Below are 72,089 nucleotides of genomic sequence, written 5' to 3'. Positions count from 1 at the left end.
CATCAAGGATGCATAATGAATAGAAAGCAGGGCTTAGAGTCAATATGATTTGAATTCAAATCTAGCCTCAAATATTTACTAGCTGGGTGACCCTGAGTAAGTTACATAACTTTTTTCACCCTTAGTTTCTTCATCTGAAAAATGAGGAAAATAAGAGCATCTACCTTCCAAGGTTGCTATGAGGATGAATTGAAACAAGATTTGCAAAACTCAGACCATCTGCAGCCCTCTGCAGTACAATTCTAGCTATGATTCTAGCTATGGTTCTGTAAATTTATTTTCTTTTCATTAATTGCATTTCAATGTAATTTCCTTTCTAATCCTACATATTCTGTATTATGCATTGAAAACATTAGTCTGAGAATGGGAGAAAGAGTCTTCTCTAAACTTTAAAACTTCTGTTAAGTTCCTTAATTAAACTTTTGTCTAAATCATGAACACAAAAATGGAAAGATTGGATTGGAGGGTCTCCAAAAAAATCTTAGATATAAAAATCTCTGCCTCTGCACAGGCCACAAAATGATGTTTAAATTTTTTTTAATTTTCTTCACTTAATAGTATTTTAATTTTTTCCCAATTACATCTAAAGATAGTTTTCAACATTCACTTTTATAATAATTTGAGTTTCAAATTTCTTTTCTCTTTTCTTCTCTGTTCTCTCTCCTCTGCAAGAGGTCAAATAGTCTGATATGGGTTATACAAGTATAAACATATTAAGCTTATTTTCAGTTTAGTCATGTTGTGAAAGAAGAATCAGGACAAACGGGAAATAACTACAAGAAAGGAAAAAAACAACCAAAAAAGTGAAAATAGTATGCTCTGATCTGCATTCAAATTCGATAGCTCTTTCTTTGGATAAGGATAGCATTTTCTATAATGAATGTTTTGGAGTTGTCTTAGATCATTTTATTGAAAAGAACAAAGTCTATCAAAGTTGATCACTGTAAATGTTGCTGTTACAGGTACAATGTCTTCCTGGTTCTGCTCACTTCACTCAGCATCAATTAATGTATGTCTTTCCAGGTTTTTCTGAAATCTGTCTGCTCATTTTCTATAGCACAATAGTATTCCATTACATACATATGCCACAACTTGTTTAGCCATTTCCCAAAAAATGGACATCCTCTTAATTTCTAATTCCTTGACATCACAAAAAAAGAGCTGCTTTGAATATTTTTGTGTATATGGGTCCTTTTCTATTTTAATGATATTAGTGGGTTACAGATCTAGGAGTAGTATTGCTGGATCAAAGAATAATTATAGCTTTATAACCCTTTGGCCATACTTCAAATTGCTCTCCAAAATGATTGGATGAGTTCACAGTGGCACTAACAGTGCATTAGTGTTCCATTTTTCCCACATCTTTTCCAACTTTTATCATTTTCATTTTTTGTCATATTAGCTCAGATTGCATTTTTAGTAAACATCACAGAACATTATAGTTAGAAAGATATACATTGGGTAACTGAGACCAAGAGATATTAAAGTGATTTGACAATGTCAACTAGCTAATAAACACCAGAGTTAGGACCTGAATCTGGGCTTTAGACTCCAAGATTTAATTTTGTTTCTTTTTCTTTCCCAATGACTTGAAATTCATTACAACCATTAATTGCAACTAAGAAGATGTGAAAGTGATGTACTAATTTTAGGTCTATCTGCTTAATTCTTTTAGAATAATGGACCTAGAGTTACCATGCTGATATTAGAAGCCATTCCTAGAGGAAGATCTGCACTACAATATCCCTATGAATAGGTAATGCATCATGAAGACCTCCTGGGTTGACCATTATACCTTAGGATAGTTCTTTATTTAAAAAAATACATTTTTCTCAGTATCTTTTGTTTTTATTTCACCTATTTTCCCAATATATCTTTTCCCTTTTCCCTTTCTGAGAGTCATCACTTAAAACAAAGAATTATAAAAGAGAGGGAAAAAATTAAGAAAAACTAACATCTCAAAAAAAATCTGCCCTCTTGTGCCACAGATCAAATTTGTAAATAGCCTAGAACAATGTCTGGCACATGCTAGGCATTATATAAATGGTTATACTTTTCCCCTCTTTACCATGGTCCCACACTTCTTTATAGAAAATATCTTTTCCTTGGGACAAAACTTGATCATTAAAATTTCTCAGCATTCTATTATTATTTATTTTCCACTTAATGCATATATACTTTGTTCAAGAGGATAGATTGGTGGTATTGTAGTGAATAGAGTTCTGGGCCTAGAGTTAGAAAGATTCATCTTCCTAAGTTCAAATCTGGTCTCAGACATTTACTACCCTTGTGAGCCTGGGCTAGTCACTTAACCCTGTTTGCCTGAGTTGATGATGAACTGGAGAAAGAATTAAAATTATCTCCGTCTCTTAGTCAAGAAAACTCCAAATGGGTCTTACCACTGAAATGACTGAACAATGACAACTTTGTTCACAATTCCTTTGCAACCTAAAAAACAATGCTATAAATATTCTGGTATATATGGAATCTTCTTTTGTCAGTAGTAATAGTTCTCATTGTTAGGATTATTTTCCTTGTCATTGAGCCAAAATCTGTTCAACCTATGAAAAAATTACTAATAATCAGGCCTTGCATATATTCTAATTTGCAAGTCTTAAGCTCTCTCTGAGTAAGCAATTAAGAAACACTAATTTTTGGTTTGAGTTGAAAATGTGACACCATATGCAAAATTTGTAACTGGAAAAATTAATAAAAGGAAAAACATTCTTAATTCCCTTAATCATGAAAAAATTGGGGCAGCAAAAATAAAATTCAGTAGATCAAACAAGTAAACTATTTAACACCAAGGTCAAGGATTCCAAGTTTCCCGGATATTGAAAGAAGAGAAAAATAAAACAGATAAAAATAATTCCATTAGTATATGTGAGAAAGACCCAAACAATTTCAGTGACTGGTGAATATATTTGTGGTCAAGATAATTTTTCAAACTTATCTTCAAGAGTGCATTAGATAACAATTTGTAAATTGAACCCAATGAATATCTTAATCCTTTGGCATTTAATTATATATGTTCAAAAAGTGGCTCTTTGCCTGGTGCTGTCCTGGAAGTTTTGAATACCTGAAGTAGTCAGGATAAATGTTTGCTCTCTCTACCCCACAAATTTGTACTTCTATAATTTCTAGGGGGTCCAATCACAATTAAAGACTAAAACAGGTAGCAGGGGGTAATTAGACTTTCCTGTGTCACATAGAATGAATAAATTAGAATGTTGAAACAGGATTCAGGAAACTTAGATTTTAATTTTACCTCTACCACTGTGCAATCATGTGATCTTTATTCTCCATGGAACTCAGTTTTTCAATGTTTAGATTAAATAATTTCTAAAGTTCCTTACATCTCCAATATTTTATGATTCTATTTCATCTCTTTCTGCTCCCCTCATTCCTCATGCCACCACCCTGGCCTACCAAAACAAAACTGAACAACAACAGCAAAACAAAACAAAACAAAACAAAATCTAGACCACAAAATTTTGTCAATTAGCTTTGTAATTATTAGTCTTATCATCTAGTGAAAATAAAAAGACAAATTTCATCCATTAGAAAATAACATGAAAACATGGTCTGACATGTAAAAATGTAGTAATTTATCTCTCAAAATAAATTTTATATTAAAGAAATTAAATTGGCCATAATATTTGAAGGTGATTTTGAGATATATATATTTGGACATGACTTTTGAAGTTATTCATTCACATCTAATCAAGTCTAACTATGATAACTTTGTTTTTCAAATGATTTATGTTCCATAATTTTCAAATCCAGAAAAAATCTTGGGGAAAATTATGACTTCCAGGGTTAGTGTTGAAATAAAGCCAACTCCAAAGTTTCATAAATTGAGCTCTAAGTGTGAAATCCCTCCAGCTGTTAAACACATCCCATATCTAATTATATTCACATTTTTTAAAAAAGAATATTCCTTCAATTTGAAGGTTCCTAAAACATATATGCCTGAAAGTTGGGATATACACATTCTCCTAAATCCACTAAAAATGATGAATAAAATAAAACAAATAAATATGCTATGCAGTTTACTTTGGGAAGGATAATCCTCAAAAACATTTCAGGGTGGCTTTTATTTTCATGTTTCTTCATAAACAATGTAGACTGTAATCCACCCACTTCATAATTTTTAAATGCCTCAAGGAGTTTTACATAAGGAAGTGTCCATTACAAATTTTTTTTGGGGGGGGAGGGGAGGAGGAATATCTGTTACTATCAGAGACTGACACTTTCTCCGGCTGACACAACAGCTGCACCATGCTGATGAGTCCCTAGAAGGGTGAAATACTAGCCTGCAATCCTTGTACTAGCTTTAGCAGACTTACTCTTCATTGGTACCCAGGACATAATCAACTATGGAGCCAGTTGTTGACCCAGGATTCTAACCCTTAAACCCCTAGGCATTAAAAGATATGTCATCCATCACCTTAACAGGGTAGTACTGCCAAGTGGGCAGAACACTGAATTTAGAATTTGGAAACCTTGGATTTGAATCCTACCCCAGACTAATACTAGCCATGTGACTCTAGGCAACTTATTTAATTGCTTTCTCACCTATAAAATGAAATTAGTGATAGTGCCTATTTCATTAAATTGTTCTGACTAGATAATAAAAGAAGACAAAATAATATAATCAACTGTTACTAATCAACTAATATTTACAAAGCATTTACCCTGTGCCTTACCCTGTGCTAAATTCTAGAATTTACATATATACAATATATATACAATAAAAAAGACAGTCCTTGCCCTTATAAAACTTGCATTCTTCTTTTGAAAGACAGAACATTAAAAGGTATTTGAAAAATGGAATGAGGAAACTAAAGGTACCTGGTAGGAGGTATGACAAAAAGATGAGGAATGTAACCTGAAGAATGTATGTAAAGTACCTTGTATTCCTCTGTGTAGGTGTGCTATTACTAACAATAATTGGTATAAAATATAGATGTATTTGACTTTGAAAACCTTTGACTTTCCAAATAGTACTTTGAAGATGCTTCAACCATCAGAATTGCATCAACCTATGTGCAAGATGTCATTTGCTCCATGGATTGCAGTACAATTTCACCTAGCCTGGAGCAACTATATGCCAGGCTATTTGAAAAAACTAGTGAATGCAACTGTTGATCTATTGTCAGTGCCCTTTGAAAATGGATAGTAGACTAATAGACATGGACTGTTCTCCTTTTCAAAAAAGTCTAGTCTACTAACTATAGACCAGTGAATTTAATTTGTCTCCTAGGAAAAAAAATATATTACTAAAGGGATGATTTATGAGCTTTTCAAAGAGGACTTGATAAGTAGTGATCAGCATGTTTCCATTGAGATCAGGTCATATCATACCAAACTTGATTAATTTTTGAGAGTTACGAGTAGGGATAACCTATACTAGACAATTAATTTTCTGTAAGCCTCAGTTTCTCCATCTATGCATTTATATCTTTCATTTATGTAGTCGTTTAAGGTTTGCAAAGAGTTTCACACATTTAATATGACTGCAAAATCTTCAGTGTAGTTGTAAGTGATTTAAAATTGCACTGAGCCTTTGAAGTCTATTTTATCTCAAATCAACCTCATATTAACTCTGTAATGTTAATACTATTGTTGTCTCCTTTTTATAGTTGAGAAAATTGAGTTAAACAGAAAGTTAAGTGACTTGATCAGGATCTTACAGCTGGTAAGTATCTGAGACTGAATTTGAACTCAGCTATACTTGGATCCATATCCAGGTGAGTAAATTGTAAGGACTATTTGTTTTTTAACCAGAAGGTCTTTTTGGAGAGTGGTTTACAATTGAAGCTTCACAGACAGAATTGTTGTGTAAATGATAGAACGTACATAAAGTTCTTTATAAATGATAAACTCCTATAAAATATCAATTATTTCCAGTAAGAGAAGCATAATACTTCTTTCATTAAAGACAACCCTTTATCTAGAATTACTTGAAAGTTAAATTAGTAATGCTACTGGTGTCATTTTTTAAAAAGAAATGACTCAGTAGAATTTGTCAAATTGGAAAATCTTCACAAATCTAATGGCCTTTTCTCAATTCTGACTCTTCTTTGATACTCTATTCTCTCAAAATTCTTAGGATACTGACTCTGTTTTCTTTGCTGGATCTTCATTTGGGTCATATCCTCTGCTTTTCTCGGATACTATTTCACTTAGTTGCCTCATAAGCTGCCATAGATTTGATTATACTCTCAATATTGATGATCCTCAAATCTGCATATCTAGCCTTAACTCTGCATATCTAGCCTTAACTGCCCAGCTAACTGCAAGTCTTACATCTCCAAGTGCCTATTGAAATTGTTAAACTAAATAGATGCCCTGAAGACATCTTGAATTCAGCATGTCCAAAGCCAAACTCATTTTATTTAACCCAAAAGGCCTCCCCCCTCATTTTAACTTTTTAAAATTACTGGTGAGGGTACTGCTATCCTCCCAGTCAATCAGACTTGAGATCTAGCTATTGTCCTGAAACATCATGACCTCTTTTCTCCTTCAGCCAATCTTTTTGTTAATTTTACTTTTTAATTTTAAAGTTACTTTTACTTTTGAAAATACTCCCTTCTCTCCTCTGAAATGGCCACTATCCTGGTATAAATAAGTCCTATGTACAGGACTATTGCAATAGCCTTGCTGTTTGCTCTCCCTGCCACAAGTCTCTCTCCGTTCAAGTCACTGTTCACTCACTTGTAATACTGATCTGAAGATCTAACCATTTTGCTCTTTACTCAGTAAATTCAGTGCCTTTCTATCACTTCAAGAATCAAATATGCTTCTTCTTCTTCTTCTTCTTCTTCTTCTTCTTCTTCTTCTTCTTCTTCTTCTTCTTCTTCTTCTTCTTCTTCTTCTTCTTCTTCTTCTTCTTCTTCTTCTTCTTTTTCTTCTTCTTCTTCTTCTTCTTCTTCTTCTTCTTCTTCTTCTTCTTCTTCTTCTTCTTCTTCTTCTTTTTCTTCTTCTTCTTCTTCTTCTTCTTCTTCTTCTTTTTCTTCTTCTTCTTCTTCTTCTTCTTCTTCTTCTTCTTCTTCTTCTTCTTCTTCTTCTTCTTCTTCTTCTTCTTCTTCTTCTTCTTCTTCTTCTTCTTCTTCTTCTTCTTCTTCTTCTTCTTCTTCTTCTTCTTCTTCTTCTTTTTTTTTTTTGTCATTCAAAGTCCTTCAGAACCTTCCCTTTTCCCAAACATTCTGATCTTACATCTTATCCCCTATCTTATTCTACTATTCAATTATGCTGACCTGCTTTCTAATACTTCCTCAAACAACACAAATCTTAACTGTATACACATTCATTGGCTGTTCTCATACCTAGAATTACTCCCTTCTCATTTTTGACTCTTTATTTCCCTGGCTTCCACCAAAATTCAGCTAACATCTTCCCTTTTACAACAAGCCTTGCCTAATTTCCTTAATCATAGGGCTTTGCTTTTTGATCATTTGTAATTTATGCTATATATGTAGTTGGTTTATACATAATTGTTTCTATAATGTTTCTTTTATATATGGGTTCTTTTAGAGCACACTAGTTTTTAACCTTTCTTTATATTTCTGGTGCTTAGCTGACCAAGAAGAATTTACCAATATTAAATATCTTCTATATACCAGATACTATGCTCAGTCCTGAGGATACAAAGAGAGGGAAAAGATCTTACTTGGAAGGAAGAGCTTCAGGTCTAATGAGGGCGATAACAAGCAAACAAGACAAATAATAGGCACATAATAAATATTTATTGCTTTGCTGTCAAAATCTAGCTTCAGAAAATAATTAGAAAAATAATTGGGACTAATTCACATTTACTTTTTCAATCCTTTCAACCATGTGTAACTCTTCATGACCCCATTTGGGATTTTCTTGGTAAAGGGAGTTTTCCATTCCCTTCACCTGTTCATTTTACAGATGAGGAAATTGAGGCAACCAGGCTTAAATAACTTGTCCAGGGTCACACAGCCAGTAAATTTCTAAGACCAATTATTTTTATTCCTTTAAACTGGAGTATAAATGGTTAAATTGACTTTGTTCTGTCTTTCTCAGTTTATATATTTGTTGTAAGCACAAGACTTTTGAATAATGCAATGGATATTTTGTCTTAAGCCAAAAGGCCAGAGAGAATTTATGTTTAGGGATACAGTAATTCAACAAGCATTTAAATTTGACTAGCAAGTATTCATTAAGTGCTTATAATGTTCCAGGCACTGTGCTGGGCCCTAGAGATACTAAAATAAAAAGAACATTCCTGTCATCGAGGAACTTAACATTAATTGAATTAGCAAATGTCAGGGGTTGGAGTTCTCTACTCAGAGGGCTTCCATAACCTCTCTCTTATTGCAGGCTAAGTTTCCACTTTTTGTTGTCTTACTTATTTGAATGTAAACTCCTTGAAGGCAGAGCCTGTTTTCACTTTTAAAATATATTTCCCTAGGATTTAACACTGTACTGGAAATATAACGAGCATTTAATATTTTTTTCCCCATTAATTAGACATTCTTTCTAGCCTGTGATATATGTGGTATAATCCTATGACTGGGGGCCCCAATTTCAGAATGTCCTGTTGTCATTAAATGACTTTCAGTAACCCAGCAGTCTGTTCTCTCAATGCAAGCTGATTCATGTGGGCCTTCTCTTGGCAGATTCACATGATGGTGTGTCACACCTTCCTTAGCCTTAGGCATGCTGACAGGTGGTTCCCTAAACCTGCCAAAGCCAGCAAGGATGTCTTAGTCAACTATAATTTGCTTTAGAGTTTATTTTAATCCATCAACACCGGTTCTTTAGTATTGTTTATGCAAGAGATCAACATAATACAGATCCTAGTATAGGGTTTTGAGTATTAACCTTTAGAAACTTTCCTTTGAGCTTAATCATCCTGATGATGCTTTGGCACTTACCAAGGCCTCCTAGGTTTACAAAGTACTTTATTATAAATTATTTATTAATTAATCTTACAGTGTTGTTCTTAATGCTCAAACAGGGCAGCTATGCCAGCCTACTCCACTGAAAATAATAACTAGCTTCTGTAGCTGGCTTAGAGATTGACAAAGTACTATTCTCACAACAACCTTGTGAAGCAGATACTACAAGTAAATGGCAAAACTTCTCCTTACATTGTTCAGTTAGAGCAACTAAGACTCAAAAAAAGCAAGTGATTTGTTGGCAATCACACAGTGGGATAATGTCAGAGTCAAATTTCCTAATTCAAAATCTAGGGCTCCCAACAAGTTGTAGGGAGAAGGAAACAAGTATTTATTTAGCACTAATTATGTGTCATACTTTTAATAAATATTATTTTATTTGATCCTTACAACCCCCATGAAGTTGAGGAAACTGAGACAGAGAGAGGTTAACTTATCCAGAGTCATATAGTAACTAAGTATCTGAGGCTAAATTTGTACTCAGATCAACTTGGATCTAGGATTAGTCTTTATTCATCTGGATGTGCCATTTGGATGCTTTTTTGTATACTTCGTTTATTGTTATGATACCCTTCTTTGGGTCATTTATAGGTTTATTGGTTATAGTCCTAGAAAAATTGATCAAATTGGGCAAATTTGCATAATTTTGGGGAGGGAAGGAGAAGAACCACTGTTTTCAGACTATTTCATTTATGTGATGCAAATTATTGACTTATTTTTAATTCATATTCTTATAGAGTTGTCTGGGGACACTGAGAGGTTAAGGGATTTGTCTACAGTCATTCAAGTCACTTAGATCAGAGGATGGACTTGATTGTAAGTCTTCTTGGCTTTCAGATTAGCCCTTTATGTTTTGTACCATGCTGCCAGATAAAAACTAGGTGGGAAGAGAGTGGAAAAATAAAGTTGATGCACAGTCCTGATGGATCAGATTTAGTTTCCCTCTTCACACATAGCTCTCTCAAGCAGGTGACAAGTATAGTATTAGAAATGAGAAAACTAAGCCCCCAAGAAGCTGACTAAGTATATAGACATAGCAAGTGACACAGAACTAGAATAAAATTCAACACTCCTGTCTTTGGCCCTAAATTGAAATTGGCAACACAGACAAAATAGCAAAATTTGTTTATTCCTACAAGAATGCCTAAAATCATTCATTTGTCTATTTATATTTATCATCTGTTTTGTCTATCCATGCAATTATCCAATCATCCATCCCTCCATGTGTCTATATTATATATCTATGTGTTTATCATCACCTATAATTGCATTCTTAGGGAGCTCCCACAGTGGAAATTCCCTCCAGACCTATAGATCAACAATTTATTTACAATTTATCATCTATAGATTATGGGGTATCCTTGAATATTGAAAAGTTAAGTGCTATTGTTTCTAGGTCTTGAATCTAGGTCTTATTGGGTTCAAGGCTACCTATCTCTCTACTAAACTGGGCTGCTACTCCAACTCTTTTAAAGGATCACAAATACACAGGTAGAAATTACCTTAGTTATTATCTTACCCAACCATCTTATTTTATGGGTAAGAAAAATGAAATCTAGGCAAATTAGGTAACAGGCCACACAAGTCATAAACTAGAGAGCCAGAATTAAAATCAAAGTTTTTGACTCCAAATTCATTTTTCTGTTCTCCAAACCATGATACTTCAGACAAGGTTTATTAAAAATACCAAAGATATACAAATAGAAACTCTTTTATACTGTGTCCTCAGAAAATGTCTAAAAACTTTCTTAAAGACAATTTCCTTAACTTCCAAGGAATAATAGATTTAAGTATTTCCCCTCCAAGAATGGACCTTACTGTGCTTTCTTTATTGCTATATTTATTTGGTAATAGAGAATTAAGTGGGCTTATGTTTTTGAATCCTTACTAAGCCCAAGAAAAATGACCAATAGATTGTCTAAAATATAAAGTAAAATCCAAACGAAATGTGTAAGGGGAAATGGAAACCTGATATATTTAGCTTTAAAAACAACCAAAGCCAATGATAAAAACAGGTTGAAGTATTAAGCCAAATTAGCACTAATAAAAACCAGATAGTATATTTTTTTACATTAAAAGTAGGAAATAGGGAATATCCCTATTAGGCAATTATCTAAATTTAAAAAAATATTTTTTTAGACTCCCATTTAGAAATGTACATAAAAAGCAACCATAAAAGTTAATGGGATTATACAATATTACATGAAAATTATTTTCAGTAATGTCTGTCCGTAGAAAATCTGATTTTTATATCAATTAGAGAATGGCTGAATAAATTGTGGTATATGAATATTGTGGAATATTATTGTTCTGTAAGAAATGATCAACAGGACGATTTCAGAGAGGCCTGGAGAGACTTATATGAACTGATGCTGAGTGAAATGAGCAGGACCAGGAGATTGTTGTATACTTCAACAACAATACTATGTGTTGATCAATTTTGATGGATGTGGCCATTTTCAACAATGAGATGAACCAAATCAATTCCAATAGAGCAGTAATGAAATGAACCAGCTACACCCAGCAAAAGAACTCTGGGAGATGACTATGAACCACTACATACGATTCCCAATACCTCTATTTTTGTCTGCCTGCATTTTGTATTTCTTTCACAGGCTAATTGTACACTATTTCTTTTTCTTTTTCTTTTTTCTTTCTGAGGCTGGGATTAAGTGACTTGCCCAGGGTCACACAGCTAGGAAGGGTTAAATGTCTGAGACCAGATTTGAACTTGGGTCCTCCTGAATTCAGGGCTGGTGCTCTATCTACTGCACCACCTAGCTGCCCTGTACACTATTTCAAAGTCCAATTCTTTTTGTACAGCAAAACAACTATCTGGACATGTATACATATATTGTATTTAAATATACATGTTAAACATGTATAGGTCAACCTGCCATGGAGGGGGGGAAGGAGAGGAAAAATTAGAACAAAAGGTTTGGCAATTGTCAATGTTGTAAAATTGCCCATGCATATATCTGGCAAATAAAAACTATTAAATAAATTAAAAAAGAAAATATGATTTTTATATGAGCTCTGAGCTTGTAAAAAAAAAAAAAAAAGGACACTGACTCATCAGTGCTTCTGATGTTCTAATTCATTTTCTGTTTTGTTGGTTTTCTATACTTGCCATCCATGTAATGATAAATTTCAACATATGTATTAATCTCAACATTTGTATTAATAATTTAAAAAGGAAGACTTGTCATTGTGAAAAATATAGGACCTGTTAACAATAGATATTTTTAATAAGGCTGAGAGAGATTAAATGACTTGCTTAATGACATATAATGTCTAAAGTAGCATTAGAATTCTCATCTATACATTATTAAGTCTAGCAATAAAATTATTGTGACTAACAAATGGAAAAATATGTGAAATAGCTTTGAAAACAAAAAGAAATTCCATAAACCCAAGTTGTTATTATTATCATTATTATTTTCACAAAGTGTCCCCCAAGGGCAACAGTTCTTTCTATGTTGTTAATATTACTCTGCTTCCCATGAAATTTGTTTACTAAGGACTCAAGAAGTTTGCATTTATATGTATAAGCTTTGTCATCTATTCACTTACAAAGAGTAGCAAACTTTAGGAGTATAGTTCTAGCCATGAAAGCACATCATTCTAGATATGCAACAGATACTAAATCTTTGCATTCTTCAGTGATATGTTGAACAGTTTTCACTTCTTCACTGTTCAATTTGGATTGATCAATAAACTGAAACTTCATAAAGATGTTTTCTATAAATCTGATGAAAATATGATCTCATATTGCTCTCAAAAACCTCCTTTTTTTGTGATTAAATGTACATAGTAGCCACTCACTTCATGTATTATTGCTTGAAATCATGTAGATGCTGCCAAAAGAATTACTTTTTATGATTCTTATATTTGAGGCATTTGATAGGTTATGTTTCAATATGCACCATTTTCAGTTACTTTTGATAAATCAGTAGTACTTATCTAATACAAGTCCTTGTTTTTATTGTTTTGTGAAGTCTGTTTGTTCCAAAAATATTTCTATACATTTGTAACTTCTTTATCTTGAGCAAGTGATATTTTTAAAGCTTTTTTTCAAAACATATGCATAGATTGGTTTCAACATTCATCTTTGTAAAATCTTGTGCTCCAAATATTTTTCTTTCTTCCTTTCTTCTGCCCCTTCCTCTAGATGGCAAGTAATGCAATATATGTTAAACATGTGTAATTCATATATATATATGTATGTATGTATACACAATTATCATGCCGCACAAGAAAAATCAGATTAAAAAGGAAACCCAAATAAGAAAGAAAACAAACTGAAGAAGATGGTGGCGTGGAGGCAGACAGCTGCTTGAGCTCCATGTTTTCTCTCAGGACTTACTTCATGACAAGCCTCGAAGTTAATGCTTGACCAGAAAAGAAACCCACAAATAATCACCAACAGAAGACATCCTTGAAATTTGCCAGAGAAGGTCTGTGTTTGTTTGGGGGAGGGTCAAACAGACTGGGCACAGACTGAGGACAGACAAGCCAGAGCGAGACAGGCAGCTCACACAGCTCAGACCAGAGGGAGGAGGGGTACTATCTCTGCTGTTTCTGCAAAAAGACTTTTACCCCAGTGTGGATATTCCATCTTGGCAGCAAGCTAGGAGCAGCAGAGAGGGTGTAAACACTGGAGGTGAAGATTAAAACCCCGGAAAGCTAGTGGCTTTCGGAACCAGCCACCCCCAACCCCCACCTGGAGTGACTACGAGTTCTCAGAGCCTCAGAGCCCAGACTCAGCACAGTCATCTCTGTCCTGTTAGTGGCTCTCTGCTGCCCTACCCCCAGTCTGTAGAGGAAGCCCATTAACACCATCCAGCCCCACCCCCCAAAAACAGACCAATCCTTTCTCTTGTCAATGTGTTTTCTTCCATTCTGCTCTTAACAAAATGAACAAAAAAAATTCAAAAGGGCTCTAACCATTGACAGCTTCTGTTTGGAGAGAGAGCAGACTTCAAATACTGAGGAGACTAAAAACAGACTGTCCCCAGAGGAATCCCCTAAGGGGATATCTGCTCCTCAATACAAAAGAATCTCATAGAGGAAATCAAAAAGGCTCTCACAAGAGAGCTAGAAGAGAAATGGGAAAAGGAAAGGGAAGCTTGAAAAAAGAGCCTGGAGAAGTCATCCAGAGTGGATAAAAAGATCAAATATTGAGAAATAAAATTAGTGAATTGGAAAAGGTAAACAACTCCAAAGAAAACAGGATTAATGAGCTGGATGAAGAAATAAGCTCTCTAAAAAATAAAATGATAAAATGGAAAAAAATTCCATAGAAGAAAAAATCTCACTTAAAAACACAATTGGACAATTACAAGAAGATATAAAAAAATGAGTGAAGAAAATACATCATTGAAAATTAGACTCGAACAAGTAGAAATGAATGACTCAAGGAGAAACCAAGAAGTAGTCAAGCAAAACCAGAGAAATGAAACAATTGAAAAGAATGTCAAGTACCTTATTAGAAAGACAACAGACCTGGAAAACAGATCCAGGAGAGACAATTTGAGAATAATCAGACTCCCTGAAAAATGTGAGGAAAAAAAGAGCTCAGACACTATTTTCGAGGAAATTATCGAAGAGAACTGCCCAGACGTTTTGGAAACAGACGGTAAAATAGATATTGAAAAAATTCATTGATCGCCTACTGAAAGGGACCCTAAAATCAAAACACCAAGAAATATAGTGGCCAAGTTCAAGAACCATCAGACAAAGGAAAAAATATTGGAAGCTGTTAGAAAAAAGCAATTCAGATATGGAGGAGCCACAATAAGGATAACCCAGGATCTAGCAGGGTCCACATTAAAAGAACAAATGGCCTGGAACATGATATTCTGAAAAGGCTAAGAAACTTGCTATGCAGCCAAGAATAACTTACCCAGCAAAAATGAGCATTGTTTTCCAGGGAAGAAGATGGACATTTAATGAAATAAATGAATTCCATCTATTCTTGATGAAAAAAACAGACCTACATAAAAGGTTTGATCTTCAAATACAGAACTCAAGAGATTTCTAAAAAGGTAAAAGGAAATCTTGAGAACTATACTTCTGCCATAAAAATATGTAGAGAACATATGTATAATTTGTCCTAGAAACTATGGGTGGAAAGGAAATTATATCATAAAAAAGTGTAAAGTGGTGGTACAACATCTCATGAAGAGGCAAAGGTAACCTATTATATCTGAAAGAAAGAAAGGAGTGAGTTGAATATAGTGTGTGTATCAATAGACATATTCGATTTATGGTGAAACTTCTTCCACTTCACTGGAAAGTGAGAGGGAAGGAGTAAGCTAAGGGGAAGGGAATACAGGAAATTGTTAGGAAAAGGGGTAAAATAAGGGGAGGAACTTTAATGTGGGGAAGGGATATTAAAAAGAGAGGGCTGTGAAAAGCAAGTGGTGTTCACAAGTTTAATACTGGGTAGGGGGGTAAGAGGGAAGGAAAGGGGAAAAGCATAAGTAGGGGTTAATAGGATGGCAAGCAATATAGAATTAGTCATTCTAACTATAAATATGAATGGGGCAAACTGCCTCATAAAGAGCAAGCAGTTAGCACACTGGATTAAAAGTCAGAATCCTACTATATGCTGAAACACACCTGAAACAGGGTGATACATTCAAACTAAAAGTAAAAGGGTGGAGTAGAATCTACTATGCTTCAGGCAAAGCCAAAAAAGCAGGGGTAGCCATCCTCATCTCAGAACAAGCAAAAACATAAATTGATCTAATTAAAAGAGATAAGGAAGGGCATTATATCTTGCTAAAGGGTAGCATCAATAATGAAACAGTATCAATATTAAACATATATGCACCAAGTGGTGCAGCATCTAAATTCTTAAAAGAGAAATTATGAGAGCTGCAAGAAGAAATAGATAGCAAAACTATAATAGTGGGAGATCTCAACCTTGCACTCTAAGAATTAGATAAATCAAACCACAAAATAAATAAGAAAGAAGTCAAAGAGGTAAATAGAATTCTAGAAAAGTTTGATGTGATAGATCTTTGGCGAAAGCTAAATGGAGACAGAAAGGAGTATACTTTCTTCTCAGCAGCTCATGGAACCTATACAAAAGTTGATCATATACTAGGGCATAAAAACCTCAAAATCAAATGCAGTAAGGCAGAAATAGTAAATGCATCTTTTTCAGACCACAATGCAATCAAAATTACATTTAATAAAAAGTCAGGGAAAAATAGACCAAAAAATAATTGGAAACTAAATAATCTTATACTAAAGAATGATTGGGTAAAAGAGCAAATCATAGGCATAATTAATAACTTCACCCAAGAAAATGACAATAATGAGACATCATACCAAAATGTGTGGGATACAGCCAAAGCAGTAATAAGGGGAAGTTTTATATCTCTATAGGCCTACTTGTATAAAATAGAGAAAGAGAGGGCCAACGAATTGGGCTTACAACTAAAATTGATAGAAAAGGAACAAATTAAAAACCCCCAGACAAACACAAAACTTGAAATTCAAAAAATAAAAGCTGAGATTAATAAAATTGAAAGTAAAAAAACTATTGAATTAATTAATAAAACTAAGAGTTGGTTCTATGAAAAAACCAACAAAATAGACAAACCTTTAGTAAACCTGATTAAAAAAAGGAAAGAGAAAAAGCAAATTGTGAGTCTTGAAAATGAAAAGGGAGAACTCACCACTAATGAAGAGGAAATTAGAACAATAGTTAGGAGGTACTTTGCTCAACTTTATGCCAATCAATTCGATAACTTAAATGAAATGAAAAAATACCTTTAAAAATATAGCTTGCCCAGATTAACAGAGGAAGAAATAAGTAGTCTAAATAGTTCCATCTCAGGAAAAGAAATAGAATAAGCTATTAACCAACTTCCTAAGAAAAAATCCTCAGGACCAGATGGATTTACATGTGAATTCTACCAAACATTTAAAGAACAACTAACTCCAATGCTATATAAACTATTTGAAAAAATAGGGATTGAAGGAGTCCTACCAAATTCCTTTTATGACACAGACATGGTACTGATACCTAAACCAGGTAGATTGAAAACTGAGAAAGAAAACTATAGACCGATTTCCTTAAGGAATATCAATGCTAAAATCTTAAATAAGATATTAGCAAAAAGACTTCAGAAAATCATCCCCAAGATAATACACTATGACCAAGTGGGATTTATACCAGGAATGCAGGAGTGGTTTAATATTAGGAAAACTATTAGTATAATTGACCATATTAATAATCAAATTAATAAAAACCATATGATCATCTCAATAGATGCAGAAAAAGCATTTGATAAAATCCAACATCCATTCCTACTAAAAACGCTTGAGAGTATAGGAATAAATGGACTATTCCTTAAAATAATAACAAGCATATATTTAAAACCTTCAGTAAACATCATATGTAATGGTGATAAACTAGAACCTTTCCCTGTAAGATCAGGAGTGAAACAAGGTTGCCCACTATCACCATTACTATTCAATGTAGTACTAGAAACTCTAGCCTCGGCAATAAGAGCCGAGAAAGAGATTCAAGGAATTAGAGTAGGAAATGAGGAAATCAAATTATCACTCTTTACAAATGACGTGATGTTATACTTAGAGAACCCCAAACACTCTGCTAAAAAGCTATTAGAAATAATTCAGAATTTTAGCAAAGTTGGTGGATACAAAATAAATCCACATAAATCCTCAGCACTTTTATACATTACCAACACAATCCAACAGCAAGAGATACAAAGAGAAATTCCATTCAAAATAACTGTCGATAATATAAAATATTTGGGAATATATCTCTCAAAGGAGAGTCAGGAATTATATGAGCAAAATTACAAAACAGTTGCCACAAAAATAAAGTCAAATTTAAATAATTGGAAAGACATTCAGTGCTCTTGGATAGGCCGAGAGAATATAATTAAGATGACAATACTCCCTAAACTAATCTATTTATTTAGTGCTATACCAATCAGACTCCCAAGAAACTATTTTAATGACCTAGAAAAAATAACAACAGAATTCATATGGAACAACAAAAGGTCGAGAATTTCAAGGGAAGTAATGAAAAAAAAAATTAAATGAAGGTGGTCTAGCTGTACCTGATCTAGAACTATATTATAAAGCAACAGTCACCAAAACCATTTGGTATTGGCTAAGAAATAGACTAGTTGATCAATATACGTTAGGTTCACAGGGCAAGATAGTGAATAAAAACAGAAATCTAGTGTTTGACAAACCCAAAGATCCCAAATTTGGGGATAAGAATTCATTATTTGACAAAAACTGCTGGGAAAACTGGAAATTAGTATGGCAGAAACTAGGCATGGACCCACACTTAATACCACATACTAAGATAAGATCAAAATGGGTCCAAGATTTAGGCATAAAGAAAGAAATCATAAATAAATTGGAAGAACATGGGATGGTTTACCTCTCAGATTTGTGGAGGAGGAAGGAGTTTGTGTCCAAGGGAGAACTAGAGACCATTATTGATCACAAAATAGAAAATTTTGATTACACCAAATTAAAAAGTTTCTGCACAAACAAAACTAATACAAACAAGATTAGAAGGGAAGTAACAAATTGGGAAAACATTTTTACAATTAAAGGTTCTGATAAAGGCCTCATCTCCAAAATATACAGAGAGTTGACTTTAATTTATAAGAAATCAAGCCATTCTCCAATTGATAAATGGTCAAAGGATATAAACAGACACTTTTCAGATGATGAAATTAAAACTATTTCCACTCATATGAAAGAGTGTTCCAAATCACTATTGATCAGAGAAATGCAAATTCAGACAACTCTGAGATATCATTACACACGTGTCAGATTGGCTAAGATGACAGGAACAAATAACGATGAATGTTGGAAGGGCTGTGGGAAAACCGGGACACTGGTGCATTGTTGGTGTAGTTGTGAAAGAATCCAACCATTCTGTAGACCTATCTGGAATTATGCCCAAAAAGTTATCAAACTGTGTATACTCTTTGACCCAGCCATACTACTACTGGGCTTATATCCCAAGGAAATACTAAAGAAGGGAAAGGGACCTGTAGGTGCCAAAATGTTTGTGGTAGCCCTTTTCATAGTGGCTAGAAACTGGAAAATGAATGGATGTCCATCAATTGGAGAATGATTGGGTAAATTATGGTATATGAATGTTATGGAATATTATTGTTCTGTAAGAAATGACCAACAGGAGGAATACAGAGAGGCTTGGAGAGACTTACATCAACTGATGCTGAGTGAAACTAGCAGAACTAGGGGATCATTATACACTTCAACAATGATACTGTATGAGGATGTATTCTGATGGAAATGGATATCTTCAACATAGAGAAGAGCTAATCCAATTCCAATTGATCAATGATGGACAGAATCAGCTACACCCAGAAGGAGAACACTGGGAAATGAGTGTAAACTGTGAGCATTGTTTTGTTTTGTTTTGTTTCTCTTCCCAGATTATTTTTACCTCGAGAATACAGTCCTTCCTTTGCAACAACAACAACAACAAAATTCGATTCTGCACATATATATTGTACCTAGGATATACTATAACATATTTAATATGTATGGAAGTGCCTGCCATCTAGGAGAGGGGGTGGAGGGAAGGAGGGGAAAAACTTGGAACAGAAGAGAGTACAAGGGATAATGTTGTAAAAAAAATTACCTATGCATATGTACTGACAAAGAAAATGTTATAATTATAAAAATTAAAACACACACACACACACACACAAACTGAAAACAAATAAAAACAAAAAAGTGAAAATACTATCTTGTGATCCACATTCCCACAATCCCCACAGTCCTCTCTCTGAGTGCAGATGGTTCTCTCCATTACAGGACCATTTGAATTAGCCTGAATCATCTTGCTGTTGAAAAGAGCCATGTCCATCCGAATTGATGATCATATAATCCTGTTGTTGCTGCTTATAATGTTCTCTTGATTCTACAAACTTCATATAGCATAAGTTTATGTAAATCTCTCCAGGTTTTTCTGAAACCAACCTGTTGATCTTTCTCAAAGAGCAATAATATTCCATAATATTTATTATGCCATTATTTATTCAGCCATTCTCCACTAATGGGCATCCACTCAGTTTTCAGTTGGATTTTTTTCTTAAGGAGTTGATTAATAGCTTACTAAATTTATTTTTCTAAAATGGGACTACTTAAGTAATTTATTTTCTCCTCTGTTAATCTGGGCAGTCTATATTTTTGTTAGTATTCATATATGCCACTTAGATTATCAGATTTGTTGGCATACAATTGAGCAAAATAACTCCTAATTATTGCTCTAATTTCCTCTTTATTGGTAGAAAGTTCACCCTTTTCATTTTTGATACTAATGATTTGATTTTATTCTTTCCTTTTTTTGAGACAATTAGGTTTAAGTGACTTGTCCAGGGTCGCAGTGCTAGGAAGTGTTAAGTGTCTGAGACCATATTTGAACTCAGATCCTTCTGACTTTAGGCCAGCATTCTATCCTCTGCACCATCTAGCTGTCCCCTTCTTTCCTTTTTTCTAAATAAAATTAACTAAAGGTTTATCTATTTTGTTGTTTTCATTTCATAAAACCAACTCTTAAATTTTGTTTATTAGTGCAATAGTTTTCTTTCTTTCAATTTTATTAATCTCCCCTTTTATTTTTTAGAATTTTAATTTTGGTATTTAATTGGGGGGGGTTAATTTGTTCTTTTTCCTAGCTTTTTTAGTTGCATGGTTAATTCATTGATTTTCTCTTTCTCCATTTTATGCAAATAAACATAAAAACTCTCCTAAGAACTGCTTTGGCCACAACACATAAATTTTGATATGTTTTCTAATTATTGTCATTGTCTTGAATGAAATTATCAATTGTGTCTATGATTTGATGTTTTATCCCCTCATTCTTTAGGATTATATTATTTATTTTACTATTAATTTTTGATCTATTTTTTCCTAGCCCTTTATTATATGTAATTTTTATTGCATCATGATCTGGAAAAGATGCATTTACTATTTCTACCTTTCTGCAATTGATTTTGAGGTTTTTAAATCCAAATACATAGTCAATTTTTGTGTAAGTTCCATGTACTGGCAAGAAAACATATATTCCTTTCTGTTTTCAGTAAATTTTCTTCAAAGGTCTATAATACGTAACTTTTCTAAAATTCTATTTATCTCCTTAATTTCTTTCTATATATATTGTTTGATTTTCTAGTTTTGATAGAAATAAGTTGAGAACCCTCTCTAGTATAATTTTGCTCTTGCAGCTCTCTTAAAGCTCTCAACTTCTCTAGGGATTTGGATGATATATCACTTGGTACATATATGTTTAGTATTAATATTGCTTCATTATCTATGGTATCCTTCAGCAAAATGTAGTTTCCTTCCATATCTCTTTTAATTAGATTTATCTCTGCTTTTGCTTGATCTGAAAACAGTATCACTATTTGTTTTGTTGTTGTTATTTTGTTTCCCTCCTCTTCAGTGTTTTGCTTCAGATCACCACCTCCTTCAAGCAGTTCTCCCCTTTACCTGCCCTCCCCCTTTATTATCCCTTTCCCCTTTTACTTCTGTTTTCTCTTCTACTAGCATTTCCCTTTCTTTTCCCCTTTCCCTTCCTACTTGCTCTAGGGTGATGCAAATTTCTCTATGAAATTAAATATGCCTGATATTCTTTCCTTGTGCCAAATTTGATGAGATTGTTTCACACAATGATCATCCCTCTCCCTTCTTTCTCTCTTAATAGGTCTTTGTTGCCTCTTCATGCGTTGTAATTTATCCCACTTTACTTCCCCTTTCATCTTCTTACAGTACAATCCTTTTCTACCCCTAGTTTCTTTTCTTATAGCAACACAATAAAGTCAAATTATACCTACACCTTCTAAATATACCTCCAATAAAGATGCATTTCTCAACAGTTAAACATATCTTCCCATGTAGAGATGTAAAGTTATAATTTTTTATAACTTCTTTTTCTTTCCTTTTTATCTTTTTATGCTTCTCTTGAGTTCTGTATTTGAAGATCAAATTTGTTGTCCAGGTCTGGTGTTTTCACCTAAAATAAATGAAATTTACCTATTTCATTAATTGCCCATATTTTTAAGATATTGAAATAATGCTTAATTTTGCTAGATAAATAAAATGGTCAAATCATTTTATAGAACTAGACAAAATAATGACAAAATTCATCATCTGGAAGAGCAAAAAATAAAAAAATATCAAGGGAACCAATGAAAAAATACAAAGGATGATGGCTTAGAAGTAGCAAATCTAAAACTATATTATAAATCAACAATCATCAAAACCATTTGGTATTGGCTAAGAAACAGAATGGTGACTCAGTGGAATAAATTTGATACATGACACAATAATCAAAGCCTATAGTAATCTAGTATTTGATAAACCCCAAAAATTCAGCTTCTGAAATAAAAGCTCACCATTTAACAAAAATTGCTGAGAAACTGGAAAATAATATGCTAGAAGCTCAATGGAGACCTACATCTCATGTCCTATACCAAAATAAAGTCAAATTGGTGTATGATTTAGATATAAAGGATGATACCAAAAACAAATTAAGAGAATAAGCATTAATTTACCTATCAGTTCTTTGGAGAAAGGAGGAATTTATGACTAAAGAACTAGAGAACATTATGAAAGGCAAAATGGGAAACTTTGATTATAATAAATTAAAAATGTTTTGCACAAAAATACTCATTAGAAACAAGATTGAAAGGAAAGTACAAAGTGGGGAAAAACTTTGTAGCCAGTGTTTCTGATAAAGTTCTTATTTTTAAGATATATAAAGAACTGTGTTAGGATATGAACAGACAATTAAAGACATCTATAGTTATATTAAATAATTAAATATATAATAATATAATACAAATATAACATATATAATTTTTAATATTATAATAATATAAATATGTAATTAAAGACATCTATAGTTATATGAAAAAAATGTTCTAAATCACTGTTGATTAGAGAAATGCAAATTAAAACAATATTGAGGTACCAACTCACACCTCTCAGATTGGCTAAGATAACAGGAAAAGATAATGATAAATGTTGGAGGTGATGTGGAAAAACTGGGGCACTAATGCATTGTTAGTGGAGATGTGAAATGATCCAACCTCTCTGGAGAGCAAAATTGGAACTATGCTCAAAGGGCTATAAAAATGCCCATACCCTTTGACACAGCAATGCCATTACTGGATACATATCCCAAGGAAATTATAAAGGAGGGAAAAGGACCCACATGTGCAAAAAAAATTTTTGTAGCAGCTTTTTTTGTGGTATCAAGGAATTAGAAAATGAGTAGATGCCCATCAATTTGATGGTGACTGAACAAGGTGTGGTTTATGAAGATAATGAAATATTCTATAAAAAGTGACCAAGATGATTTTAGAAAGGCCTGAAGAAATTTACATGAATTGATGCTGACTGAAACAAGCAGAGTCAGGAAAGCATTGTACACAATAACACCAAGAAGGTATGATGATCAACTATGAAAGTCTTGGTTCTTCTCAGTGGTTCAGTGATTTAAAACAATTCCAATTAAGACAGAAAATTCTATTTGCCTTCAGAAAAATAAATCAGTACAAACTATGTTCATTTCTTTTATCTGTTTTTTAAAATCTCTCCAATAGTTTTTCCTCTTTGCTCTGATTTTTCTCTACCAACATGATTTATAAAGCAATGTGTATTAAAAACAAATAAATTTACTAGAAAAAAACTGGATTGGCTGTAATCCAAGCTCATTTTCCCTTTGCAATATCATATTCTAGGCCCTTTGATCCTTTAAAGTGGAATCTGCTAAGTCCTGGGTAATCCTGTTTGTGACTGCTCCATGAATTGTTTCTTTCTAGATGCTTGCAATATTTTCTCCTTAATATGATTATTCTGAATTTAGCTACAATATTCCTTGAAGTTTTCATTTTGGGATCTCTTTCAGGGGGATTGGTAAAAGTCTTTTAATGGCTATTTTACCCTGGTTCTAGGACATCAAGGAAGTTTTTCTTGATGATTTCATGAAAGATGTTGTCTAAAATCTTTTGTTCATCATAGTTTTCAGATAGTCCAATAATTCTTAGACTGCGTCTCCAGTGTTTACTTTTCTGGCCAATTGTTTTTCCAATGAGGTATTTTACATTTTTTTTCTATTTTTTAGCAACTAAGACTATAAGATTAAAGATGACATAAGATTTTCTCAGAAGAACTACTGAATTACCTAAAAATGATGCCTCTGTTCACAAAGAGATAGGAAAAAGGCTATCATAATCAAGGAAATCTCTTTGAGGGTTAGAAAAACTGTATTATTAATAATAACAACAAGAGAATAGACACTTCCATTATTTGAAAAGAACTCCAATTAATTATAGTGTCCCTTCCATACGAATTTAGCTGGGAGAAAGTTGGTTTGAGAAGGATAAAGGAGAGTGAGATAATCTGTATATATTACATGCAATGGTGGTAAGGAGTACTGATGATAATAATGATATATGCTTGCCGTGTAGGTGATGTTCTATTGTATAGTTGGTAAAGACAAAAAAATCTATCTTTGACTTTATGCATTTACAATTTAAGACAGACAATCTTATAATACAAAAAAGGAGGAAAGCACATTTTTGTTTTTGTAACTCTAGTACCTAGTTTAGTACCTGACACATAGTAAGCATTTAATTCATAAATGCTTTTGGATTGTTTGATTAATGGATAGATTAATAAAGTAGATGATTACACAATGACTTTGCTATGCACAAAAAGGCAAAACACATCAAAAGTAATATTTTGGAGGGGAAACTTTGTGTGGTATCCATTGATACTTTTAGGAAATTATTTTATTTTTCAAATATAATTCAACTAGTTGCTAACTTCAAATAAGAACTTTTATAGTATTTCCAGTAAAAGAAAAATTCTGACTCTTCTCACAAATGGAAGCATCTGCTTGAGTAATAAAGTAAAAAATGACAAGAGTGAATGGTCAGGGATTTGAACAGCAGAGAAGCCTGAAACTGGTTATGTCTCTTCACCTGTGATTGTCAATGCACTGAGAACAAATGAAAAGTTATTACTTGGTCTTTTCTAGGATTAGTTCGATCATCTGTTTATCCTGAATCTTGGACTGAAAAGAGCTGGAAAATGGTAGTAATGTTTGATCTGTTTCAGAAACGGAGTACATAAATGTTGATTCCATCCACCAGGAATATTATCAACTTCATGTTCAAAAATCTTAACAGTGACTTTTACCAAAATGGTTCCTTCATTCAAAAGAATTCCACATTTGATCAATTCATAACCAGTTTGGAAGAGCTTGATGTACTTCATGGTAGTTCTAGATAGTAAAAAGAAACATTTTTTACCCAGCTGATAGGTCCCTAAGGGCGAAATTTAGCTAGGTAGGAAATCATACATTGCAGCAAAGTTGAAACTTCAGGATCTCCCCACCTACTCTTAAAAAAAAAAAAAAAAAAAAATCAATCTTTAAAAGCCATTACTCTTAGTCATTGTTTTACAAAAGACAAGTCACAGAATCCTTTAGACATAGTTAGGAGTTCTTTTCCTTAAATTTGTAAACAAACATTTATATTTACATTGATAAAAATATATGGATATAGATCATTGTATTTCAATATAACTGTATTTGAATTATAATTTGTAATACCTTATATTTTATTCTATTCACTTTAAAAAATATTTTGAGAAGGGGTTCATCACACACACACACACACACACACACACACACACACACACACACACACAAATAAAGAACCCCTGGAGCAAATAATCTCTTAAATTGTTGTTCATAAAACCATAATTTTACAACTACATGTCCTGATTCATTAATAGCACTTTTTGGATTATTTTTGTGCACATTCAAAGGAGACATATTTAGTATATATAGTTATTTTAACAGTTTCTTCCATTAGATTGTGAGCTCCTTAAGGGCCGTGATTATTTTTGCCTTTCTTCTTGTCCTGAGTGCTTAGCACAGCAATTGATACATAATAAGTGCTTAACACAGCACTTGATACATAATAAGTGCTTCACAAATGCTTCTTGACTTAATAGATACTTGTGCACTTCTCTTAATGGATCAATAGAGAGGGTATATTTTAGGATGTGATTTTTCTAAATTATTTTTCTTATTTAAGTATTTTATATGAATTCTGCACTTCAGCAAATAGATTAAAAGTATGGGCAAAGAAAGATGGGGTGTTATAGCAGATGGAATGAACACATCTGTAATTAGTTAAGTGATATGCCTTCAAATCCTTGCTGTTTTAAACTTAGACCTCTTTTCAGTCAAAATTTCTCAACAATCAGAATATACTGTATGTTAAGCCTGCAACATAGCAAATTTTACTGAATCACAGACCTTCAGAGTTGGAAGTGGCCTTCAAATCCACCTAATTCAACCTGTGCTTGAATAAGATCTCACTTTGATGAACCACCTTTAAATATTTCTATGAAAGGTAACCTTTTAACTACCAGAACATTCCTTTCTACTGAAGAAAAGAGTTTGTTAAGAAGTTGTTTCCCCCCTTCCAACAGAGACATTTTTCCAGTTTGGCAATTCCATGTGAAATTCTATTAACCACTTTTCTATGTGTCAGCTCTTCAGTTATTTAAAATAGATATACTGGGACAGCTAGGTGGTGTAGTGGATAGTAATCCTGAAGTTAGGAAGTCTTCCTGAGTTCAGCTCTGGTCTCAGTCATATACCAGCTGTGTGACCTTGGACAAGTAACAGCTCTCTTTGCCTCAGCCACCCCTCAATTCTCCTGCTTCTCTATTCTGAAAAACCTTCCTGGCCTCCTTATCCTTAGGCCTGATAAGAGTATTGGGCTTAGAATAGTCTCTCCCATCCCAAGCTATCAGAATGTCTTATTAAGATGCTGTCTCCACTGATTATTTCATCTCTCTAGAGACCTACTCCAATAGTCTGATTGTTCTTGCCTCTATATTATTCATGAGGTAACATAAACCCCCACCCTCTCTATCATCGAGGTGAGACAGGCAGCTTCCTGGGACTTGGCTGACCTGTCTTGGAGCTCTATGCTCAAGCCAAGCATTTGCTCATTGAGACGTCATGGCAAAACTCTGGCAAAATAGAGACAAAAATTAAAAGTTTTTGCCGCATCTCTCTCTGTCTCAGGGACGCCTAAAGAGAACAAAAGCTTTAGAGTTGGGGTCCGGTTACTGCCTCACAATAGACTCCACTGAACAGATTAACTTATCTATCTCCACCCACCTTGAAAGGGCTTCCTTTGGTGCTAGGAGACACATCCACCAAAGCTAACTCCTTTGGAAGTAAAAGAGGTTGGGAATGAGCAATAAAACTCAAACTTAACCTAGGTTTAAAAGTTTAAAAGTCTAACTTCTTGAATTCTCTTATGTGGAATTGGACATTCTGTATAAGTTTAAATTGATTGTATGATTGTATTGCATTGGGTCAGAGCCTCTAATATAATAAGTTTTTTTCTTGTCCTTTTGAAAATGTTTCTGTTAAGGACAATATGCAATTTGGGATATTTTTCTATGTATTGGGTATTTTAAAAGCAAACTTATTTGTATGAATAATGTTCATTTCTGAAACATCTACTTGGATATGATAATTGTTTAAGTTATGGACTTATTGGGACAAATTCCTTACTGCTATCAATATAAGGTTATGATAAATATTTGTTTAGAATTTATGTTCTTGCATTTTTTCCTCCTGTAATCGATTTCTAAGATCAGAGCAATAGTCAATAGAAATTGTTAATGCAGTTCAATTATATCATACCTTGCTGTTTCCAGCCTGATTATATGTAATCATTGTATCCTAAATGCTTGGGCAAATAAATATTTAGCCTGGTCATCTGTCTGTTACTGGACAATTAATAGAGGTCTGTAAGACCAAAACTGATTTCTAACACCTTTTATCTCACTAACCTGAGACTCTCAGTTCTTCTCTTCTAAGGGCAATTTCTGCCTCCTGAAAGAAACATTCGAAGCAGATATGTTTTTTTTTTTTAATCTCTCCCAGACTTAGACTCCTGTAGGAAACTGTCTGAGGAGACCCCAGTCTCTGTCCTAAGTTAGAGCAGGAAGGAAACTGGAAAAACTATACCATAGGGGCTGAACTGTCCCCCAGCATCTTGCTCCCTAGTAGGAATTTGAGGTCTTGCCCTGTTTGCCTTTATCTCAGGACAGCCCCAACACCTCAGGGGCTGGTAAGCTGGGTAGGCTATGCTGATACTGTGCACCCCCTCTGATTCCTTTCACCCCTCTCCTATAAAGAGTAAAGAAACTAGGAAGGAAAAGATTCAGGATCTTTGTTTATTGAGGAACCAACTCTCTTCTTTTCAAGAAAAACAGCACAGTTTTTCCAACATTTCCAAGACCTTAAACTGCATTCTTATCTTGATCTGCAGCCCTGACAATTGGGGATACACCCATCCCTAGACCTTGCCTCACAAAAAAGCAGTGGGTCATTAAATCTACTAGATATTAAGGCCTCTTGACTTCCCTGACTTCTGAGTCCACACCCTTTAATTCCCAACCCCAAGAGGAATTAGGGGTGAAAGGGCTAGGCTACAAATAATCTTTTCTCTCAGCATTTTCTCCTATTTCTCTTTGATGATGGGCCATCAGACAAGTAGCCCACAAAAGGGACCCGATGCATTTCTTGCTAAAGGCCCATTCCCCTGAATGTCACCATCTCCACCCTGGATGACATCCCTCTTTTAATCTGCTCCCAAGATCTGTTTTCTCTAGGTTTCAAACTTTGGATTTTTAGCCGCCCTTCAGAGTGGAGAACATTGACTAGACAACTGACTGGGGACAATTGACTGGGAACAACTGACCGGGACACCCCCTAGATGCCCTGCTGCCATCCCCCACACCTCACGCCTCACCTCCTGTCATGAAACTCCAAATCTCTATGACCCTTGTCAGCTTGACGCAGTTAAGAGGAGATTGTTGCCCCTTTTCCCGCATGCATCTGGAGGTGACGGTTTAAGGGGGGGAACAAGAAGAGGGGACCCCGCTACTCTGAAGATCTTTGGAGAAAATCTTCAGCCTTGTCTCAAATGAGGGACACTACCCCAATTTTTTTTTAAATGAATTTAAGGCTTAACTGTTTGAGAGGGGAAATGATTGGGGTTGAGGTCCCTTTAAGAAACCCCCCATGGCTGACCTTTGATTTACAAATCCTGGTCATGGGACTGTCCCATCCCCCACCAGATCTGAGCCAACTTGAGATACCACCCACAAGCCCCTTTAGGTATAAAAGAGCCAAACTGGAGCTCTCTCTTTGCAGGATCCCTTCCCCCTCAACATGGTATCCTTCCAGCCATGTAAGGATTCCTGCCTGACCAGCGACCACCTCTGGTCCTAGCACCTCTCTACCTTTAACTTTACTTCCAAATCCCTACAATAAACCTTTTTATCAATTTAGGTTTTCAGGCCTGTAAATTCCTTTTACTGGGGACTCTGCATGACTATCTTTGCACCGAACCAAAAGGGGTTCCCCCTTCCCTAACTCTCATCAATATGATAAAATCTTTAAATTTTTTTTTTAAACATATGATTACAGAGGAGGAAAACAACCATTTATCATGCCTGTCCTATATACCAGATGTAGTGCTTAGTCCTTGACCAAAAATATCTCATTTGATCCTCATAACAAGCTGGTGAGATGGGTAGCATTATTTATCCTCATTTTATAGTTAAAAAAACTGAGGAAGACAGAGGTTAGTTGATTTGCCTAGAGTCATATAGCTATGAAGTGTCTGAGACCAACTTTAAACTCAGTCTTCCTGATCATAGGCTCAGAGTTCTGTTCATTGAGCCACTTAAAGCTCTTAAAGAATCATTTATATTGAAATATAGTTGGGAGAATATTAAAACAAACAAGTTCAGTCTTCAGGTTAAGAAATTCATCTTAAGAACTGGTTGTCTCTAACTGAGGGGACATTCAGCTGCTTTTTTCATTGACTGGGTTTACATGCAGATATGATTGCTTCTTGACTTTTAAGAGCTGAGTAAAATAAATAAACAGTATATATATCTTAATAGGACTTTAACTAGAACCCAGTGGGTACTGTGTCCTGTCCTTAGAGATATTCTTCAATTAGAGATATGTTGTCTTTTTTTTTTTTTTTTTAAATCAGAGGCACTTTTCCAGTCAAAGTAAAAAAAAAAAAAAAAAAAAAAAGTATACTTTTTTTGTTTACATCTATTGATAGTGAGCTTTAGTGTCTAGCTCCCATGATACAGAAAGTCTAATATTTTCTTAGAGATTTTTTTTTTCATTTCCAGTTTCAGTGCCAAAAAAGGTATCCTTCATAAGCTCATTTTTCATTGGTAATGAAACTTTAATTATAACATTTACATATTTGGCAGCAGTCACAACTACAGTAGTTGGAATGCACTTAAAGGAAAAGTGACTAGGCAAAAATGATGTAGTAGGTAATCAGAAATATTTGCAAATGAAATCAGGCTACTTATGTCTATTTAAGAGGGAATATTTTTTTCTTTGATGAAAAGGATTTGGTCCAAATAAAGCTAACCAATGAAGTCAAAATTATGAATCAAAACTATTTCATTAAATTCATCAAAATCAAAAGGTGCTTAAAAGATATTTCATTTATTTCTACACATTAAACTCTTTTGTATTTTCTTTGGACTTCAGCAGATATAATCTAAAATTGTAGAACTTTCTTTCATAAGTACAGAATTTCAAAGCTGGAAGAGAAGTCATCTAATCTAACCCCCTCATTTTACAGATCAGGAAACTAATGATGAGAGAAATTAAGTAACTTGCTCAAGATCAGGAAGACAGCATGTGTCCAAATTAGAAACTGAAGCTTAATCTTCTCAACTCAAATTCCAGGGTTTTATCCAAATCTATCTATCCAAAATATCCAAATATTCAACTATTTCACTCCAATGAGTTTGTGATCCCATTAATATAGGTACTTCCTTCAATTGTGAAGATCTCAATTCAGCATTCCCAGCCCATCCTGTGGGACACTGGTTTATATTCTCCCATGAGTTCCAAATAAGTGACCTACCCAATGACTAGACATCTTGCCTCAATACGTATATACAGTGTTTTACACATATCAACTAAAATTGGGATGTGTTGGTAAGTGTTTGACAGTAGGATTTCCAGGGGTAAGAAGGTATGCAGGATATAGTTTTCAATTTAGTCTTTGTGATTAAAACTTTTTTATGTCTTTGTAATCAACAAAACAATAAATAAAATCTTGATTATAAGTTTTCTGATTTCTGAGGTATAAATGATCATTTATAACTCACTCTTGATAGTGGTTTTGAGCTTGCTTCAACACACCTGGGAAAGAAGCTAAGCTCACAATGAATTAAATTCTCATAAAATAATTTGTTTTTATTAATAAACATATTTTATTATTCAAAGTATTAAACATTTGCATATTTGAATCTCACTTATTACGTTTTGTGAGATTATTTTGTGAGATTATTGAATCTCACTTATTGATAACAATAAGAAACTTTATGCTTTTGTCTTTATTAAAGCAGAAAGGATATCATATTTTGATTTACAGACCTGAATTTGAATCTTGCTTCTGACACTTGTCCTGTATAGTGACTTTAAATGAGTCTCTTAACTTGTCTGGATCTCAGTTTTCTTATTTGTAAAATGAGAGGATTGGTCTAGGTTTTTCCCAATGTCTGTTTCACTTTTAACTATGATCACCTGGCTCTTATAAACTTACTCCATTACCCACACAATCTTCATGCTTTTCATCAGTTCCAGGCCCAGGCAAATTTATTAAACAGGCATTTTATCTTTGCTTTCTCTTATTTGCCTGTTCTACATTTCTCCTAAGTCTATAACTAAAGGGAATATTGTTAGTATCCAGATAAAACTTACTGGTGTCCAGTTTATCTGATTACCCCCAATTTTGAGTTTACAAGAAGATGATAGATAAATGGAAGATTTATTTGCTCCTACAGGCCTGTCCTATGCTCACTCTATGGAGTCATCATTTTGATACCTACAGAAGTTGCTGATTGATTACACAAGGTCATAGAAATATTGCATTCAGTTTGTAGCATCATAGTTTTAGGAAGGATATTTCCTATTAAGCTGGAGATAATCCAAGTCTCCAAGCAACCAGGATATTGAGGAACCTCATGTTTACATCACATAGGGATCAATTAAAGGAAGTGCAGATACTTAGCCTGGAAAATACTTAGGAAGAACATAATAGCTTTTTCTAAGTATGTAAAGGACTGTAACGTGAAAGAAATACTTGATTCATTTGACTCCAAAGAACAATATTGACCAGTAAGAGTAATAATGTGACAAGTGTAGGCTTAATAATTTCCCCCAAGAGTTAGAACTATTTAAATGTGGAGTGGTTTACCTCAGAAAGCAGAAAATCCCTCCTTTGATGATCTGTTTCTTTGAGAGTACATTGTGGAGGGAGATTATTTTTTTTTAGATACAGTTTTGATGAGGATGTTTCTGAGATCTTTTCTAACCTATGGTTCCCTACTTTAATCTTTCTTCTGTGTTATTAATTATATTAATAGTGTAAGTGATAATATCCCCCCCAACATGAATCTCAAAATTTATTTACTTAAGACTGTCTTCATTAGGGTATATTAATTACTCAGTGCTCCATGCTTGTGTGAAAGGCAATTGTCCCTGAGTGATCTTTTTCCCATTGGTGAGTTCCTCCAGGAACTTCCATTTTAGGAAGGGCTCAGACCAGCTATCCTTCATTATTTAAACTTTCCCACCTTCATTCTGATCTATATTCCCCTACCAAATTTTTAGTTTCCTTTTCAGTAATTCCTTCATTACAAAGTAAGTCTCATGAGGTCAGACACATCTTCTGTTTTGTTTTCATTTGTATCATCAGCCCTTAACATGGTTTCTGGCATATAACAAACATTTAGTAAATGCTTGTTGTTATTGTTGTTGATGGTGTTCCTTTACTATATCATTACAAAATTGGAAATAGATCTTGGTAACTAGAGGCAAGGACTTCATACTCTCTTTTATTAATGGACCTTTAACTCCAAGACACATAAAAATGTATTGCCTTTAAGCAATTGTAAGTTTAGGACAATTGTAAGAAATAGTTTCATCACTAAGTCTAGTTTGGATGATATGAGGTGAAATTGAGACAATACTAAAATACTAAAATGGGGAGAAAGAATATTTGGAGAATCCAAACTCATTAAAACTCTTAACCCAAGTTGCATAAATATTACCTAAAATAGAAGAGATAACAAAAACAAAGCCAATATTTCAAATTATTTTGAAAAGATGGGTCTAGTTAACCTAGATTTTAGAGTCTTTTTAAAGTTTGATGGCATGAATTCAACTGGCAAAAGACAATTCCAACACAGAAAAAAAAATTAATTTTCTATAGCCAACATGAATAAATATATTTTCCTACACAAATTTAAAGTGCAAATAAATATGACTTACAACAGAATTACCATAGGAAAACTCATAGGAAGAAAAGTCAAGCAATTAAGAACTACTCCCAAGAAAAGATATCAAACATCATGACAAAGATCTCTTGAGAGTTATTGAAGCTCTGTGGGAAGGCATTGGGAAACTAAACCACTAACTTGCTTATTTGCAGAATAGGAAATCTGCATGCCGAATTGCCCACTTAGAAGCAACAAAAAATAAATATGAGGAGCAGAATCCAAGGGGAAAAGTACCTTAGAAGTTCTAAGTTCCCTATTCAGCAATTAAAGTTAAAAAGTTAAAATATAAAACAATACAAGCAGTGCGATGAATAAAATAAACAATTCTCAACCTCAATCAAAAACTTAAGATGATTAAGAAGCTTAGATGCTTAAGACAGATACTTTAAAAATAAAGAAATGGGAAGAAGGAGTTTGTGCAACATTTTTATTCAGCTCTATATGGTGTCAAGAAGTATAACAAAATGAAGTCATAAATTGAATCGAAGGAAGAACAGAAAATTTGAACACTAATAATGCAATGAATGACAGAACAGTTATAGCAAAGGAAAGAACTAATGTCTTCAATTCTCTGAAAAACTGGGAATCATCATGATGAGAGTTAGGAAAGGGGGAACCCCTTTTGGTTTAGCGCAAGGATAGTCTAGTGATGGCACAGAGTCCCCTGTAAAGGAATTTATAGCCCCGAAAACCTAGATTGATTAAAAAAAGGTTTATTGTAGGGGTTTGGAAGTAAGGGTAAAGGTAGAAAGACACCAGGGCCAGAGCTGGTTTCTGGGTGAATAGGAACCCTTGGCATGGCTGATGTAAGAATGCCATGTTTAGGCTCCTGCAAAGAGTGGACTCCAGAGGTACCCTTTTTTATATCTTAAAGGTGGTTAAAGTCCCAGGCTCCTGGCTGGTTTTGGCCAGGGTTAGCATTGAATAGAATTCAATGGATTTTTAGATAAGGAAGAAGCTGTTTGTGTGGGTTGGGGAAACCTGAGCAGATAGTGGGGAGCTGGAAAAGCCCAAGTTAGTTCAGATCCAGTGGGGGCTGGGAAAGCCTGGATATCATTGGAATTCAAAAGGGTGCTTTCTGACCAGGATTTGTGAATCAAAGATTCTAGCTTCTTCAGCTAGGGGAGGGAGGGGATTGGGAATCAGAAAGGAATCTTAAAGGGAACCCAACCCCCATCAGTAAGGATCAAATAAAATCATAAATATTACCTCAAAAACTTTCACAAAGGTGCATGAACTATTGGCAACAAATTTTTACCAGATTCCTGTTAGATAAAATCTGATTTCCATCTTCTTTAAATCAAAGTACCATATATCCACTATCAAAAGATGAGGATATTATAGATTTTTTTTTAGAAATAGGTCAGTCACAAATTTATGTGGTTTTTGCAAAATATTCATAACCTTTATCATCAACAAGCCTAACATTTATAAGAAAATAAGATTTCTGGTAAAAAACAAAACAGCAATTCCCAAAAAAATACTTAAAAGTATAAAGAGCAATCCATTATCAATTTTGTAAATATTGAACAATCCTCCTCTAAATATCGTAGCATTAATCCTGCCTTAATGGATTATCAAAACTTTTCTTCATCAGTGGTTGCCCCCACCCCAAGGAAAAAAACAACAACAAATATCTCCTTCATTATATGGATTCTTCCTCCTGTAATATTAAAATGTAATTTTGTTTCAATAAACATCTTAATATATACCCAGGAAAGCTGGTGATTGAAGACTTTGAGATTGATTACAATGGCCTTATTTAACTAATGAATGAAACAAACAAAAAATAAATTTATTTAAGCAATTTTCTAATACTAGAAGCTACTGAAAGCATGTTAACCTGCATTGGTAAAAGGAGTTCCTTATGCCAATGACATCTTAGGTTCAGTACCTTTAAAAAATGATGAAAATTATAAAAACTGAGAACTTTAAGATTTTGAGATTTTTAAATATATTAACTTATTTTATCCTAATCATCCCTTCCCACTCTTTTCTCCAACAAATGAAAAAAGGAAAATTTAGATTCATTAATTAGAGAATTAATAGTAACAATATAATAGTGGTTTACATTTTCATGCTGCTTGAATTACTGAAGAAAACATAATTATAGTGTTGTTTTGTTTTCACTGTCATTGATAAGTAAAATAGGAGAGAGGTCTTTATTTTTGGAAACCTATCAGTATGATGTGGATTAGGGATTGCCCTCAGAGTAAGGAAGATTTGCACTTAATTCCTGCTTTTGCCATAAAATAGATAGGTGATCATAGGCAAGTATATTCTTTTTTTTTTTTTTTTTTTTTTTAGTTTTCCAGACATCTCTTTAAAAATGCAATTTACGGCAAATTACTGATCTTCAGTAGAAGCACCTTTATCTTTCCAAGTCTCTAGCATGATGAAATAACAGGAATGAGGAAACAATAAAAGCACATCAAAACCAAATTAGTTAGATTCAAGTTTCTAGCCTCTGGTAGTGGGAACTTCAAAAGACTGTTTGCTTAAACTACTCCAAGAATTTCCCATAGAATTAGATCACTTCTCATTTGGTTATGAAGAATTTTTCACTATTGAATTTTAAAATATAAAATATTGCACTCCATTTTTAGAGTTTTGTCACATGAAGCATTTTTACGATTCTCTTAGAAAAAAAGCTCTTAAAAACCTTACAAACTCCATTCTTAAGGAATGCATGTTCCTTAAAATAACAAAAATAGAACATATAATTTTATGAAACATTATGTAACTTTTATACATTTTTGAATGTTCTTGAAATTTCTCTCTGCCAGTATCAATAATTCATTCTAACTTCCTCAAATACTGTTGGCTTAGAACTGAAATAGCATATTTTATAGAAAATCCTTTTTCTCCATCAACAATGGCAAGAAGAAAACAAAGCAAATCAAAGCCAATACAACTAGTTTTATAAAATAAAAACCTTTAGAGTAGTCATTTACAGTTGTCTCAGGAAAAAAAAAAAGTCTCTTGTCCATTTTTGTTAATGCCCTCATGAGTTTTACTAGTTACAACTGAAAGTACAAAACCTAGGAATTGATGCTTAACTGGCAAGGAGCCAGTATAATGAAATTAATAACATATGTTGAAGAACCCATTTGTAACAATTTTTCCATTAAAAAAAATAAGGCAGCTCAAAACAACTGACAGGGCTGTCTTTTCTCCCTTCCTTAATGTGTCTTAAAAAAAAAAAACCACACACAGAACCAGGTACTATCATAGTGCAAATAGTTACTTTACAAAATTTGCACAATTTGGTTATAGTTGCAAGGCAGAAATACATATTTCATTGTTTCATTAAAAGGTTATTTATCCCTGACTTTTTAGACACTAAGATTTAGACAGAAGACTTCTAATTACAAGTCTAGTATTGTTTCTTCCAATATTCCTTTATAACAGATTCTAACTTAATACCTGTGACTTAAGAAAAAAAGTTGTGTCCACTGTATTTAAATATAATTGGTTTCCTTTGTAATCTTATGTATTTGATTTTATGCATTTAAAAACATTATTCTGGGAAGGAATCCAATAGACTTCACCAGATTGCTAAGGGGCTCTTCATATATGAAAGGCTAAAAAGCTATGCTTTTAAAAGTAACCTTGGTAATTACCTATAAAGGTAATAAAAGGGTAACATTCTTTGCTATGCTCACAGGGTTCACTTTACTCTCCTTACTCTCCAAAACAGTATACTTTTACTGTGGTCAGTTCCCAAAAGAGCTGATGAGGCTACTGCCTATAGGTAGAATAGAGAGGAAGAACACCTGTTCACTTCCCAAGGGCTCTCTCTTTCTTTTGATCTTCAAATTTATCCAGAAGAAATTTGTTAAGAAAAGGGAAAAAGCTAGAACATCTAATTTCAGTATTATAACATTTATTACTCCATTGGCAGTTTTAACATGGGGAAAATGAATGGCTATCCAGTAGCTGGGAACTGTAACTAGGATAAGGCAAATGGAGCATTTCCCCAAGGAATGAAAATTTAAGGGTTATAGTAATTTAAAGCATATGCTATTACAGCTACATAGGAATCACTAAAATGACTAATTCTCCCTCTCTTTCTACCGAATATGTCTTAATTACTTCTGGTATTATTTTTATATCATGTACTACAAATTTGATTGGGCTATATACTTCATGCTGCTTGGTTTGGGTATTAAAATTTCTGTTTAGGATTCTGTAGATGCATGTTGGAATCTCTTATCTCTAAAATTTTCCCCATAATCCATCAGTTTCTGTGGAAATACATGTGTGCATGCCTAAGTGCACACACACATACATACATATATAGCTATATGATTTCATTCTTTATGCCTAAATCTTGGACCCATTTTGATCTTTTCTTAGTATGTGGTGTTAAATGTGGGTCCATGCCTAGTTTCTGCCATACTTGGCAAAGTTACTAAAGTGGTTTGCCATTTCTTTCTTTCTCCAGCTCCTTTTATAGATGAGAAAACTGAGGCAAATGGGGCTAAGTGACTTGCCAAAGTCATACAACCAGTACATGTCTAAGGCCAGATTTGGACTCTAGGCTCCATTAACTGTAATATCCAGCTGCCCCATATGTATACATTTCAAACAGCTTAATATGATAGATTATCTGCTGTCTGCATATATGTTTGTATTTGTGTTGCATATATTCATATGTGTACTCTTGAATTGAAGGTCATTGATTTCATAGTCAATGTTTTTCCTAGTGTACCTGAATCATCAGCTAATTCGAACAGATGGACTAAAATGAACCCTAGTGACTACAATTGGGAAAGTTCTCTGCTCCATCTGGATTCTTAGTTGTTAAGGCTTGAACTATAAAGTAATTTCTTTTGAAATAGTTCTTACAAATTCGGTTCTACACACATATATTGTATCTAGAATATATTGGAATATATTTAACATGTATAAGACTGCCTGCCATTTGGGGGAGGGGGTTGGGGGAGGAAGGGAAAAAAATCTGAACAGAAGTAAGTGCAAGGGATAATGTTGTAAAAAATTACCCATGCATATGTACTGTCAAAAAAAAAAAGTTATAATTATAAAATAAAATAAAAATTAAAGAAAAAAAAAAAGAAATAGTTCTTACTAGTTTACTTATTTTCTAACTTCTGATGCTCTATTACCCCTGCTTTATACTTAGATAAAACTGTCTATGAAAATAGATTTAATTAATTCCTATTGCAGTTCCTAACTACAAATATACCCCACAGGTGTCCTAAAGAACTTAGTAATATGCCCCATATTCTTGGATTTATGTGGAAAAACCATACTCATATAAAAATTGCCATTGTATCAATCCTAGTCATACAACTTTGTGGAATAAATTTAAGCTTAATAGTTTTTCAGACAGTAGACCCAAATCACCCAGTAAGTTAAAGTTGAACTAGTATTTTGAATGTTCCTTAACTACAGTGATGAAAGTTTCTTCACCATAGTTTATAAAAAAAAAATTTCTCCCTTGTTTTTCAAAAGGAGGAGAAGATAAGTCCACAGCAAAAACAATAACAACAACAACAACAGCAACAACAACAAATAGCTCATTATTGAAGTACTTCCTTTTGAGAGCCATATGTAGAGGTATTGTAGGAATCAGAGATTATAGCTTATATGACCAGAATAGACCTTCACCATAGGAGTTCGTGATGTTCAACAAGGTTGCCTTCCTTGCCTATTACTCAGTTTCACATTCCTGAATAGAAAAGACAAGTCTGCCTTTGGTAGCTTACAACTTTCATCACATGTCCATCATCACTCTTAAACCTGACTCAAAATTATTCATTCAGGAAGTCTTCCCTGATTAAAGACAGCTAGTTTTGATCATTCTTTTTCTGTGACTTCTTTTCACTATATTAATTTTTACTTGTACCCATCTTACTTTCTGAGCAATATGAAGCCTTTTTTTCTTTATTTATGTTTTTATATAGTATTCATACATTGTATTAAACTGTTTCATGTGCAATATATGTTTGCATATATATGTATCATGGATGCTTATGTGGATTAGTATGTACACTCATGCACTGACAGATATTTTAGACATACATACATTTATATACACATGCACATACTAATTTTTATACTAAATCTTTTTGAGGGCAAGCAATCTTTTCCCCCCATTTATTCCAATGTAGAGCCTTATGAAGAAACTTATATATGGTAGATACTCAAATACACATTACTGAATTGATTAAATTGATTCAGGGGCTTTATTCAATTTTTTTCTTTACCTGCATATAGTAGCATCAGGAAACAGGATCTGTGGTTGATAAAAAGATGGTCTCAGAATTGGCCAAACCTATGAGCAAGGCACTGAATCTACCCCCAGACAACTCACTTTTTAGGACTACAAACAACAACAAAAAAGTACTTATCTGAATTGGTTAAAAAACAAGTTCTGTTGATGGCAGACTAGGGCCAACATTTCCCTCCAAACATTTTAAAAATAATGCCTCAAATAAAATTTTGGAGTGACAGAGCCCACTAAAGGTCACATTGAGACATTTTTCCAATCTGAGAAAAGAGGAGGTTGACAGGGGAAGTTTGTAACACAGAGTAGGAGTCTTCCTAGAGCACATATATATGATGACAACACTAGTAGCCAAAGCAGTAGTAGCAGTTTTGGGAACTCTCATCACAAAGAGGGAAAATGAATTATACAACTGGTGAGAAAGAGATTATATAGAACCCTTTGCTGGCATTGGGTACAGTTGGCACTGTTTGGAAATTCTATTGTCTATACAAAGTTCTGGGTTGCAGTTCCAGGGCAGATAGAAAGACCAGGAGAGTCATCCAAAAAAGAATAAAGATTCTGAAAGCTATTCCAAGGCAAAGAAAGCACTAGTGCTTGAGGGAACAGGAGCCATTTCTGGCTAAAGGCTAGAGTGTAAACCAGAAGAGCAGTCTTAAGTTGATACCTCATTGGAAGTACCCAAACTTGCCAACCCCCCAAACTAGCCCTGAAAACAAAAACATGAACAAAATTGACATTTGGTAAAGTATCTCCCCATCCCCAGATGAGCAGAACCCAACTTAAACCAAAAGGCAAATGCAAGAGTCAGGATGGAAAAAATGAGCAAACAACAAAAAAATAATTTGACCCTAGAAAGCTACTATAATTAGGAGGGAAGACCAAGAAATAAATTCAGAAGATAACAGTATGAAAATGCCTACAAACAAAGTCTCAAAGTCAAATGCTAATTGGACCCAAGACCAACAAGAATTTATGGAAGAATTTCATAAAGAAACAAACTTGCTAAAGCAAAAATTGAAGGAAAAAAGAGTAGTGCAACAAAAATGTGGAAACAGAATTAGCATCTTAGTAAAAACAAAATACAAAAATCCCCAACAACACTCCTCACCACAACAATTCACATCTTAAAAAACAGAATTGTTTTAATAATAAAAGAAGCATAAAAATCACTGAAGAAAAGAACTTAAAAATCAGAAGTGGCCAAATGGAAAAACATTCTTTTCAATGAAACTAATAATTCCTTACAAATTAGAATTGGACAAGTAATGGTTCCATGATACATCAAGAAAATGTGAAAACAAAATTAATAGAATGAAAAAAAAAAGATGAAAAAATATAAACCATTCCATTGGTAAAACAACTGAACTGGAGAATAAATTGAGGAAAGATAATTAAAGAATTATTGGATTACCTGAAAAGCCATTATCCAAAAAAAGAGTGTAGACATCATATTTCAAGAATGACAAAAGATACAGATGGTAAAAAAGAAATTTGAAAGGATCTAGCAAGTACCTTCTGAAAGAGATTCCAAAATGAAAACTCCCAGAAATATTATAGGCAAATTCCAGAGTTTCCAGGTGAAAGAAAAAATATTTCAAGCAGCCGGAAAGAAACAATTCAAATAGTGTAAAGCCATAGTCAAACTCTTAGAGGTTTCCATGTTAAAGCATCTGAAGAGTTGGAATATGATATTCTGAAAGACAGAAAAGCTAGGATTACAATCAAGAATAACCTACCCAGCAAGAGTATAAACCCTTAGGGAAAAAAAAAAATAGAGATAGAAACTTGAATGTAATAAGTTGTATGCTGTATGCTAGAGACATATTTGGAAAAGACATACACAAAGTTGAAATGCTTTGGCTGAAGAAAAAAAAAAGAGCAAATAGTAAACATGATCTCAGACAAAGCAGTATATATGACAAGGGAAACTGAGGCTGGAAACCCCAAAAAGAGTCATTTCCCACATTATCGTGACCTAGAAGCCAGCCCAACCCCACCTCTGTTAAGTACCACTAATTTACCTTTCTATAGAGTTCAGCAGACACCACCCAAGCTTTCTATAGAGCTGAACTAAAGCTAAGTAGTTAAGTACCCCTACTTAACTATCAATAGAACTGAATTCACCTTAAGTACCTCCACTTAAGCTCTATACAATTTGAACTATCACTAATCAAACTTTCTATATCCTTACTGAAGCCTATTTAAACCCAAAAGTTCTGTATTGTCTCAAATCATATATACGAGGGTGGGAAGAATGGGCAGATGAGCAGAATGGAACTCTAATTCCATCTAAGAGTTCTGCTCCATTTGAGATCTCTTGATGATTTATAATAAACTTAAACTTCTACTTCTACTTATAATTTAGTAAATTCTTTTACTTCACCCACGCCTTGTCTCATCAAAAGCCTGCACATCCTCAACAATACTGTGTTATAAGAAATGATAAGGGGGGCAGTTTCGGAAAAATTTGGCAAGACCTATATGAACTAAAGTAAGAGGAACCAGCAATAGCAGTAATATAATGATAATCAAATGTGAAAAATTTAGCTATTCTAATCAATAAAATGATGCATTATAATTTCAAATGACTTATGCTGAAAAAATGTTATCCATCTTGAGACAGAACTGCTGAACTCTGATTACAAATTGAAGTATACAAATTGAAAGGTAAGCTTTTCACTTTTTTTTGGCTTTTAAAATATATGGCTAATGTGGAAATAGGATTTGCATGTTTCACATGCATAATTGCTATAATGCTTGTTTTCTCAGTGTGTGGGGAAAGAAATAGAAGGAAGGAAAAAAATTTGGAAATTAAAATTTTTAAAATAAAAGAATACTAAAAATAAATAAATAATGCATTCTAAATAGAAAAAAGTCATTTTTTAAAAAAGGAGTTCTTACCTGAATCTCCTAAAGTAAGAGAATCATAATAATGGAATCAAAACAAAACATAGCAACAGAAGATGTAACAAGTCCTCTAGTTTTCCAATGAATTAATAAAGACTCTTAAAAATGAAAAAAAAAATCTGTTTTTCCTGTATTTTTGAATGATTAATATGATTTAAAAGAAACAACTTTTTTTATTTTCTACATAATGTAATATATGTGGAAATGAATTCTGGAAGTTACTTTCCCTGATTGACAGATCTATCTTTTATATAATCATTAAAGGTCTTTCTTGAATTTCTACACTTTACAAAATGTTGTTTATCTAAAGGTAATTCACTAGGGTAAATTGGTGAGATTTTATGGAATTTTCTTAAGGATGTGAAATAACTTGCCCAGTATTTTGGATTGCTTTAATGTGTTCCCTCAGATGTCGGCCTGACATTCAGGCTTCTTTGGAACATATGCCCAGTAGTTTGCTAATGTTTAAAATATGGTTAGGTAAAATCATTACTTTTAGAAAGGGGAACATTGTATAGCATTGCTTTCCTAAGAGGTTAAAATTGCCTCTGGTAGCTGGGTAGTGCCAGACTAGTGGTTACTTTTGTGTGGTGCTAAGAGATTCAGGAGAAAATGATTGCTACTCTTTTTTGACAGGGGATGTTGGAGTTAGGTCTCTCTCTTTCTCTCTCCTCTTCTCTCTCTCTCTCTCTCTCTCTCTCTCTCTCTCTCTCTCTCTCTCTCTCTCTCTCTCTCTCTCTCATGTGTGTGTGTGTGTGTGTGTGTGTGCCATTTCTTAATCAGCAAATTTAGCTTTCTTTAAGACTCTGCTCAAGTGCTACCTTCTTCAAGAAGCCTTTCCTGATTCTCTTATTTTTTTTTTTTAATTTGGAATTTTTTTTCACAGTATATATGCATGAGTAATTTTTTTTTATAATATTATCACTTGTATTCATTTTTCCAAATTATCCCCCTCTCCCTCCATTCCCTCCCTGCGATGACAGGCAATCCCATACATTTTACATGTGTTACAGTAAAACCTAGATACAATATATGTGTGTAAATACCATTTTCTTGTTGCACATTAAGTATTAGATTCCGAAGGTATAAGTAACCTGGGTAGATAGACAGTAGTGCTAACAATTTGCATTCACTTCCCAGTGTTCCATCTCTGGGTGTAGTTATTTCTGTCCATCATTGATCAACTGGAAGTGAGTTGGTTCTTCTTTATGTTGAAGATATCCACTTCCATCATAATATATCTTCATACAACATTGAAGTGTACAGCGATCTTCTGGTTCTATTCATATCACTCATCATCAGTTGATGTAAATCTCTCCAAGCCTCTCTGTATTCCTCCTGCTGGTCATTTCTTACAGAACAATAATATTCCATAACCTTCATATACCATAATTTACCCAACCGTTCTCCAATTGATGGGTATCCATTCAACTTCCAGTTTTTAGCTACAACAAAAAGAGCTGACACAAACATTTTGGCACATACAGGTCCCTTTCCCTTCTTTAGTATTTCTTTGAGATATAAGCCCAGTAGTAGTAGTAGTAGTATGGCTGGGTCAAAGGGTATGCACAGTTTAATAACTTTTGGGGCACAGTTCCAAATTGCTCTCCAGAATGGTTGGATTCTTTCACAACTCCACCAACAATGGATCAGTGTCCCAGTTTTCCCACATCCCCTCCAACATTCATCATTATTTGTTCCTGTCACCTGATTCTCTTAGATGTTAGCATTTTCTTTATTCTCCTACCCTACTCTACCCCAAACACATACATATGGGTGCAGCATGCATATGTCAACAAATGCACATTCATGTGTATATGTACAAGTTGTATATACACACATACAAATATATGTCTATATAGCACAATAATAGACAGTTGATGAATTCTGTGAGCTGAGGATACACTATTCATACCTTTTGAACAATGGGATTATAGTCAGTTTACTATGTAGAAGTGTTCCTTTGTCCAAATAAAGTAGCGTATCAGATGTATCTCAGGTTAAATTCACTTATTATGAGAAATAATAAGGGATCATCAAAGAGAAAATTGAGCATGGAGTCAACTCACAAGTTAATGAAGGAATAAAACATCAAATCAGCTATCCTTTTGGAAAAGTACATCTAGGCAGCTGAATATTCAAGCTGTATATTCAGGCTGCTGTTGTTTGAATGGAGATTCTAGGAAGCAACCTTTTAACAATAAAGAATCTCAATTAGTAGGGATTCACAAATCCAATGTTTTGAATTGTAAATCCTTGCCATTACTAGTGTTGTGCCATTAGCTACCTTTAAAAAGGATAAAATTTTGGTGTTTAAACCTGTAACTGTGCCCCTGCATTTCCTCCTCACCCCTGAAACAAAGAGATGAAAATCTGAGACTTCACCTTTTTTCCTTCCATACAATTTTCCAGGCTATTTATTATTTATTTTCATCTTCTCAGCTGTCTTTAATAAAATGACCCTGCCAAGTTATCTGAATTGAGCAGGGAGGAGGTAGAGAAATAAGAAAATAAGGTGAAAGGCAAAAATATGGTGATATTTAGTTGCCCCAAGAATTTTTGGAATGACCTTAAGAAAGTGTAGGCTGTGGGATACATATCAGATAAAAGTAGAGGGCTGGGGAATAACACTTCTCCCATAGATCTGCAAGTAAGCATATCCTTAAATGAGATAACATAGGTAAATTGCTTTGCAAACCTTAATATACTATGCCAAAAATATCCAGCATCTGCTCGTCTTCAAGTATGTCTATCAGGTTGACTAATAGATGGGATCCAGTAATGAGACCCACATGAGTTACTCTGGAAGAAGCACACTGGGAGGAATATGGGTAATAAAGAACTCTAAGGCAGGGGTGTGTGTGGGTGTGTGAGGTGGAGCAGCATCTTTCTCAGTCACTCACATTATAAGAAAAAGAGGTTTTTATATTCTCCTACTGGGGGTCAAACTGATTTTTTTTTTTTTTTTTAATCTGGCAGGCAGATTCCACATGCATTCATTCATTAATAGGATTTATTAAGTACTATCTCATACAGAACTCTATGCCCAGTTCTGGGCAAAAAAAAAAAAAATTAAAATAAGTTAATTAGGAAATAAACATTTTAATAAGGTAATAAGCATTTGTTAATCACTATGTGCTAGATAGACACTGTGCTTATTTCTTTATAAATGTTACTCATATGATTCTCACAACTCTGTAAGATAGGTGCATTTATTATCGCCATTTTACAATTGAGAAAACTAAGTCAGATAGTAATTTAAGTAACTTAACCAGGCTATTCATTAACTAACCCAGTAATTTATAGTTACATCTAGTATCTGTGTGAGGCTAGATGACGTAATGCTCCATCCATTGTGCCACCTAGCTGCCTCCAGTGAGGATACAGAATTTACAAAAAAATATGATTACAATGTTCATGATGCTTACAATCTAATAAAAACTTCTTCTAAAAGTATCTGTGTGTAGAGCAGTAAGGGGGAAAGAGAAGGGGGAAGAAGGGAACACTCTCCTGAAGTCTGAATGGGTATAAAGAAATATATTGGAAATTATGATTAACAGCCTACATAAGAAAGATTTACCATCTCAATAAATTAAAAGCAAGAAGAATTCTTAGTGGTCCTCAGAACTTCATTTTATAGGTGAGGAAAATGAACTATATTGTCTTTCTCTTTTTCTTCCTTCCTGAGTAGTTCCTTCCTTCCTTCCTTCCTTCCTTCCTTCCTTCCTTCCTTCCTTCCTTCCTTCCTTCCTTCCTTCCTTCCTTCCTTCCTTCCTTCCTTCCTTCCTTCCTTCCTTCCTTCCTTCCTTCCTTTCTTCTTTTCTTTTTTTCATAGGAATACTTCTGTGTTCTGTTTAAAGGAACTAAGAGTAGTTTGAGTAATGCTGAAAGCAAAACAGCAATTTATTTAATTCGACTTTTTTAAAGAAGTAGTGAATAATTTTTAGTAATGGGTTGGCATAGTCAGATTTATGCATATGTTATATATATACACACATATATGCATTCATACATATATATGTGTGTGAATACATATGCATACATATATGCATATGAACATAGATGTATCCATAAAGCAACTAGGTCACATAGTTGATAGAACCAAGATTTTGGAGTTAGAAAAACCTAAGTTCAAATCCAGCCCCAGAAAATTACTAGCTGTGTGACTCTGGGCAAGTCAGTTAAGCTTTGATTCAGTTTCCTCATTGTAAAATGGGGATAATAAGAGCACCTAACTCCCAGGGTTGTTGCAAGGATCAAATGAGATAGTTTTTGTAAAATACTTTTTAAATAATAAATTTTTTTTTGTAAATATTAAAGTGTTGCAAATACTTTAACAACTACTACTACTGCTACTATTAGTTGCAGCAATAATAATAGTAGTAGTAGTATGTGTAAGGAAAACAATTAGTAGATTACAACAATTTTTGTCCAAGAAAGAGATAATATGGATCTGAATTATGCTGGGGCACTGAAGAGGAGGGAAGATGTGAGAGATTTTGTGGATGTTGAAATCACTAGACTAGGCAATAATTAAACATGGCAGAGTAGGAAGTGAATGAAAGTGAGAGAAGTATTGAAGATGACTGATTTTTTTAGGCAGATGACTGGGAGGAAGATGGGATCTTTAACTGAAGCAAAACTGAGATGAGAAAATGAGTAAGTACTGTTTTGGCCATGCTGAATTTAAGGCAGATAGAGACAAGATATTTATGCTGTGTGCAGCAATTAGTCTGTAATGTAGAATTCTAGATAGTGGTTGGACTTGGAGATATAAATTTGGTAATCATTTACATAAAGGGGAAAATTGAAACTATTGGATTGTCAATGGAAATAGGGCAGAAGAAACCTAAGGGGGGGCTTTCTCTTAAAACATGAAAGATTGAAAGGGTCAAGGAGATTGACAAGATGTGGTCAGAGATGTAAGAGGACAACAAAGAGAAAACATTTGAGGGGACAGAGAGTATCCAGAAGAAAACTAAAAGTACAGCAGCAATGTCAAGAAGGATAAAAACTGAGCAAAAGTCACTGGATTGGGTGAGTATGAGAGTTCAGCTAGTTGTACACAGTGCCTCTAAAAGTGGATGGGATTTTCAGATAATACAGAAAGATGATCAGGATTCTATTGAATTCCATATTTCAGTGACATGAAAACTGGACTGATTCCATTCTTCATGCTTATTCTTAGTTGAGGAAGGGTTGTCATGGTGCTGGGAGGTGACAGATGCTGAACACCCACACTCAGAATGTGCCCTAGACTTTTATTGAATGTTTTTGGAGCAATTCAAGCATTTGGCTTTTGGTGTCATGTCCCCTTGTCTGGGACAAAGCCCTCTATATTTCTGTTCTCCCCCTTAGTATCCAGTTCCTCCTGTTTCTTAATCTTTGGGGATTCCAGTCTGTATAATCAGAAATGAAACCAATTTCCTAATGTGTTTTCTTTCTTTTTTTGATATAAAAAAAATCAAAGGAATTCTTATCAGAGACTGAGGTGGAGAGGCTACAGCAAAGTCTATTTTTTAACTGGGACATGCACCATACTGTGAGACACTCATCCAGGAGCAGAAGATTGATGGCTAGACATGTGGAGGGAACTGCCACTGATTGAAATCAGACAACTGCAAGCTGTGAGGGAGATCCAGGGGAAACCATTTTAACCACGGCCATCCAGCCTCAGCCCACTTGGACAAAGCTTTTCCTCTGTCTGCCGTCTGCACCACAGGATACAAAGGACCTGGGCAGCACAGTGAGGCCAAGAGTGAAATGAGGAATGATGACAACTTCTGAGATGCCCACTCCTCTATGTCTCTATCTCACTCTGGAGAACTATTCCTTTCCCTGTTTCAGGCAAGGTGGGGGGAAGGGGAGTGGGAAAAGAAAATGGGTTTTCCCAGTAGCCATAAAGGGCTTTACAGATGCGTTTTTTCTTTCTATTTTCCTTCCTTCTTTTCTTTCTTTACTTGTTTTCCTTGCTACCTTCCTTCCTTCCTTCTTTCCTTCCTTCCTTCCTTCATACAAGAAAAGGACCCAAATGACAAATGCAATTTTCTCTCTTATCTAAATTAATCAATTAATCGACAAGCCTGTGGGAGGTACTGCACCAAGGGTTTAGGATATAAAGATGAAACTGAAACAGCCATTACCCTCAATGAGCTTATATTCTATAGGGGAAATAATATGTACATAAAGAAATATATTGAGAATATATACAAAAAAAATTCAAGGTACATTTGGGAAGTAGTCTTCTGGCAGATAATGATAAGGGTTTCATGTAGTAAAGAAAATTTCCAAAAGTCACAATGCCAAGTCAATTTGATTTTTGGATTCAACCCTTTTATTTGTTTTAAATTGGGAAAGAAACTAGGGAAGAAGTAAGTCATGGGAAATTGTCAATATGTCAATTACTTAGTGCTCATCACCAGCATTACAGACAGAGTTCAATGTTGTTAACAATTGTGCAGTTATGCACTTGCAGGGAGAGACATTTTTATTTCATTAGGGATATCAGTTTACAGCTATTAGCTAAACAGATTGGCCAGGACCAAAATGCCTTTTTTGTGCCTTATCACTAAATCTCTCTTCCATTATTCAAGTCTTTAAAAAAAGAAAGAAAAGAAAGAAAGAAAAAGAAAAGAGAAGGAAGGAGGGAGACTTTAAATGAAAGTCTTTAAAAAAAGAAAGAAAAGAAAGAAAAAGAAAAGAGAAGAAGGAGGGAGACTTTAAATGCATAATGTTTTGTGGCTTTCTTTTTCTTCTAGTCAAAGCAGGCTAAAATAGATTTTATTAGAAATTATTATTTAAATTCCAGCACTGGAGAATATTGATCTCTTGTGTGTAATGGTTCCCAGATCACAGAAAGTAGCGGAGAGGGGCTCCAAGTAGGCCGACATGATGTCAGTGACAATTCATTTTTTTTACCAGTTAGGATGCTGGTTTAATATCCTGAAAAAAGCACTTAACACCAACCCTTTCATAACATATGTCAGGACCCTAGCAGTTGGCTGTTTCTCACACTGTGCTCTCACAGGCAGCCTTGAGGCCTATTCTCTAAGGCCTTGGAATTCCTTAGACATTCAACCGCCTCCAACCCTACTGCTGAATACACACAGACCAGCTGTTACAACTTTCCAGGACACTCCTAAATTTTCTAAATATGTGCCATATAAAAATAAAATTTAGGACAGTGAAGTGGACAGCAGCTTTGTATGTGCAGAGCATAATTCATTCATCCAGTGTTTTTCTCCTATTATTTTCACATTCTTCCTGTAGTATTATCAGTTTAATCTCAGTCTCCAAATAGTTAAGATTCAGGAAACTGAGTCTTAAGTCTCAAGAGTTTAGTAAAATCCCTATTCACCCCACCCAACCCCCTACCTCAGTGCTCAATACCAATTTTGCCATCACCTTCATGAACAAAATCCCATTTATTTGCATTATAACTATAAAGGATAAATTGAAAGCATAAATTGCAATTATGGCCTCCATTGAAGCAATGTTCAGCATATCCTTTAATTTTTTTTTCAACACATGCCACAACTAAACCAACATTTAATTTAGTTGGGATCCCTAGATTAATTAGCACATTTATTCCTGTATCCACAGTCACACTTCTACAGCACTATGATGTCTCTCATTTTCACTGTGTACAGAGAGGTACCTAGGTGGTACAGTCAAAGACCTGAGTTCAAACAAGTCCTCAAACACTTACTAGCTATGTGATCCTGGGCAAGTCACTTAAGCCTATTCGCCTCAGTTTCCTCATTTGTCAAATGGAGAAGGAAATGGCAAACCACTTTACCAAAAACAATCCCAAGTGAGTCATGAAGAATTAGACACAAATAAATTATCATCTAGACTAAAATGTCTCTTTTGAGAAAACGTTATATTTTCTCACTTATTCTAATGATGTCATTGAAAGTAAAATTAATTTTAGCATTTTCTTCTATACATGTATGGATCCCATCATGATATTTAGGATATTTTATAATTTATGTGTACATGTATATATATATTAATTCTATTTAGTAATATTATAATGTGTTCAAGTTATCATTTTAGGAATTATAGAAATAGTATAATTTGTTTTTTACATCCAAGGTCAAGTAAAATAGTTAATACTTTTTTGGGAGGGGAGGCACGGTCCAGATTTATAATTTTATGAGCTTTGGGGATTACTAGGGTGGAATTTCTTTCCACCAAATTAACTATTTGTCTATAATTTAGATTATTAAAGAGTTTTCTGGGGCATTGAGAATTTAAATTTGCATGCAGTCACAAAATTAGTGTTAGAAGTGACAGCAACTGACCCATTAACATATTATGCTGACATTCAAGGTCATCTTCCATTTCTCTACAATGTTTCTTATTTGCACTGTGTAGTCAGTTCTGAAGTTCCTGGGAAATAATAGCTGTTTCCATTTTGAATGGCTTATGTGCTGAGAATACTAGTAGACCCTTAAAAGATCCAGATTCTGTCCACCACCTGAATTTTATTTGTTTTCCTGTAGGGATTTAAATACATATAACAAAAAGAAGGCCACTGAAAGGAATATTATAATCCCCAAATTGCTACTTGTATATAGCAATTGAAAACAGATGAATAACCAATGAAAAGAACCACAGCACATGGTTGAGAGCTGTCATTTAAAGCAAAGACTTCTCTCTGCTGATTCAGTTTAACTAAGTTAGTAGGTGATCTTCTTATTCATTAAAATGCAAAGTCTTCCTGTACTATCATTATTAGCCAATTCTACTACATTTGGAAGATTTTGAGGGAATAATTTTTTTTTTAATTTCATGAAAGATTTTTAAAAGATGCTTTTATGATTACTGGCTAAAAAAATTATTTGACATTTACACCACATGTCTAAGTAACCTTTATGATCACAGAGCAGTAGTGGTTGCTTTCTCCCTGTAGTTTCTTAATATACTGACAGATATTATTATTGTTCTTCTTATTAATATAATCTTAATTGAGAAGGTTATTCTCAACAGAAAATATTGAGTAAACCCCACAAACAGGCATCTCCAACATTTTGGTAATTGTTGCCCCTAAATAACTCTTGGACTTGAATTTCTCTAATAGCCCCACAATTCAGTAGCTGAGGAAGGGGAAGAAAGCAAGTAGTCGTGACTGAAAGAGGAAATTGAAGGACTCCAAATGCACTGATTCCAATTGGAATAGACTGCAGAATCTTCAATAGCTTATTTTTGTGGAATTGGTCACACAATAATGACAATAAAAGGTTAAGAAATTGGGTTTATCATATCTTCAAAACTATTGAAATTTTTATCCTTTTCTTACTACTCTGTCCAGCTGCAGGGGATTAAGAAAGCAAAGAGATTCTGTATAGGGTGTGTATATTGGTATAGGGGGTATTTTTGCTTGTCATTTATGGATTCCCTTATATTATAAAGTCTAAGGTCAGAGGATTTTTTTTTTGTCCTTTTCTTTGAGTCCCCAGTCCCTCCCACAGTGCCTAGAACTAGGAGGTACTTAATAAATACTTATTAAATTGAATTGCATTGAATTCCATGGCTTCTACCAATTGGCTCTGACTACTTCCTTGCTACCTTATTTCCTACATAGCTGGTCTCTCTCTGTCTGGCCTTCATTTCAGGTCAAGGATTTGTAGAATGAATGTCAGGCCTAGAAAGGTCAAATCCAACCCCCTCATTTTAAAGTTCATGGAAGAAAACATTATTAAATTAATAGCATAGAGGCAAAAAAGCAACAGAACTAGGATTTGAATCCAGGGTCTCTGATTCTTAATCTTTATTCTCTATTTTTTTTGTGTGTTTTGCGCCAGGTCAAAGAAGTACTTAAATGGTAAATTTGGAAATAGGGCCTTACTCTTTTCTTTTGACACAAAGTTCAGTATTCTTTCCATGATGCCCTGCAATATTTTCTGGATCTCCATGTAAGCATATACTTAGCACCTCTTTAATTATCCTAAGATGAATCTCCTAGCTATGATTCATCCTATAATAAAGTCCTTATTCTGGCCTGAAAGGTATCTTTGATATCTGTTGATAGGTACAATTTTATTGTTGCTAAACAGAGCTTACTTACTCTGAGAAATCTCAGAATATAGTTTCTATCTAATTTTGTTCAAATATGGTTGAGTCTTCTTTTTCCTTATAATCACTTGAGATAACAAATGCTTTTCCAGAATAGTATTGATTTTCCCCCCATCAAAAATGTTAAGGATAGAGTATTTAAAAGAAATTCTCCAAATATAATAGAATTTAGAGTAGTCCATAAACAATTTATATAATTCCTTCCACCTCCAGTTGGTCATACCTTCTCTCAAGATCTTCATTGTACCCTCTTTTGAACTTGTTATTTCATTATGTGCTTAGATTTTACCATGGTATTAAAGTTTCTGAAGAGAAACCATGCTTCCCACTTTCCCTGTGCCATAAGGATAATATGTGAATGATTCCCTTTTCTTCTCAAGGGGTACAGTGCTCAGAGAATTTCCCTTCTACGAATGTAAATCTAGATTCCCAAATATGTGGCTATTCATGAGGCAAGACTTAAAGATAATATTACCAAAGAAATTGATTTTCTCTGTCCAGAGGGTCCGATTTTAAGACAATCAAACTTGAGATTGCTAGAGAAGTAAGCCTGAGGAATTCTATAGGAAATCAGTCCTCAAGGAAAGGAATTCTTAAATTATTGTACTTGAAGTTCACACTAGGGTTACATAGAAAGTATATGAGACTGGCCATATGTACATGCTAGAAATTAACCATTTTGGTGAAGAAGATGGCATTATTCTCCCATCCTTTGCTATGCTATTGGATTCTCTTTAAAAGAAAGATGAAAGAGGGAAAAAGTTTGAATTTTCAAGGAATAGTCTACATAGGTTCATTTCATGTGGTAGCACTTCTCATTAAAGATTGTATTCCCAAGAGTTTGTGCCATCCATCCAATTTTAGTGTAGTTCCAGTCATTGAGATTTGGGTAGCATGATGTAGATAAAAGTTCCAACAAAGGCTTTCTTTCTCAGGTCATTAGCCAAAGAAAGGCTAATCATCCCATAAGCTCATCAAGTTGACTTTCTACATATGAAAGTGATGAATTGGTGACAATAAGAAAACATATATAAGTATCACACACACACACACACACACGCGCACACACACACACACACACACACACACACACACACACACACACATATATATATATATATATATATATATATATATATATATATATATATATATATATATATATATATATATATATATAAAATCAGTTTTTTGAAAATTTCTAAACACTGAATAATAAAGAATGAATGTAGTTTTGGAGCACACAATATTAAAATCCATAATAATGCAGTATTCCTATTTAGAATAAATTCTAATATTCTGGAAGACACCTGATGTGTGTTTTTTTTTTCCCTGAGGCTAGGGTTAAGTGACTTGCCCAGGGTCACACAGCTATGAAATGTTAAGTGTCTGAGATCAGATTTGAACTCAGGTCCTCTTGAATTCAAGACTGGTGCTCTATCCACTGCACCACCTAGCTGCCCCGACACCTGATGTTTTAAAATAGCCTTTAAAAATATCCAAGTTGGAAAAGGGGTAAAAAAGTTAGAAATGTTCAGGATTTTAAAAAATGAAAAGATAATTCCAGAAGTGCAATTAGGGCAATAGTGTTCATATATCTTCCATATACATGGAGAGGGGCTAACTCCACTCAAATCCAAAAACAATTCATGTTTTTCTGGATCTAGAAAGCAATCCTAGATACATTATTTTTAAGAATTTATTTCTCCATCTTAATAGTTAACAGGGATTGATTATATTTTTTTACTTTTAAAATAAAGGATAGATGGATGACAATATTAATAGAGCCCTAAACTATGATGTGTGTTTGTATATATACACATATGTAATATAATACATATATATGTACTCATAAACACAACCACATACATGTATAATGCATGTATATGTACATATATTTATATATTTCAGTAAATGGACTACATGTCCATCAAAGGCTTGATGAATGTCCACTATGTATAGGGTACTCTGCTAGTTTCTGAATCTAGGAAAACAAAAATTTAGGAGTTATTTCCCTCTAGGAACTTGTATTCTTCTGGGTTCATATTACTCTGAATATAGATTATGCAAATTCAAGATAATTTGGAGAGAGAGAGATAGCCCTAATAATTAGAGAGCTCAAGAAAGGCTTCCCACAAGAGATAGCAGACAAATCAATCCTTGAAATAAGGTATGATTTAAGAAGTAGAATCACAAAGAAGTCAATTCTAGGCAGGAAGAATGGCCTCGGCAAAGTCATGGAGGTGGGAAAAGTAACTGTAAGTTTCAGAAACTGCCTGCAGGCTTATATGGCAAGAGCAAGCATGAAAAAATAGATTGAATTAGAAAAAAGTCTAAAACAAATTCTACATAAATAATCATAATCAATGAAATTTATTAACAGTTTTCTCAGGAAGAAAATACAGTTTAGTGAAAGACCATCCCATTTCTCTCATAAAGTATATGTAAGAGTGTCTGTATATATACATAAAAATATATACCTATAATATAGAAAAATAAATTTATATTGATACTTATATGTGCATATTACAATTAGCCTTGATTTAGATAAATGTGTATATCATTATGTATATATATTTATATGCATATCTATATCTAGATATATATGATATACAGTCATATATGCGTGGATATATCAAAGTGGAGAAAAGGATGAATGTTAACCTCACATACACAGATATATACATGTATATGTATATATATATATTTATATATGTACACATATATGCATACATACATATACACACATATCTAATTTAAGGCTAACTCAAGCCTTGATTAATACCACATCTCTCAGCCTCCTTTTTACTCTCATTAGACAGTTGGAGGGTGAAGCACTTAACTACTCCCAAAGCTTTCCTTTATAATGGGTATAAATTGGACTTCTAACTCACTTTAATCTCTTTCTGCAACTGTACCTGGTTTCAACTCCATGGAACAAAATGTGCTTCTCTTGGTTACTCTTTATTGTATTCCTTGCCTCCTAATTTTCTTTTGTGTGTTATCTACTCCATTAGATTGTAAGCTTGTGAAGGCAGGGAATTTCTTTTCTTTCTCTTATTTGCATCTCTAGAGTGTAGCATGTTGTTTAGCTCATAGTAGATGCTTAATAATTTTTATGAATTAAATGAATATATATGTATATATATATATATATATGTACATATATATATATATATATATATATATATATATATATATATATATATGTTGTTTTCCTCTTTCAAATCCTGTCCCACTCTTGAAAAATATTAAATTCCTTGAGAGTAGAAACTATTTTGATTTATCTTTTTTATTTGCTCAAAACCTGCTTCAGTGCCAGCATTAAATAGTCATTTAATTAAATATTGCTACATGGAAAAAGATTAATATCAAATTAAGATTAATTTAACTGAATATGTCTGAAATTTTTGTTGTAGTTTATAGTCATTTTAGTTATAATTCTCTAGAAAAGTAGTTTCAAGAAAGAGAAAGATGATAGGTTTAATTTATAGATCAAAATGTTTTGTGTAAAAAAATCAACAACATACACCCACTAAGTGATATGTTTTAACTCATCAGATATCTCATGCTTAATCAATATTTCTCTCATTATATCTAACCAAAGAGTTCATGTCATAATTGTTGGCATCAAATTTTCTAGACCTCCCAAAACCTGTGAGTGAAACTGAGTTTGAGAAGCCACCCGCGAAGACATTAGTTTTCTCTTATATTTCTCTAAGCTTCGTGTCTCTCTCTCTAATTCTATTCCCAGCGAAGCAGTGAGAGCCCAGATCTGATCAATCTTATCCATGAAATAAGTTGAATGTTTCTCACAGTACAAACAACTTGACTTTGTTAGCATGCCAAGGCAGTCTGGATTAATCACACTGTCCACAACTTGGAACCATTATGCTTGTACAGATTTCACAGCTATTAAAGCCTAGAGGCTCTTGTCTGCTAATTTATGGAGTAGGAACACATCTGGTCTGTGTGACATAATCAATTGGATTGGGACTCTCTCCTCTGAAACAAGACTGTTGACATTGTCCCTTCTGTTTTTTCTCTATCACCAGTTATCTATAGATCATCTGACCTTGAAGTAAGGGAGAGGAAAGAGTATTCCACCTTTCAAGTATGTAAGAATGATTGTGAAAAATATAAAAATGTTAAAGAAAGACAAACTTGTTATGAGGTTGTGGTTGTTATTTTAATGTAACCTAAATATCAAAGATGCATTGTCTCTCAGAGCTGGAAATCAACAAAACAATGCAAAATCAGTGGCATAGTTCCCAATGATGAAATCCCTGTGAGAAGGCTCTTGTTAAAAAAGGAAAACCTGAATATGTGATATCATTTTTTCATCCTCCACTAATTTTTCTATGAAGAAAAAATATTTTATAACAATAAGATGAAAACTGTCATGTAGTTAATGATGTGACCCAGCTTCTTAGCACATAAGACAACTTTGCTACATTATCTACAGTAAGAATTACATGTTATATTATATATTTTAGATATAATTTTTAAAGCATACAAATAAACTTTTAAATGAATCGAAATGATTTAATAGCTTTTAAAGTAAATTTAAATAATTAAAATATTCCCCAACATTAAAGAATCCTCTGATTAGAGGTGGAAGGGACATGAAATGTTCTACTCTAGTGTTGTCTATTTTGTGGATGAAGAAAATGAAGCACAGAAAACCTAAGTAAGAGAAAATAGCCAGTTAGTAGCAAAGTGGGTTTCAAACTCCTTCATTTTGATACTAAATTAACTGGTTTCCCTTTCATCTATTCTACACTGCAAAAATATATCACGTAGTAATATAGTATGTTACAGTTTGTACATCATTATAGTGGGATTCAAACAGTTTAATTCATGAAGAGTTGTATTGATATATAATCTAGTTAATATTTAATTTGTGGGAATACAATAAGCATTTCCATAGCACAATATAATAAAAAAAGATTGCGCATGAAACTGTAAATCTCTTATGTGCAACTTACTCTTCCTTGTTAAATATACAATAAAGTTATTATGTAAATTTCTTTTTCCCTCTCTCCTCCCCAGATATGATCATAATTAGATATAAATATGTCTTGCCAAAACCCAGGAATTTTATTTAAAAACAAAATTACATTAAAAAACAAGTTTTTTTTTTTTTTTTAAATAAAATCAGATTTTGCACAAAGTTTAATTATTCATGGGCAGGTAGGCAATATAATAAAAATAACAATTATGCAATTTACATATTCAATGTCATCCTGATTAAATAGTGTGCTGAATTAAAAATACTAACAAAATTCATTTGGAGAAACAAAAAGGAAAGAATGTCAAGAGGAATATTGGGAAAAAAATGTAAAAGAAACAGATTTAGAAATACCAGATCTTAAACTACATTATAAAGCATTAATTAGCAAAATAATCTACTACTGGATAAGAAATAAAAAAATAGATAACAGACACAGAAAGAAATAGAGCAGACATACAATTTATATAGACAAATATAATTACCTTTTACTTGACAAATGAAAAAAAAGCTTTGCAGATAAAAATTCATTATTTTTTTTTTAAGTTGTTTAAATTGAAATCCATATGGTAGAATTTGGACACAGACCAATATCTTCCATTTACCAAGATAAAGTCAAAGTGGACATATGACTTAAATATAAAAAGAGAGATTATAAGAAAATCTGAAGGATGTGAAAAATATCACTTAACAAATATATACATGAATAACTTATGAAAAAAACCAAGAGATAAATGGTGAAATGAGATGTAAAATATAGATGATTTTGATTGCATGAAATTTTGTACAACTAAAATATATGTAGCCAAGATCAAAAGAAAGGCATCAAATGGGAGGAAATTATACTTTACTAGATAAGTTTCTCATATATAAAATATGTAAAAAGCTCCATTAAATCCATATGAAAATGACTTATTCCCCAATTGGTGAATCATTAAAGGATAAAAACAGGAAGTTTTCTGATGAAGAAATCAAAATTATTTATAGTTATGTGAAACAATGCTCTAAATCATTGATTAGACAAATGCAAATTAAAACGAACTTTTTTGTTTTATCATTTTATACTTATTAGATATCATTTTATACTTATTAGGTTTTTAAAATGATTTAGGGGAAATCAGGACAAGGAGATGTAGAAAACTTGGACACTACTCACTATTGGAGGAACTGTGAACTCATAACTATTTTAGAAAGAAATCTGGAATTATACCCAAAGAGTTATTAAACCTACATCTTTTGATTCAGCAATATCACAACTAGATCTATATCCAAAAATGAAATATTATATATTTAAACAATAGTATCATCATAAGAAATTTTCATTTTTTTAATTTTGGATAATATGGTAGCTGAAATAACAGATTTAGAATATCAAGGACTCTATTATATTCAAATAAATCAAACATGATGGTCTTAAGACAGGGATCAGGTATAAAAGAACAGAGATTATCAGATGCCCAATAAGTATAGTACTGAAGATCTGGGTTTCATCTTTCTAGGTGTCAGTTTCCTCAACTCTAAAGGTAGAGATTGTAGTAGCTGACTTTGAAAGACCTTTCCAATTATTATTTTGTGACCTCTAAAGCTAAATCTATAAATCTTTTTAATATATATATATTATGCCTGTGTATGTATGTGTTTAGCATATATAATATATATGGGCAGATATATGTATATAATATATATATATATATGTATATATATATATATATATAATATACACACATAAAAATGGGTACATAGGAGATAAGGTATAGAATAATAACAACATTACCTAGCTCCTATGCATCACCTTTTCTATTAATCAACCTATGCTGTCTCAAACCTGAAAAATATAAACTATTTCTTTTTTATAGTTTTTTATTGGCAAACATATGCATAGGTAATTTTAAAATACTGACCTTTGCAAACACTTCTGATTCAACTTTTCCCTTTCTTTCCTTCATCCCCTCCCCTAGATGGCAGGCAGTGTCATACATGTTAAACATGTTAAGTATAACTTAAATACAATATATGTGTACATATTTATACAGTTCTCTTGTTGCACAAGAAAAATCGGATTTAGAAAGGTAAAAATAACCCGAGAAGAAAAAATGCAAGCAAACAACAACAGAAAGAGTATAAATGCTATATTGTGGTCCAACTCATTTCCCAGTGTTCTTTCACTGGGTGTAGCTGGTACTGTTCATCACTGATCAATTGGAATTGAATTGGATCCTCTCATTGCCAAAGATAGCCACTTTCATCATAACTGATCAGCATATAGTATTGTTATTGGAGTGTATAATGATCTAGTTCTGCTCATTTCACTTAGCATCAGTTCATGTAAGTCTCTCCAAGCCTCTCTGTATTCATCCTGCTGGTCATTTTTTTACAGAACAATAATATTCCATAACATTAATTTACCATAATTTACTCAGCCATTCCAATTGATGGGCATCCATTCAATTTCCAGTTTCTAGGCACTACAAAAAGGGTTGCCACAAATATTTTTGCATATACAGAACCCTTTCCCTTCTTTAATATCTCTTTAGGATATAAGCCCAGTAGTAACACTGCTGGATCAAAGGGTATGCACATTTTGATAACTTTTTGGGCATAATTCTAGATTGCTCTCCAGAGTAGTTGGATTCATTCACAACTCCACCAACAATGCATCAGTGTCTCAGTTTTCCCACATCCTCTCCAACATTTGCCATTATCTTTTCCTGTCATCTTAGCCAATCTGACAGGTGTGTAGTAAACCATTCCTTTTTAAAGCATACAATTACCAAATAAGAGTCTTTTTCTCAGACTTTGTCCCCTTAGACTTCACCATTTCTTCTGAAATCATCAAAGATACACTCTCTCTTCTTGGATATTCTCTTCTTCCTAAATCCCATAACATCAACCTCTCCTAATTATCCTCTTTATCTTATGTGGTTCTTTAATAATCTATAAGTTTTATAAATTTTACCTTTTAAATATTCCTTTTACCTGTACCTTTTTCACTCATAGAACCAACTCTTCCGAGTTCAGATCCCCATCATATTTGAACTTCCACAATAACCTCCTATTTGCTTGTTGTGCTTGTGTGTTGGGTTGGAGTTTACTTCTCCTCCAATTCATCCTCCACACAGATGAAAGAATAATGTCCACAAGAAACAGATCTGGCCATGTAATTTTCTTTTTGTAAACATGGGACTCTAAGATAAAATATAAATTCTCAACCTGGTATTCGAGGCTTCCTACAATGTGGTTCCAACCTATATTTCTAGTGTAATTTCATCATCTTCTTCTTCATCAACTGTACATTCCATTCAAATTCTCCTTTTAGATGGTTGCTACACTTGATTTTGTTATCTCTATTCCATGTATTCTCATGACTTAGATGCATTGATTCTTCATTCCCATTTCTCTGAGTCTGCAGCAACTTTAAAGATTCAGCTCAAATATTACCACTTCCATGAAACTTTCCAAATCAACAAACCCTAAACACTCAGTAAGTGCAATATTGGGTGTGTGCTAAGAAAAAAAATCCTTTAAAGATTTTATATTCTATTTCTACACATCCAATCCTTAGTTGTTAGTGCCATTTTCCTTTAAATTATTATTTAAATTATCACATATTTTATTTATATCTTTGTGTAATTACCCTATTACAGTATAAGCTCTTTGAGGAAAATGATGAGGAACATTTTTTTCTATATGTCTTTAGCATCAATTATAGTGTCTTGCTTATAGTTAGTGCTTAACATAAGCTTTCCCCCCATTATGTTTGATATAAAATAATTGAGATTTATTGGAGAATTGACCAGTGTGAATGACTAAAAGGTTTGCATGATAAAATACAGCAAATCCATGCCATTTGACCCAGAAATAGCACTGCTAGGCACATATTGCAAAGGAATTAATCAATCTATCAATAAACATTTATTAAATGCCTGTTATGTGCCAGGTACATAGCAAATGTGAATAAGAGAAAGAAAGAATAGTTTGCATGCAAGAAATACTTTTTGTAGTAGCAAACAAATGGAAACAGTTATTTGGAAATAATTTAACAAATTGTAATATATGAATGGAATTTAATAGAATGTCATTATACAAAATGACAAAATATCTTAAAAAGGAAGACATGATTTATAGAAACATAGGAAGACTTTTGAAATGATGGATAGTGAAGTAAGCAGTGCTAGGAAAATACAATACACAATGACTATAGTGATATATTATGATATACTTCAATCATATATATATATATATATATATATATATATATATAATCAGTGATAATTCAATCATAATTATAGTGGTTGGTGTGAAAAAAGAAAAGATATGGCAATATATTTCCACTCCCTCTTTGCAGAAGTGAAGATATATTTATGTGCATCAATGCATATAGATCAAGTTTTACTGTCATGATGGGTAGTTTTTCTGAGCTACTTTTTCCCCCTCTATATTATTTTTTTAACAAGGTTGACTAAGTAGGGAGAGAAAAGGGACAGAGAAGGCAAAAGTAATGTAAAAGAAAGGTGTTGATGAAAAACAAATATATGTATATATATATATATATATATATATATATATATATATATGTATATGTACATTCATAGATGTGTGTGCATATGCATGTATAATGTTACCATAATGCCTTATTACATGATTTTGGTCACAATATAGGCTAAATCAAATAACTTGAAAGCTACTTAAAATCAAATTCCATTTATAAAATATCTGCTTAACAAAGTGTCATTCAATCCTAGCTTTCTAAAGAGTAGTGAATTTTTAAAATACTATTTTGTCATTTTTTGTTACAAAGAACTTCCAAAGAATCTATGCTGCTAAGGTGACCCTAGTAAAAGTCTTATGCAACTTCTATTTAATGAATAGATAAGAACTATTAGTAATTATGTTGTCTTAGATAAGAGGAAGTTTCACCTTATGAGATTCAAAGTATGAATGGCCTTTGTTGTTGTTCAGTCATGTACTACTCTTCATCACCCCATTTAAGGTTTTCTTGACAAAGATACTGGAGCAGTTTGCCATTTCCTTCTCCAACTCATTGTATAGATGAGGAATTGAGTCAGACAGGATTAAGTGACTTTCCCAAAGTTACACAGCTAATAATTACCTAAAGCTGGATTTATAAGAAAATGAGTCTTCCTAATTCCATATCCAGCATTCTATATACTAGGCCACTTAGTTATGCATGAAATCTCTTTAGGATACCCTTTTATCCTTAGCTTACAGCTTAAAGGCTAACTTCATTTTTAGTTATTCTCTAAAGATTTCAAATTCAGTTTAATGAAGTTAGATTGAATTGTTTTGTTGTAAATAAATCAATTTAAAAAACCCCAAAATAATTGGTTATCTTAGGTAAATTCAATTTTCCCCTCTTCTATTTAAACAGCTTTTGTTTAGGAACTTTGTCTTGCATTGCACTTTAAATGTCAATAAAAATGAGATTCTGTCAAATTAGGTAAGAAAGTGATGAATTATTACATAGACAACACTGAGAAAGAGACAGAGAGAAGAAGATAATCTTATAACACTAAGGATTATGGATTTATTATCCACTTAAAGTAATGGCATCATCATAAGCAAATTCATTTTACAATAGGGACACAATAATAGATGCATAGTCATTAGATATAGCACAGAGACCTACAAGTTGACATTTGTTTGTCATTTATTATAAAGGAAATACAAGCTTTGGAGAACATGAATCTAACATGAGTTGACCTCAGAATTCTACAGATGGTGTTGCTGTAGTGCAGATGTTCATACTGACTTTTCAGCTTATTACATAATGTACCAATGGGGAAAATATTCATTTCAACAGTACGTGGCCAAAGTTATTCACCATAAAATTCTGTCAGATCTCTAGAAAGTCCCTGAAATTTGTCCTTATTTATGCATTAAAGGATTGACAGAAAGCTCTAAGGAGATATTATCATTTTTGTTTTTGTCAAAGTTTTTATTTTTATTTTAAAGAGAACCTACAGATATATGGGTAGCTAATCTTTATAAATTAAAGAAAGTTTGACCTCACCTAAAAAGCTAGAATTAACCAAAAATGACAAGTTTATATTATGTTCCTGCTCTGAGGATTCTTAGCCTGGAGGTGGGTAGGGCAGCATAATAGTGATAGAAGAATCATTTTCTCCCTTTGGCATTTATCTATGGGAAAGCCCAAGGGAGCTGTCCATTGAAGAGGTAAAATGGTTATCCTAAATGAGACAGTCAAGAACATTACTGTGAGCTGTTGTTGTGCTCTGTGAGTTTCTGGACTACTTTAAAAAGACTTGAAGATGAAGTTGGATTCCAGAGCAAAAAAAAAATTAGTTTGCTTTAGGTAAAGATGATTTTATATTGATAATAGCACAGTATAGTGCTGCTACTACTCCCTTCTGGAGCCTCAGTTTCCTTATATGTACAAAGTGGATTATGACCCTTGTTTTACTTTCATCATTGATTTGTGTGGAAAAAAAAAAAAGTATTTTCACAGAATTGCAAAAACTCTAAGGTAGTAGGAACTTCAGAAGTCCCTGAAGGAGAACTTTGAGATAAAACTCAATAAATTGTTGAATATGATACAGAGAGGAATCTTTTTTAGGTATTAGTTGTTCCCTTGGCTAGATATTAGAATTTAGCTAATCTTTAGAAGCCTTTTGCACTCAGATTCTGTGATTTTATGAAAATATTTTTTCTTACAAAAGGTCCAGGAAGCAAATAACTGAAAATTGAAACGATGCTCATCAATTGGAGAATTGCTGAATAAACTGTGGTATATGATTATGATAGAATACTGTTGTTCCATAAGAAATGATGAGCAGAATGCTCTCAGAAAAACCTGGAAAGTGCTTCATAAGCTCATGCAAAGTGAAATTTACTGTGTACAAACTAATAGCAGTATTGTAGATGATCCCCTGTGAATGACTTTGCTATTCTCATCAAAACTATGATCCAAGATTGTTCTGTAGAACCAAACCCAAAGAAAGAAATGATTATGTCTATTTACAGAGAGAAACATTTTTTTTTTTGTTTTGTTTTTAAATTTATTTTGACTTCTGGCCAAGATGGTGGAGAAGACACACACATCTGCTTAAGCTCTGTGTTTTCTCTCAGAATAATTTATCTCTTGATAAGCCTCAGAATTAGTGCTTGACTGAAAAAAAAAAAAAAACACAAATAATTACCAAGAGAAGATATCCTTGAAAGTAGCCAGAAAAGATCTGTTTTTGCTGCTGGATGGGGACAGTTTTAGATCAGGCACAAACTGAAGGCAGGCAGCAGCTGCAGCACAGCACAGTAAGGCAGGCAGCTCACAACCAAGCAGACGTGAGGGGGGGTGGGGTGTGATCTCAGCCATTTCTGCAGAGAGAGCTTTAACACAGCTTTGGCTCCTTTGCTCTGGCAGCAAGGCAGTAGACAAGCAGAGAAACTAAAAACACGGAGTTGGAGGGAGGGGGGGTGAATATTATAACCATGAAAAGCTAGTGTCTCTCGGGACCTGGCCACACCCACAGTGTCTCAGCAGGCTCTGAGTCTTAGAGCACAGATGCAGCACAGCCATTGCTGTCCTGCTAGTGCCTCACTGCTGCCATCTACAGTCTGTAGAGGAAATGTGGTAATCCCATCCAGCCCCCCCCAAAAAAACCCAGACCATTTCTTTTTCTTGTTAATTTGTTTTCTTTGACAAAATGAGCAAAAAAATTAAAGTATACTTTAACTATCGATAGCTTCTATATTGATAGAGAGCAGACTTTAAACCATGAGGAAATTAAAAACAGACTATCTCCAGATGAATCCCCAAAGGAGGAAATCATCTGGTCTTCGGCACACAAGATCTTCATAGAAGAAATTAAAAAGGCTCTCACAAGAGAGCTAGAAGAAAAATGGGCAAAAGAAAGGGAAGTTTGGCAAGAAAGTCTGGATAAGTCATCCCACTCATTTATAAAATCCTTGAAAAACCGAATTAGTGAGTTGGAAAAAGAAAATAGCCCTCTAAAAAATAAAATTGGTGAAATGGAAAAAAAAATTCCATAGAATAAAGCAACTCATTTAAAAATTCAATTGGACAATTAGAAAAGGATATTAAAAAAGTGAGTGAAGAAAATACTTCATTGAAAATCAGGATAGAACTAATGGAATTGAATGATTCCAGGAGACACCAAGAATCAGTCAAGCAAAACCAAAAAAATGAAACAATGGAAAAAAAATGTCAAATACCTTCTTGGGAAAACAACAGACCTGAAAAATAGATCCAGGAGAGACAATCTGAGAATTATTGGACTCCCTGAAAAATATGATGGAAAAAAAAAAAGCCTGTACACTTTTCCAGGAAATTATCAAAGAGAAGTGCCCAGATGTTTTAGAAACAGAGGGTAAAATAGACATTGAAAAAATTCATGGATCACCTACTGAAAGGGACCCTAAAATCAAAACACCAAGAAATATAGTGGCCAAATTCCAGAACCATCAGATGAAGGAAAAAATACTGCAAGCTGCTAAAAAAAAATCAATTCAAATATGGAGGATTACCCAGGATATAACAACATCGACATTAAAGGATTGAAAGGCCTGGAATATGATGCAGCCAAAAATAACTTACCCAACAAAAATGAGCATCTTTTTTCTGGGGAAGAAAATGGATATTCAATGAAATAAGTGAATTTCATTTATTCTTGATGAAAAAACTGTATCTAAACAAAAAGTTTGATCTACAAATATAGAACTCAAGGGAAACCTAAAAAGGTAAAAAGAAATCTTGGGAACTACATTTTTGCTGTAAAGATATATAAAGAACACATGTACCCAGAAAAGAATAAAGTGGGGGTACTACATCTCACAAAGAGGCAAAGGAAACCTATTATATCTAAGAGAAAGAATGGAGGGGTATGATATAGTGTTATCATACTGCCATTGTAACAAATCTGTAAAATCGTAATGAGTGAATAGATACAAAGAGAAGGAAAATGGGTCCAAGAAGGCTTTCTTGGATGATATGATCTTGCATTGGTCTTGAAAGAACTAGTAGGATTTTGAGAAGCAGATACCAAATGGAAAGGCATTTAAAGAGGGCAACAATATGAAGGCAGATACAAAATAAGAAATTAGCAGGAGTATAACTGAGAAAGGAAGAAATTGACCTGATTAGTAGAATCTTAGTTATGTGATGAGATTTTGAAAGTTTAGGCAATATAAATAATAATATACTGTTAGTGATTTATATTCTTTGTGCTTAAAATAGTACTTGATACATAGTAAATACTTAATAAATGATTATTCTATTTGGAACTTGTATAAAATTTGTGTACTTCCTCTATGCACATATAATATTGTATTTTATATTCTAGGTATTTACATATATATATATATATATATATATATATATATATATATATATATATATATATATGTATGTATGTATGTCTTATCTAACTTAATAATTATAGTAAATTCCTTGAGGCCAGGGAGCACATTTTATTTATTGTTGAATGTACTTCAGAGAGACAACTAAGTAGTGCCGTGAATACATTATTGAATCTGAAGTCAGAAAAATCTGAATTCAAATCTGGCCTCAGACACTAATTGTTTGACCCAGGGTAACTAATTTATTCTTTGTCTGCCTCAGTTTCCTCAACTGTAAAAATAGAGATAATAATAGCCTTCTTCTCAGGATTGTTTAGGCAGTGGTCCTCAAACTTTTTAAACAGAGGGCCAGTTTGTCAGGTTCCTTACTAGGTGGTAAGTCGGTACTTAACAATTCTCTAGCTCAGAATTCACACCTTTAGTTCACACCTTTAAAAGGAGTTTACACCTTTAGACTTCTGAAAGGAGTTTACACCTTTAAAGGAGTTTACACCTTTAAGGAGTTAGCTCATTGGCCCCTTAAGGAGTTTCCACAAGCCCTGGGAATATCCACAAGCCCATTCTCTGGGAAGATTTAGGGAGCCAGGATTCAAGAAGAAGGGGATTCGAGATTCTACTGTGGTGCTGACTGGGGACACTTGGACAAGAGCAGATTCACAAGTCTAAAGGAAAAGCCTGGTCATGGACTTCTGGGAGATTCACATCTAGGATTGAATTCTGGGATTATTGAACAGGAACTAAAGCCAAGATTGCCTCCCCAGAAGCTCCCCAAGAAATCCTGTTGTCAGAGAACAATCGCAAATCTAGAGACAACAGAACTTAACAACAGTTCACTGTCCCTCAGACAGTTGGAGGGCCGGACTATAGTAAAAACAAAAAACTCACACTCTGTCTCCGCCCCTCAGCCCACTTGCCATTCCCTGGTGGGCTGCATAAATATCCTCAGCCAGCTGCATCTGGCCCGTATGCCATAGTTTGAGAAACCCTGGTTTAGAGGATGAAATGAGATAATATTTACATAGAGTTCAGCATAATTCATGATACATAATAAAAACTTAACAAATCTTCCATCCTTTCTATTTTCCTGAGCACTTAGGTGAGTACTTGACCTCAAAGCTAGTATTTCTTCTAGTTATTGTTGTTGTTATTGTTTGTGTGTGTGTGTTTGTCTGTCTATTTTTGTCTCTTCTGTTAATCCATATCTTTTGACATTGTATTTTAACTCTTTTGAGTCTTAGCATGACTAAATGATTTACTCCAAGGAAACACTTAACAATCTGGATTTGAACTCAGATCTTTGAATTTGATTGTCTTTCCAGTGTTTAATTTTTTATTTCATTTTATCATTATAATCATGAATAATAATTCTTTAGAAATTAATAATGCTTTGCTACTTTTTAGTGGTTACATTCACACTAAATAATACCTTGCTAATTGTCTTGGTACACACAAAGAATATATAAATATACATTGCACAATGTCATGTGTATTTTGTATGTGAAATTTTTCAGAAATGTCACATTAACTTGAAATGGGGTCCTATTTCCTGCCATTCAAAGGATTATAACTCTAGAGGTGGAAGGAACCTCAGATATCAAAGAGTCTAATATCTTTATTTTGCAGATGTAGGGAAGAGACTTGGAGATCTGAAATGATTTGCCTATAGTTTTCACCAGGTTAATAAGCAGTGGGGGCAAATAGGTAACACAACGAATAGAGCACTGGGATTGAAACCAATACCTCATTTTCATGAATTCCAATCCAGTTTAAGATACTTACTAGTTGAGGGACCTTAGACAAGTCATTTAGTCACATTTGCCTCAATTTCTTCCTCTATAAAACAAGTTGGAAAAAGAAATGGCAAATCACTCTTGTATCTTTGCCTAGAAAATCCCAAATGGGGTCACATAAATAGGATGTCATTGAAAAATGACTTAGCAGCAACCACAACAAGTAGTACAAGTGGGATTTGAATTCAGTTTGCTTAATTCTAAGCCCAGTATGTTTTATATTTTCCCTTATTGTCTGTAATTTAGACCAGCAACCATGCTCTTTTTTATCTGGATGATCAGTATAGCTGTCATATAGTGCATAATTAATAACCAATCGATTTTATTGACTGTGCACTGTCCGAGGTACTTAAGATACATAACAGTAGGAAACAGAAAGTGCTATTCCATCTTGACAAAGATCTTAAAAATTTAGAGATAATCCAGGCCAATTTTTTCATACTTATGGACAATGAAAATGCCCAAAGAGAGGTTAAACGATTTGTACTATGTCTCACAGGTAAAAGATTTGACTAAAAGCTCCAATACCAGTTTCTTAATTCCAGAAACAATGCTTTCTCCACTGTTCTTGTATATCAATTTCTACTTGTCTAATGCTTAATTCCTGAATCTGAAAGACTTTAATGAACTGTCATGAACACAAACTTCCTTGCTTTATTGTTTGTTAAATATTACATAACTATTTTGAAAAAAATAAACTTAAATTCACTTCTATTGAGAGCTGTGAATCCTGCTGTGATAAGAACCCAAGAATCATTTCAATGTCTTATATACTCATTCTCCTTTCATCACAATTTTGCCTTCTGCTATACAATAAATACTTTGTCTTTGGGAGCCAACATCTTGGGTAAACATGGCTTATATGCATCTTTGGAAAACTGAGATAAAACAAATATTACTAACCCCAAAGATAAATAACACACACAGAGTGAAAGCCTGGTTTCTTCACTTGCTATTTATATCTGTCTATAAAAACTGAGAAGAATGATATTCTGTCAAGTTATGATAACAGAATAGTGGAATAATGATATAGAGATTATGGGAAGACTAATGAAGAGAATTCTAAGTTTTTAATAGTAGTTTTTTAGGATAATATTATCAGAAATCATATTTGACTATGTGATTAATTAATCTCTCTCATTTAAAGTCTCTACTTACTGATTTCTTTGTTAATGTGATGGATAACTGACACCTAATAGTTGTTTTCCTAACTATACTTTCCTTCCAAAACCATAGTTAGCACTTGATAGCATATGCTATTTGGATGACAAAATAGAGTAACACATACTTGTTCTACCTTGCTTTCCATACTGGAATATTTCAGAATAGAATTAGGTTGGCAGTTTGCTATTATAGGATAGGGAAAATTCAGAAATGTGTCCCAGAAGAAGATTTGTGGAATGGACTGAGGGAGATAACTTAATGAATGAATAAATAAAATGAAGTAAAAACATTAAATGTTCATTAAGTCCTAAGAATTATGACTATGTAAAGTAGTGGGGAAACAAATAGGAAAAAAACTGAGACCATCTCTTGTTTCAAAGATCAGTTTAGTTATGACAGAAACCACATTTAGGAGGGTTAAGTTGATCCTTTCAGGAGAAATCTGATCTTCTATCCTTTTAAATTGTTCATTTTCTTCTCAATCTACTCTAACCAAGACCTGAGCTTGGTGTTAGAGGTCTGACCTTGAATTCCCTTTTTTCTCCTACAAGATGAGAAGACCATTTGCTCTTGGTCTCTGGAAGGCCCTAATAGCCCAGAATAATTATTTATTATAATTACAGTTTTGATATATTATGTTCACTAATGATGTAAGAATTCCCCTACAGATGATGAACTTCATTAAATGCTTCTATGTCTAAATCACAATAGTATTCTATGAGTTTCAACTGTTCAAATGTAAAAAGAGCAGGAATCCTAGATGCATCTGACTTAACAAATGGCAGAAACTGGGTTTCTTCCTGCCTCCCCCCTCAGTAACAAGCTCAATTCTGATGCATCTTCATAATAGGAAGATAGCCTTGGATTCCCACAGTCTTTGTCAGCCAAATGCATACTTTGTTCTAAGTTGCCAAGATATAAAGCTTTCAAGAATAAGACTAGTATTGAATGGCATCCCTTTCATGCACAGATAAACCAAGCACAATATACAATGGTTCATCTCAGGGACATAGGTCATCTGCTGATGAATGAAAACTTTGAAAGAAGTGCCATTTAGATCTAAGAATTTGTGACAGAATTGGGCTCAGTCTAAGCCACACTCTTGTTTTGGAAGAAGAACTCTTATGTCTAAGAGTTTGGAAGAAAGGGAGATAGGCAGAAAAGACCAAAACATTTAAAGGGAAATCTAAGAAGAGGAAGGAATTAATCTTATTCAACTTAGCCACAGAAAGCAAAACTACTACAGTAACAGCAATAGAGGGGCAGTGTTGAAGAGATAGATTTCAGTAATTATAAGGCTAATTTTTATAATAAAAAGAACAGTTAAATGTAAAATGCTCTGCTTCAGGTACTAGTGAGTTCTAAATCACTTGAAATCTTCAGGAAGAGATTGGATGTTGACTTGTCAATGATGTTATAGAAAGGATTTATTTTTAGAGATGAATTGTACTATATGACCTCTGACATTTCCTTCAACTCTGAAACTGTTATTTTTATCTTTCTAATAACTCATAACTTTTTAAGGCTTAAAATGGATTTGTGGTCTGGTTTGAAAGAAAAAAAAATCCATACTGGTGAAATCAAAGATCCTTGAAGTATGAAAATATATTGTTAACATGTAACAATAGGCATCATGAGATAGTAAATAGAAAGCCAGCTTTATATCAAAGTAGAGTTGGGTTCAAATCCCACCTTTGACACATCCTAGGCAACTTTGAATAAGTCATTAATCTCTCTGGTATTATAACTACTAAGTTACAAAGACGAGACAATTTCCTCTATGTAAATTGCTTTCTCAAAGGAAACATTAAAAGGGCTTCTGTACCAGAAAATTCCCCCATTCATTAAATCACATATCAAGACAAGTCCAAAAGATTAGGAAAAAATCTCTTCTTTATGTTAATTATCTATCATTAAACTAGTAAGTGGGGACCCAGAAACACTATGTCTAAAGTTTAAATGTTGGTATTCAGTGCACTGAAAAGAATGCTTCTGACACAAATCCTAAACTCCTGAGCCACAAAGATCTACCTTTGTATGTTTATCAAAAGAATGACTGATATATTGGGCAAAATCTCATGAACTCTATAGAATTCTTTTCTTACAGA

The sequence above is a fragment of the Sminthopsis crassicaudata genome, chromosome 4, assembly GCF_048593235.1.
Source record: "Sminthopsis crassicaudata isolate SCR6 chromosome 4, ASM4859323v1, whole genome shotgun sequence".
Classification (NCBI taxonomy): domain Eukaryota; kingdom Metazoa; phylum Chordata; class Mammalia; order Dasyuromorphia; family Dasyuridae; genus Sminthopsis; species Sminthopsis crassicaudata.
The sequence above is the reverse complement of the archived record's forward strand: the minus strand, read 5'-3'. Positions refer to the sequence as shown.